This window comes from Nicotiana tomentosiformis, chromosome 9, assembly GCF_000390325.3.
Source record: "Nicotiana tomentosiformis chromosome 9, ASM39032v3, whole genome shotgun sequence".
In the NCBI taxonomy this organism is placed as follows: domain Eukaryota; kingdom Viridiplantae; phylum Streptophyta; class Magnoliopsida; order Solanales; family Solanaceae; genus Nicotiana; species Nicotiana tomentosiformis.
The window spans coordinates 34649478-34721566 of record NC_090820.1 but is presented as its reverse complement, the minus strand read 5'-3'; the positions used below and the strand labels follow the sequence as shown (position 1 = coordinate 34721566).

General features: G+C 39.3%; 4 protein-coding genes and 1 long non-coding RNA gene across 5 annotated transcripts; 4 read left to right on the top strand and 1 right to left on the bottom strand.

Annotated features, from left to right (window-relative positions):
• Nucleotides 1-29804: 29804 nt before the first annotated feature.
• LOC104121322 (uncharacterized) lies at nucleotides 29805-30824 on the top strand. The gene is made up of 2 exons (XM_009633286.2): nucleotides 29805-30429; nucleotides 30514-30824. The coding sequence occupies exons 1-2, from the start codon at nucleotides 29805-29807 to the stop codon at nucleotides 30822-30824; spliced, it is 936 nt and encodes a 311-aa protein (XP_009631581.2).
• Nucleotides 30825-30902: 78 nt separating this feature from the next.
• LOC138898589 (uncharacterized) lies at nucleotides 30903-31363 on the top strand. The gene is made up of 2 exons (XM_070184664.1): nucleotides 30903-31206; nucleotides 31335-31363. Exons 1-2 carry the CDS (start codon nucleotides 30903-30905, stop codon nucleotides 31361-31363), a joined length of 333 nt encoding a protein of 110 aa, XP_070040765.1.
• A 4213-nt stretch (nucleotides 31364-35576) lies between these two features.
• On the top strand, nucleotides 35577-36719 carry LOC138898588 (uncharacterized). The gene is made up of 2 exons (XM_070184663.1): nucleotides 35577-35709; nucleotides 36343-36719. The coding sequence occupies exons 1-2, from the start codon at nucleotides 35577-35579 to the stop codon at nucleotides 36717-36719; spliced, it is 510 nt and encodes a 169-aa protein (XP_070040764.1).
• Nucleotides 36720-48281: 11562 nt separating this feature from the next.
• LOC138899564 (peroxidase 24-like) lies at nucleotides 48282-50212 on the bottom strand. Its single transcript, XM_070186122.1, has 4 exons — nucleotides 49863-50212; nucleotides 49491-49682; nucleotides 49226-49391; nucleotides 48282-48900 (listed from the first exon to the last, which is right to left on the bottom strand). The coding sequence occupies exons 1-4, from the start codon at nucleotides 50094-50096 to the stop codon at nucleotides 48497-48499; spliced, it is 996 nt and encodes a 331-aa protein (XP_070042223.1). The 5' UTR covers nucleotides 50097-50212; the 3' UTR covers nucleotides 48282-48496.
• A 13200-nt stretch (nucleotides 50213-63412) lies between these two features.
• LOC138899566 (uncharacterized) lies at nucleotides 63413-64613 on the top strand. Its single transcript, XR_011411275.1, has 2 exons — nucleotides 63413-63505; nucleotides 64359-64613. It is a non-coding gene; the product is annotated as an uncharacterized lncRNA (long non-coding RNA).
• The last annotated feature ends 7476 nt before the right edge of the window (nucleotides 64614-72089 follow it).

The window sequence follows — 72089 nt, the reverse complement described above, 5'->3', positions numbered from 1 at the left end:
TTGAAAATCTGGTATTTTGCTGCAGCAGGTGTTCTTGCATGTCCTTCTTCGCGTTCGCGAAGCTACTCTCGCGAACGCGAAGAGTAAACTGGGCAGCTAAAGTTTTATTCTTCGCGAATGCGAAGACTTGGTCGCAAACGCGAAGCAATGGGCGCGGTACCCTTCGCGAACGCGTAGTGTTAGGTATTAGGGAGGGGGAGTCAGTCGTTTCTTCATCGCGGACAGTGTCTCGTGAATGCAAAGACCAGGGAAGGGTAGCCTACGCGAATGCGTGCACTGTCTTGCGAATGCGAAGGCTTGGCAGCCTATACTCTTCGCGAACGCGATACTACTCTCGCGAACGCGATGAACACTGTCGCCCAACACTTAACAGAATCCAAAAACGTGATTTTAGTCAAAAATTCATTTTTCTCAAAAACCAAATGGTGAGAGGCGATGTTTCAAGAGCCATTTCTTCCCCAAATTGTTGGTAAGTGATTCTAAACCATTTTCTTTCAATTACCCATTACATTTCTTGAATTATCAACCAAAAATCTAGAGTTTTCATGGTAGAATTAGGGGTTAGGGTAGAAACTAGGAATTTCGAAAATTTGGGGATTAAGACCTCAATTTGAGGTCGGATTCCAAAACCAATTATATATTCGGGCTCGGGGATAAATGAGTAAATGGATTTTGGTCCGAACATCGGATTTTGACCAAGCTGGCCCGAGGTCGATTTTTCGACTTTTTGGAGGAAAATGTGGGAAATTTAATTTATGCAATATAATTGATTCCTTTAGAAGTATTTGATATTATTGAGTCATTTTTGAATAGATACGAGTGGTATGGAGGTGAATCCCAAAGGAAAAGCTGTGATTGAGAATTAAGTGGCCTTTAGAGCGAGGTAAGTATTGTGTCTAACCCTGACTTAAAGGAATTAGGAACCTTAGATTACTTGCAATGTGAAATCCATGTGAGCGGCGTATATGTGAGGTGAAGAGTACTTATGCACCGCCAATTTACATGTTTTCTATGTTTCTCTGTTTTTCTTATATTGTCTCTTTCCTATGTCAAATTGCTACGTGTTATACTAGTGTTGTTCAATTTATTGTTCTTATCATGTTTATTGATTTTCTGGTGATAATTGAGTTTTTATTTCAAAGTTGAGATTGATATTATGGAACCAAACGTTGAAGTAAGGTTTGTACTTGTTATTTTATCTCCCTATTATTATTTATGCATTGCATTATGGTAAGGGAGAGTATTAATGCACGAAAGGTGATGCCTTGCCATATTGTGAGTGTTAATGCACGAAGGGTGATGCCGTGCCATATTGTGAGTGTTAATGCACGAAGGGTGATGTCATGCCATATTGTGAGTGTTAATGCACGAAGGGTGATGTCGTGCCATGATATGAGAGTTAATGCACGAAGGATGATGCCGTGCCGTTTCTGTTAATTTTATGGTGAGATTGAGAGTAAAAGCACGAAGGGTGATGCCGTGCATTTTTCCTTACTGTATTCACTATTCCTGTTGATTCATGGTATATTGACTGCTCCGGTGATCATTCTGTTGTAGTTCTTTATCTTATACTCCCCTCAGTATGTTCCTCTCCCGACAATTACTGTTTAGTTCTTCATTTCTGTTATTTGTATATTCACTATTAATTTGTACAGGTTGATTTGTAGGTGCATTGCCTTAGCCTCGTCTCTACTTCGTCGAGGTAGGCTTGACACTTACTAGTACATGGGATCGGTTGTACTGATGCTGCACTCTGCACTTTCTATGCAGGCTTTGATACCGGCTCAGGTTGATCGAGATTTTGTTATTGGTCCGCTGTTCGCGGTAGATCTATCGGTGTTCATGGACCTTGAAGTCTCCGTCTATCTTTCATGCCCTACTATTTTCTTTCATTCAGACAGTTGTATTTCTTCCAGACTATTAGTTGTAGTAAATTCTAGAATGCTCGTGAATTGTGACTCCATATCCGGGCAGTAGGAATTAATAAGGTTTTATAAATATCCGTACCTTTTATATTTCATCTTAGTTAATTATTGTTATTTACTGAATGGAAATAAAGAATTAGTTTAACAATTTTCTAACATTGGCTTGACTAGCAAGGGAAATGTTAGGCGCCATCACGGTCCCGTCGGTGGAAAATTTTGGGTCGTGACAATATAGACCAAATCCGAGTTCAAATCACTTACCCCAATGTCTTTCCTTGAAAATCTATCAAAAATTGCCTTTGCTCAAACTCCAATTTGTTAAAAATGGCGAATGGGACGAATGGCCTCTTTTATAAATCTGCCCAGACAGCCTTCGGAACTGGGCCTCGATCGTTTCTTCGACCATGGCCCTCGAGCCTATGCCTCGCTCATGGCTTCGATAACAGGATCAAGCCTAGGCCTCGGTCATGGCCTCGATTATGGCTTCGAGCCTAGTCCTTCAATCATGGCCTCGATCCTGGCATCATGTTTGAGCCTTTGATCATGGCATCGAGCCTGGGAGTTCAATCATGGCCTCGATCATGGTATCGAATTTGGGCCTTCGATCATGGCATCAAGCCTGAGCCTTCAATCATGGCCTCGATCATGGCATCGACCCTAAGCCTCGTCTCTGTCTTCGACCCTGGCCGTCGACCCCGGGCTCGATGGTACCTGCTTCTACGGCATCCGTGTTGCATTTGCTGAAGAGGATCGATGCTGGTGATAATATTCTGAATGATGACTGTGTCATCTGTTTTGAAAAGCTTCGACAGGGGAGAGAGTTGTTGTGCATGCCTTGATCTCATATGTTTCATCCAGATTGCATTACAACCTGGTTAAAGATTGTTCATTCTTGTCCTATCCGTCGTTATCCAATAAGTTCTCCGGGTGAAAAAACATTAGACATTCCATCTTCTGAAACCACACTTTTTATGTTATTTGGATCTTCTAGATAACTAGCTAACTTCCTATTTCTTTTTTTTCCCTCAAATTATAAAAGGAAGAAAGAAGCATTTGTTGGATCTATCTTTATTTGAGACAATTAGTTGTGGTTTATGAGCAACAATTGATGTAATTAAGGAAGCTGGGTTGATTAAAACACTTTGAACAAGATGAGAATTCCAAGCTCTAAGCAAAAAGGTGTACTATCATACAAGACAATGTTGGCTTTAGGGAAAAGCTACTAAAGCATATGCTCTACGCCCTCAAATTTAGGGGCCCGTTTTTTTTTATAGAAGGTTAATTATTTTTAAAACATAATGAGTATCTGTAAGTAGAAACTATATATATATATCGCCTGTGTATCACTTTTCTAAACCTTTTACGTTTGAGGAAATAATTATGACAAGTGAAATCATTCTACCCAGGCACAACATTCGACAAGGCAACATGGTAACACATCTACTAGCTAGGGATTCTCAACCAGTCCAGTACCATGCATTTTGCAGGATCTTCACTATTTATAGATGATGCTTATGAAGAAGACAATGTAAGAGTACTTGTTTTATTTTTATAAACAAATCAACCCAAATAATCGTCTACCTAATATCTTAAACAAAAAATAGCCAGTAAATGTATAATATAGTACACCTTTCTTTCTTTTTTTAGCTTTTTACCCAGTATTTGGCACCCGTCTGACTAACTATAAATTTGCATTGAGAAATCCCACATTGAGAGATGTACTTTATAACAAAGGTGATTTGATACCAGAGTTCGTACACGAGACCTCTGGTTATGGAGGAATACTTACTATTTCACCATAACAATAATAGATCGGATAATATTATCGTACTCCAGTACTTAAGAGGATGCAAAAGTTCTCGTCCAAACATGGTTATGAATCGATATTCACAGCTCCAATACTAAGTAACATTAATTTTATTGAGTTTGATAGTCAATTATTCATTAGATAATTGGGAGGATAGTGAATTCGACATAACAATAGACTTAATTCAAATTTGTGATGGTCTTATCCCAAAACTTAAATATTTGGCAGTAAAAATACTCATTGTTAATGGCTTCTTGCGCAACTTCCATTCCTAAGATCAATGCATCTGCACGCTGTTCACTGAAAATTCTACGTTGGCGATAGAGACGAATTCAAGATTATATAAACGCAGTTTTAATATAAAGGATTTAGTTTTCTTACATTAGTTTGGATATTGTCTTGGGCCTATTGGCTAATTGGGGAAAGTGTACAGATACCTGATTTTTGGGCCACTAAGTTGTCCTTAAGTTAATTTTTATTATATTATTTTACTCATTTCAGACACAACTTAAGATGTACGAGATTGAAGTAGCACAATTCGCATTAGAAGTTATAAATTTTATCTGAAGTTGGAAAGTCAAAGTCATATGTTGTGACTTTAGACAAAATGTCTTAAGTGCATGCAAAAAATTAGTTGCAATTCAGATGCATAAGTTTTAAGTGCAATTTTTGAACTTACGAAGATTTAGTCCGAAGTGCAACCAAAATTTTGCATGCACTTACAATAATTGCATTTAAGATGTACTTATCACGTTTTAGTCTGAATTGTAGCTAATATTTTGTGTGTACCAGAAACTTGTTCTTCGAATATTCACAATCCAACAGATGGTATACTGCCCAAATTAACTTCAAATAAGCTCAAATTTAAATCATAAATATCATAAATAAAAAACTTGAATCATAAATTTATTAAATCATTAACAAATCTAACAAATCCATCTTGCAACTAAGAAGAAGAAGCAAATGTCCTAAGCAGTAGCAAAGAAAGGAGTGTCACAACAGCTCACTATCGTAAAACATCTATTAATTACCTTAGAACCTCCTTACAAACACCATGTAAGCTCATTGTCACTTATGTTTTCACAACAAATAAGAAGAAAAATAAGGAGGGGGCGAAGAGGAAAAACAGAAATGCAGTAGTTTTGGTGTAGGTTTTGGTGTTATTGAGGTCCGTTTGCGATTCCAAGCTTGGGAATAACCCCGTAAGGTGATTTGAGACATGCACAAAAAATTTGGTGTCATTATGAGTAGTGTAAGTATGATTCGGACCGTTCGAAGCAAATAGGAATAACTTGAAGTTCATAAGTTGATTCGATTTGGTTTGGAGTGTGATTCTTAGTTTTGGTGTTGTTTTTCATGTCTCGTGAGGTCGAGCAGGTCCTCTTTACAATTTTGAAGTTGTTGATATGTTTGGGCGTGGCCACGGGGGTCCCGGATGCCATTCGGATGAGGCACATAACTCATTTGGACTTGGAAAGAATTGCTGAAGCATTAGAGTTTCTAGCACAATCGCACCTACGGAGGACCAGCCGCAGGTGCGAACTCGCAGATGTGATCCAAAGGCCGCAGAAGCGGATTAGAGTGGGCTGCCCAGTGATCGAAAAAGTGAGGAGAGGATCCACATCTGCGAAGGCATAGATGTGAGGAAGAGGTCACAGAAGCGGGCTGATGGGTAGGTGCGACGCTCGTGCCACAGAAGTGGGCTCGCAGATGCGAGATGTTGCCCGCAGAAGCACGAAGGGAAGACCTGGGCATGGTCTGAGTCTGTGTGGCAATGTCTGTAGAAGCGGAGCCGCAGATGCATCCATTGCTCCGCAGAAGCGGAAGTCGCTGGGCAGTGAGGTCCATTTATTGCGGGACTTAGTCCATTTTTAGTTCCTTTATTTCACTTCTTGGGGAGATTTTGGAGTTTCTTAGAGAGAGATTTCCATCTGGACATTAAAGGTAAGTAATTCCTACCCAATGTAAGTTAAATACATAGATTATGGATAGATTTTAACATGTAAAATTGTGAGAATTTTGGATTTAGATTAAAAAAAACCTAGGTTTTGGCAAAAATGAAATTTAACCACGAAAAATGATTATGGAATGTGATAACAATTATCTTCAAATATTTCCGAAATCTGGGCACGTGGGCCCGGGGATGAAGTTTAGGAATCTTCCAATTGGGGTTGAGTAATTACTCTAATAGTTAGATTATGAACTTTTGAACATGTATTGATTAATTTATACAATATTTGACCAGTTTCTGGTTGTTTGGCACCGAGTTGAGGATTTATAGCATATTTTTAGATCAGAAGCGAGCTTTGAGATAAGGTAAATCTCTTTCCTAACCTTGTAAGAGGGAATTTACCCCATAGGTGATCTAAATTACTATTTGCTCCTAATTGTAGGGGCTACGTATACATGAGGTGATGAGAGTTTGTGCGTAATTACTAATTATACTTATGTCCGGATAGTTTAGGACCCAAATCATGAGATACTTGTAATGTTTGTACCCTATTTGTTAATTAAAAGTGAAGAAATTATAATTGGAACTTGATAGAGGAATTGTAAAAGGCCGACTTCCACTTATTTAAGTTTTGGCGAGATACTTGACCGTTAATAGAAATTATGTTTCTTTGTGTATTAGCCTTGTAATAACGTTTAAACTGAATGTTTATAAAGTATCCTCTCTTCTTGTGGAGCGGCCCGAAAGCCTCGGCAGTAGAATATATGTATCTATGGTTCGAGTCGCTCGACCCTCGGCAGTGTATACATTATTCTGGTTCGGGACATACGACCTCAGTATAATCGTGCGTGATATTACTCAGAGCTTAAATATATTTGATATTATTTTATGTCTTGGGAGGTTAAAAATTATATATGACACAAAGTGACGTGGGATTTACCATTAGTGAAAGAATTATTTATTTCCTACTTGTTATTTAGTTATTATTGTTATTTACATAACCTATGCTTATTTAGAATTTCTGTATTTTCTGAGGCAGGTGCATCTGGAAGTCATACCGGCGCACACCCCTGTTACCCTGAGGCCTAGTGGTGAGTTGCTTCCTGAGCCATTTTGCAGCACCTAGAGTCTCTCTTTTGCACTTATTTTCTGTCTATTTTTATTTCAGACAGTAGTTAAGTTTTGTATATTCTAGTAGTTGCTCATACTCTTGTGACACCAGGTCTTGACACATATACTAGTAGACTTTATGGTTTTAGAGTATATATATCACTATGATTGCCACTCAGTTGCCTTCGTTTTATTTATTAAATTTTATACTCCTTAATTTCTTAATAAATAGAATTTAATTATTTGGTAACTTATTAAAAAGAAAAATCACATGGTTAGTTTATCGTTGGCTTGCCTAGCAGCGACGTTGGGCGCCATCATGGCCTATAGGAGAAATTAGGCCATGACAACATGGTATTCGAGCACTAGGTTCACGGAGGTGTGACAAGTTATGAGCATGCCTAATAGAGTCTTGCGAATCGGTGCAGAGACGTCCATACTTATCTTCGAGAGGCTATAGGGTGTTAGGAAACTACTCTTCCTTGACCTCCTATCATGAAGTTGATGTTGTGCTAAGTATCTTTCTCTTATTTTAGTAGACCCAGCCACATCTCAGGAGAGAGAGGGAGCACAGGCCCCTACCGCTCAGGCACCTAGGCATGCAACTATCGTATATCATACCCCCAGGCACACTACCCGTGGGCGGAGCCCAGCCAGTTGCAACAGCTATACCTGAGCCCACATTACTTGCGGCCGGCAAGCCGCAGAGGCTATTGGATAGATGGACCAGACTACACCCTTATGTCTTCGGGGGTGAGCGACATGAGGACCCCCAAGACTTTATTGATCGGTGCAGGGATATACTGCATAACATAAGGATATTAGAGTCCCACGGGGTGGACTCTACCACCTTTCAGTTGGAGGACAGGGCCCGTAGATGGTGGCAGTATTATCTTCTCGGCAGACCAGTAGGTTCTCCTCTTATGACTTGGGATCATTTCACACGCCTCTTCTTGGACATATATATTCCACCCTCTAAGAGGGAAGAGTTGTGGTTTCAGTTCAAACAGCTCTAGCAGGGTCAGATGTCGATGACCGACTATGATGCGTGATTCTCTGAGTTGTCTCGCATGCACATATGAGACCTCCTACCGATACAGAGAGAGTGCAGAGGTTTGTTGCAGGTTTGCACTTCGGTATCCAGGCTACCATGTCCCTAGAGGTTGATATGGGGACTTCTTTCAAGCTAGTTGTGGAGATAGCTTAGAGGATAGAAGGTCTCCATTAGCGTAGCCATGAGCAGGCGACGAAGGTTAAGCAGTTTTTATATTCTGGAGAGTTCAGTGGTGCCCCGGCTGGGGGAAAAGGTCAGTTTGTGAGGGGTCAATCCGGCAAGCCCATATATCCATCACTGCCGCCTCCTCGGGGGTGCTCCAGTGCGACCTTATTTTAGCGCCATGTCAGAGAGTTCCTACCGCCCACCAACTATTCAGGGTTCCTCCAGTGGGTATTCAAGCCATCAATGTCAGATTTCAAGTCAGCAGTCCACCATACCGAGAGGTTGTTTCGAGTGCGGGGATCTTAGTCATGTGCGGAGGGATCTTAGTCATGTGCGGAGGTTCTTCCCCCGGTTTCAGGGTAAGGCAGTGCAGCAGGGTCAGCAGCCTATGATTACAGCACCAACTGCCACACCAGCCGTCCGGCTGCCCAGACACGGAGGGTAAGTAGGTAGGGGCCTTCCTAGAGGTGGAGGCCAGTCAGGTGGCGCTCCAGCTAGGTTCTATTCTTTTTTGGCCAGACCAGATGTAGTGGCCTCAGATATCGTGATCACAGGTATTATTTCTGTCTGCGGTAGGGATGCTTCTGTGCTATTTGATCCAGGGTCTACATATTCATATGTTTCATCTCTGTTTGCTCATTTTCTCGGTGTTCCACGTGATTCCTTGGGTACTCCTATTTATGTGTCCACTCCAGTGGGCGATTCTTTTGCTGTGGATCGAGTCTATCGGTCATGTATTGTGACTTTCTATGGTTATGAGACTAGAACGGATCTTTTGTTGCTTGATATGATCGACTTTGAGGTCATCCTAGGTATGGACTGGTTGTCTCCATATCACATTATCCTTGATTGCCATGCCAAGATGGTTACCTTGGCGATGCCAAGGTTGCCTAGATTAGAGTGGAAGGGTTCGTCTGTCAGTCGAGTTACCTCTTTTCTAAAGGCTCAACACATGGTCGAGAAGGGTTGTTTGGATTATCTAGATTATGTTCAAGATACTACTACAGAGACTCCGACAATTGATTTGGTGCCCGTAGTCCGGGAGTTCTCTAATATGTTTCCCTATGATCTTCCCAACTTGCCACCAGATCGTGATACCGATTTCTGCATTGATTTGGCTCCAGGTACCCAGCCTATCTTTATTCCACCGTACCGCATGGCTCCGAAAGAGCTGAAGGAATTGAAGGAACAACTTGAGGAGTTGCTAGCAAAAGGGTTCGTCAGACCAAGTGTGTTGCCTTGGGGTACACCGGTGTTATATGTGAAGAAGAAATATGAGACTATGCGGATGTGTATTGATTACTGATAAGTGAGAATTTTGACTACTTATTAGTACATTTTTGCTTTTGTTTTAGTATAAAAGCTTTAAATTGTGTTCCCATAACTAATGAAAAGTGCAAAGTTGCAGGAATGTGGGAAGTTGGACTCTCGAGATGAAATACAACTCGTAAAGGAGTAGTTTGAGCTCAAGGCAACAAAATAGTACAAAAGCATACAAAGTGCGGTCCGCAGAAAGAATTTTGCTGCCGCAAACAACGAAGGCAATCCCAATAGACTTTCTAGCAAACTGCGGACCGTACAGGAAGTGCGCAGCCGCAAACGAAGAGCTTGAAATCAACTTCAGAGTGTGCAAATTTCCAAGTTCCAAGTCCCTCCAAATTGCGAACCGCACAAGAATTCTGCGGCCGCAGACATAAAAGTGCGGACAACAAAAGACTAGGTTGTGGCCGTAGTTCTAAATCTGCAGACCACAGAAATGTTGTATCACAGACACAGTTCAGAATCGTGCGGCCGCAGAACCCCAACTCCTGCAAGATGAAGAATAATGCGGACCGCACATGGAATTGTGCGGCCGCAGAACCTCCCGAAGGGCATTTTTGTCCAAAATTTCCAGTCTTGTATAAATAGACGAGTTTCATATAATTAGGTCAACTTTTGACATCAACAAGTCCTGTAGCCATTTTTCTTTGCCTCTTTTGGAAGTTTTCTATATTTTAGAGTATTTTACTATAGATTTTATCATTGTAACTTTACAATATGAGTTTAATTAGTATTTGTTCTTCTATTTCTTCAATTTCAAGCATAAGTAGCTAGCTTTTTACTAGGGTTGTGATCCAACCCTAGTATGTAATCCTTATGGGTACCTATTTAGTGTTTGTTTATGATTGCGTATTTATTATTTAGCATTATTTATGCTTTAATTTGTGGAATTAATGGTTGCAAATATTAGTTCATGCCTATTTGACTTAGTCTCTAATTGAGAAAGAGAGACTTAGTCTAGGAAAACTTGGCTAACAAGAAATTGGGTCAATCGAGTGATTGATTAACCTAATTAAAAGGTTCAACCTAGAGACAGTAATAACCTAACTTGAGCTTTTATCAACCATTTTGTGTGATACCCATTTGGACTTGAGAAAGCCAAATTGGGCAAAATCACTCTCTGACCGAGAGGTATTGAGTGGGTATTTGAGAGTTGTTAGATATAATACACCCCGATCAATAAAATAAGCATTAAGGTTTTTATCCCATTAAGCGAACACCTAGGTGATGGTCATAGCCCTAGGCTTTTTACAAACTTGAAAAACACAAAAACAATTATCCTAGTTTTATTTCTTTACTTTTCAATCTTTAGTTTAAAAATAGAGAGAGCAACAAAACCATTTTGTGGAAGTGCAAACTAAGATAGTTAAAATTCACGCATTAGAATATATACCCCTAACTCTCATCAAGCTCCTTGTGGATTCGATCCTGACTCTTCGTTGGGTTACTATAATTGCAATCAACTATTTCATACCTTATTTTGAGGTGTACATTATGCGCGATATTCAATTTTTGGCGCTGTTACCGGGGATCTACAAATGGTGTTAGCTATTTATTTGGGTGTGTTTTTGGAATATCTTCTTTTCCTTTCATGTTACTAATGTGTTGGGAAATTATAGGTTCAACCATGGCAAACAAGGATCTTAGAAACATTGCTTTAGGGGTTTTGGATGTTGATGATGATCAAATGGATGAGTTTCATCTTGAACCTCAAGCCAATAGATGAGGTCGAGTGCCTCAAGACAATGTGCCCGCTCCAGCCCCACCTCCACCACGAGCGGATCCACACCGGGTGTTGCCGAATGAAGTATATGCAAGTGCTATAGTCCCTCCCCATATAAGGATTGGCAAATTTCAAATAACCAATGTGATGCTCACCTTGCTTGAGCAACGAGGGTTCTTCCCTAGTGCTCCGGGTCAAAAAGCATCCTAACATTTGAAGGGGTTCGTGGATACGTGTTGGTGGAGTAAACAAACAAATGTCTCCGAGGATTCTTTGAGGCTAAGGCTTTTTCCCTTATCTCTACGGGGAAAAGCTTTAGATTGGTTGGAACGTTTGTCGAACCATTCCATTCACACTTGGGATGAATTGTCGGAAAAGTTTATCTCTAAGTAATTCTCTCTGGGGCACATGGCTACACTTAGAGATGAAATTCTAGCATTCAAGCAAGAGCCCAATGAACCACTACACGAGATATGGGAGCCATATAGAACAATGGTTAAAGAATGTCCCAACAACGATATGACAGAGAACATGATTCAACAAACTTTCTATCGTGGGATCAACACAACCAACCAATGTGTAGTGAATCATTTTGCCGGTGGGAACATCATGACTACGCCTTATGCGGAGGCATGTAAAATCTTAGATGAAATGGCAGACACATCATCAACATGGCAATCTCGGGCTAATGTTCCACAAGGTGATCCCAACGTGATTCACCTCCATAAAGAGTTGCATGACCATGGGCAAGCCATAGCCGAATTGACTACCACCATGAATAAACTAGCAAAGGCTCAAATTCAATAAGTGCAAAATCCTAGGCAAGTTAATGCCATGGAGAGAGTAAACATGATGGTGAACAAACAAAAAATTAAGGGTCCACAAGTGCATCAACTAGTGGATTATTTTGTGCAAGAAGATAGTGGGTTTGATCAAGATGATTCTTACAATGACCAAGAAGAGGAGGTGCAATATGTCAACAACTTTCAATGGAAACAGAACAATTTCCAAGGCCCCAATCATCAACAATGGCGACCTCAAAACAATCAAGGCAATTGGAAATATAACAACCAAGGTAATTGGAGTGGTGGAAATAATCAAGAAATTGGCATAACAACAACAATAAAGGAAATTGGAATGGTAATAATCAAGGTAATTGGGGTGGTAACAATTAAGGTGTATGGAACAATAATCAAGGCAACCAGGGGTTGGATTTTCAAAGGCCCCCGATGTATCAACAATCGAGCAACTTACCTCCTTATCCTTCCCATGGTCCTAGTTCTTCCAACAATGAAATGAGGCGTATTGAGAACATGTTCAACCAAATAATGGAGAAGAATGCCAATTACGATTCTCAACTTTCCTCGCACAACACAACGATCCGCAACTTAAAAGTGCAAATGGGGCAAATCTCTCAAGCTCAAAATTCTCGTCCTAAGGAGTCACTACCAAGTGACACGGTGGTGAACCCAAAGGGTGGGAACAACATGGGGAATGCCATGGCCGTTAATACAAGAAGTGTAAGAGGTGGGAATGCACCCACCTCAAGTCAAAGGCAACTTATGGATGATGAGCAAATAGTACAAGAAGAATAGATCTCGAACAATGTGGTGAAAACACATGACGAAGTGAGGATTGATATTGATGACAATGTGGAAGAGGCTCAAGAGGAAGTGGACCCATCTAGGGATCACGTTATTGACATACCGGAACCGGTAGTGCAAAAGGCTAAGGCACCATTGCCTAAGCCTCCTCTTCCATATCCTCAAAGGCTTGCCAAGAAAAATTGCAAGAAACAGTTCCAAAATTTCATTGAGATGATGAAGAGTCTCTCGATCAGTGTGCCATTAGTTGAAGCTTTGGAACAAATGCCCGGTTATGCAAAGTTTATGAAGGATTTGGATGAATTTTTAAACTATCAAAGTCACTCATCAAGTGAGCGCAATTATGCTTTCAATGGCTCCTAAATTGGAAGATCCAAACGCTTTCACAATTCCTTGTACCATTGGAAGTGCCGAGTTTGCTAAATCTCTTTGTGATCTTGGGGCAAGTATAAATTTGATGCCCTATTCAGTTTTCAAGACTTGGGGGATTGGGACCAAGACCCACATCTATGAGATTACAAATGGTCGATCATACCACGAAGAGACCGCTGGGAGTGATGGAAGATGTATTGGTTCGTGTTGATATATTCATTCTTCTGGCCGATTTTGTCATTCTTTATTGTGAAGTGGACTATGATGTGCCGATTATTCTTGGAAGGCCTTTACTTGCTATGGGGAAGGCTCTTGTTGATGTGGAAGACGGATAACTCACTTTCCGGGTGGGTGATGAAAAGGTGATATTCCACGTGTGCAAATCTATGCGGCAACCTAATAGAAATGAAGTGTGTTCTTTTGTGGACTTGGTGACCGATGTGGGTGATATGTTGGAGGCTTTCTTGCTCAACTTTGATGATGACAATATGGATGGCTTCATGGAATGTGTGAATTCTTTGCAAGTAATAGGGTTGTACAACTATGCACCCCGAAAACTCTCCTTGGATCTTTAAAATAGGAAAACTCCTCCTACAAAGCCTTCAATTGAAGAGCCTCCGACCTTGGAGTTGAATCAACTGCCTCCACATCTTTGGTATGAATTACTTGGTTCTTATTATACTTTACCGGTTATTCTTTCCTCTTGTTTGACTAACGTGCAGGTTGACTCCACATTAGGGCTGCTTATCGGGCGGATTGGGCGGTTAATTACTCTTAACGGTTTGGCTTAACGGTTATCGGCTTTTAAATGTATTAATCCGCTAGCTACCCGATAAGATATCAGGCGGATTGGTATCGGTTTAGCTCTTATCGGGCGGTTTATCGGCCTAATTAAATCTATATTGCGTGCATTAATTATTTGTTGACCGCCTAGCATACAAATTCATAATAGGAAATTACACATTGAGTCCCGACAAACATGTCTGCTAACGCCTACATAAGAATGATGTAGTGTGTCATGTGTTGTAGAGTGAAAAAAGTAGAACACATTGTAGGCTAGATTACATCCCAAAGCAGACTACATATGAGTCCAGACATACATGTATGTTAACGCCTACCATTAAATCCCCAAGCAGACTACATTACATGAGTCCAGACATACATATGTCTGTTAACGCCTAGCATACAAATTCAGAATAGGAAATTCCGGTCTATATTCAAAGTGAGTCCAGGATACATATTTCAAAATGATTAATCCATAAGTGAGCAGAATACACAGAAATGTTTGGCATGCAGCTAACGTCTAACAGAGCTTGAATTTATGCAGCTTCAAAGTTCAAACAACAACTTTAAATTTCTAACTTAAACTCTCAACCAGGCATTTCACGCTATATCATTAACCATACAAACAACACCGAGCAAAAGGCAGTTATGTATAGAAATAGGTATGGATTATAAGTAGTAAACAATTTACAGGAAACGCAGATGCGCTATTTCCCCAGAACATAATTCAAGACAGTATTATCGTCAATATTGTGGGATAAAAGTTGTGGCGACAACACTGTTGTTCTTCTATTAAACATAGACAGTAGGCATTAGTTTTAAACAATCTTATAGTAGGGTGGGAGAATAAGCTAAGCAAATAGCTGGAAGAAGTGGAAGAGTTTTTGATATTTAATATATATATGGATAAAAACAAATTTTATATATATATATATATATATATATATATATATTCTTAACGAGTTAACGGATTATCCATTAAGAAAATTGAATAATCCGCCCCCAAACCGATAAGCCGTTAATAAAAAAAATTCAATCAGTTCCCCGTCCGTTAAACCGTCAACCCGATACCAATAAGCCATTAAGCTTTGGTTTCGGTTCGGTTTTCGATTTCGGTTTAATTTTGAACACCACTACTCCACATTGGTGGTGCTACATAAAAGGAGGAAGGCTATTTGATGGACATTGGTGGATATTCGGGGAATAAGCCCCTCATTTTGCATGCAAAAGATCAACTTGGAGGAAGACTCCAAATCATTTATTGAACATAAACGAAGACTCAATGAGGCTATGCAAGAAGTGGTCAAAAAGGAAATTATCAAGTGGTTGGATGTCAGGGTTGTCTACCCTATTTCCGATAGTTCGTGGACCTCTCCAGTGCAATGTGTCCCAAAGAAGGGAGGCATGACGGTGGTCACTAATGATAAAAATGAGTTGATTCCCACAAAAATGGTGACCGGGTGGAGAGTGTGTATGGACTATCATAAGCTCAACAAAGTCACAAGGAATGATCATTGTCCACTTCCCTTCCTTGAACAAATGATTGATAGTTTGGCCGGCCGTGATTTCTATTTCTTTCTAGATGGATATTTGGGCACAACCAAATCCTTATTGCTCCGGAAGATCAAGAGAAAATAACTTTTACACGTCCCTATGGTACTTTTGCATTCAAGCGGATGCCATAAAGTTTATGTAATGCACCGTCGACTTTGCAAAGTTGTATGATGGCTATCTTCACGGACATGGTAGAGGAATACCTTGAAGCTTTCATGAATGACTTCTCGGTGGTTAGGGATTCCTTTGATGATTTCTTTCCAAATTTGGATAAAGTATTGGCAAGATGTGAAGAAACGAATTTGGAGCTAAATTGGGAGAAGTATCATTTCATGGTCGAGGAAGGCATTATCCTTAGCCATAAGATCTCTAAGAATGGCATTGAAGTCGACAAGGCAAATATTGAGGTCATTTCTATATTTCCACCTCCAACTTCGGGAAAGGCGTGCGGAGTTTCTTAGGCCACGTGGGGTTTTACCAACGTTTCATCAAGGATTTTTCTAAAATGGTGAACCCGTTGTGCAAAATTTTAGAGAAAGATGTTAATTTTCACTTCAATGATGATTCCATGAGAGCCTTTGAATTGTTAAAGTTCAAGTTGACAACCACTCCCATTATCACTGCTCGTAATTTGAGTATCCCTTTTGAGCTCATGTGCGATGCTAGTGATATAGCAGTTGGAGCTATTTTGGGGAAATGCATCAACAAGATTTTTCATTAGGTCTACTATGTTAGTAAGACCATGAATAGTTCCCAAGTCAACTACACCATTACAGAGAAAGATCTCTTTGCCATTGTGTTCACAATTGAGAAGTTTTGCCCGTACTTGATGGGTGCGAAAGTTATTATCCGCACGAATCATGCAGCACTTCGCTAGCTTATGAGCAAGAAATATTCAAATCTCGCTTGATGAGATGGGTGATTTTGTTGCAATTGTTTGATATTGACATCTAAGATAGAAAAAGGAGTAAAAATCAAGTGGCGGACCACTTGTATCGTTTTGGAGGAGGGGAGGCCGCATGATGACCTTTAAATCAATGACTCCTTACCCGATGAGCAACTCTTGGCTATTTCAATGAAGGAGGTTCCATGGTTCGCGGATCTAGCAAATTTTCTTGTGTGTGGAATTATCCCGGATGAGTTCTTTTCAAACCAAAGAAACAAGCTCAAACGATATTGTCAAGATTATTAATAGGATGAGTCATACCTTTACCGGAGTTGTACGGATGGGGTAATTAGAAGATGTATATTAGAAGAATAGAAAAGAGATATTCTTGGGGCTTGTCATTCTTCGCCATATGGTAGCCACCATGGCGGAGCAAGAACGGCAGCCAAAATGCTAAGTTGGGGTTTCTATTAGCCCACTCTTTACAAGGATGAAAGTGATTTAGTGAAAATATGTTATGAATGTCAAAAGGCCGGTGGAATTTCGAAGAAGAATGAAATGCCTCTCAATACTATTTTATAGATTGATATCTTTGATGTGTGGGGTATTTATTTCATGGGTCCTTATGTGAGTTCTTGTGGAAACACCTACATCTTGGTCATGGTTGATTACGTGTCTAAATGGGTTTAGGCCATTGCTCTACCCAACAATGAAGCAAGAAATGTGGTGGCATTCTTGAAGAAGAATATTTTCACAACGCTTGGTAATCCGCGGGCTATCATGAGCGATGGGGGGTCATATTTTTGCAACAAGGCTTTTGATACTTTACTTGGCAAGTATGGTGTTACTCATAAAGTTATGACTCCCTATCATCCATAAGCTGGCAGTCAAGTGGAAGTCTCCAACCGGGAGATAAAGAGTATCTTGTCCAAAACAGTGAATGTTAACCGGACGGATTGGTCCAAAAAGCTCGATGATGCAGTATGGGCTTATCGGACGGCTTACAAAACACCTATCAGGATGTTTTCATACCGATTGGTGTTCGGAAAAGCTTGTCATCTCCCGGTGGAACTTGAGCACAAAGCCATATGGGTTCTAAATAAGTTGAATCTTGATTGGGATGTAGCCTCTAATTTGAGGGTTGCACATTTGAATGAATTGGATGAATTATGGTACCATGCTTATGCAAGTTCGTCCTTGTACAAATAAAAGATGAAATATATGCATGACAAATACATTTGGAACAAAGAGTTCAAAGTGGGTGATTTTATTCTGTTGTTCAACTCATGGTTGATGATGTTTCCTTAAAAGCTAAAGTCTAAATGGAGTGGTCCCTTTGAAATTATGGGTGTGACGCCTTTCGGTGTATTGGACTTAAAGAAAAAAACCAATGAGCTATTCCAAGTCAATGGTCACCGGGTGAAGCATTATTTGGAAAAAGTTGGTGATGGCCACGTTGTGGCAGTGATTCGTTTCAAATTATGGTAATTTTAGTTGTGTTGTGACATTAAATCAGGCGCTTCTTGGGAGGCAACCCATGTTTCTTTTTCCTTTCTTTTCTTCTTTGGTAGTTAGGTGTTATTTTTTGTGTTAACTGGATTTGAAGTGTGTTCCAGGGATGAGTGTACTTTACAGGAATTGTTCCCAGAAAATTGGTTAAGTGTGGAAAGAATTGTGGACCACAATTGTACTGTGCGGACCACAAAATTATGGTTGCTATAGCAAAAGGTGCTATGCGGCCGCACAATTACATTGTGGACCGCACAAATTGAAGGTGGAAAATGACAACTCTTTGAAATTGGTCTGTCAGAAAAATGGCCAATCTGCGGCCGCAAGATAAATTCTGCGGTCGGTAACAAATCTGCGGCCGCACACCAAATTCTGCGAACCGCAAAACGCAAGGGAAACTGGGCTCTCAGGTATCAGAGTGCGGACCGCAATGGGAATTTTTCGGCTGCACTCATGTCTATTTCCCTTGGTAGAAACCGTTTGATATAAGTAGAGAAGCTAGGGCACTGTTCCCCTTTTCCATCTCTTTGCTTACAAATTACACAATTTTGAAATTTCTTCTTGAATCATTTGTCCACACGCCAAGCAACTGTGATCACTCATTTCTTGCACTCATTCACATATGGTATGCTTCATAATCTTTTTAATTTCTTTTAACTTTTAGATTTTTAGTAGAGATTTAGACCATTTGTCTGTTGAATATATTTGCACAACCATGTGTGGTAAATATGTAGTGGGTAGACCGAAAAATGCTCTAAGGGGAATGTGTAAATAGATTTTCATGCTTTTCCTTTTTTAAGAAAATATGCCACTCGGTTTGATGCCTTGTGGTGAATATAGTAATAATAATCCAAAATAGGAATCCAGTTAATACAATGTATGTAAAAATGCAAATGAAAGTAGGAAAAAACAATGTAATCTAGCTATTATAAAAGTTTGACTTGAAATAGATTTTCATTCTTAGATGTTGCTTCCATATCAAAATTGTTCCAATATTTCAAGCCTTAGGTGAAAATCACAGTCTGTTCATAGTTGGTTCAAATCTATGACCGCACAAGAAATTATGCGGTCCGCACTCAGTCTAGTGTACTTTAGTAAGGCATGGTTCTGCGGCCACAATAGAAAATGTGCGGACCGCTGAAATCACATTGCGATAGCAGAACACCCTATTTACTGTGATCAGAGAGTTGTCAAATTGGTGACTCTCATGTGCGGCCGCAAGACAATTTGTGTGGACCGCAAAAGCATTGTTACGGCTGCAAAACAGCCAATTATTTGTCATCAGAGAGTTGGCATATTGGTGCTATTTGAGTTACGACCGCAATGGAAAATTATGTGGTCTGCAATGCCCATTCTGCGGCTGCAATGAAAATTCTGTGGAAAACAACTCCCTACCCTGCAAGCATGTTTCTACTATGGTTTTCACTGTATCTTCTATTGTATCCTTACATTCATTCTGTGTTTGAACTTGAATTGCAACTAACAATCTCCTTTGCTTGGCATAGAACATGGTTCGATCTAGAGGCAGAGGCGACACTTCAAAAGGAAGGGGTGACCCCTCTCGAGAACGAGGGAAGAGACCCTTACCTAGTGCCTAACATCTTGAAATCAGAAAGAATACAATGACAAGCAGAGGGAGAGGTGCATACCTCTCGAAGACCAGTTCTTATGTCCCATCTAGGGATGTATCAGAGGACAACTCAGCCTCTGTACATGAGAAGTCGGTCGTCCAATCAAGGACACCAGGGAGATATCAACTCAGGGATGAGCTGTCATCATCACATATCACCTACGAGGGTTCGGAGAGTGCTAGTCATGCTTCTTAGCCTTCCACTACACATGTTGCCCAGGCACCAAAGACATCCGTGCAGGACATCCCAGATGATGGCAGAGGGGGAGATACTACAACTGCTGGCCTTGAGAGGTCGAAGAAGAAAGAGGTGTGGGAGGACGGATTTGTCAGTTTGGCTGCTTTTACCAGTTTCCGTGAATGGTGGCTAGTGAGGTCGCTCACTCTTGAGTGACAGTTTTTAGTGGAAATATATTGAGAGGTATAACCCTGCAATATTGAGATAGTTTCTAAAGCACAAAGGGTGGGTGTGGTTTACCCAGAGCGTGGTGGATGCGAAGGAATACCTTCTTCGGGAATTATATGCTAGTGTGGCGCATCTAAAGAAAGGGACAAAGGTGACTAAAGTGAGGAACCTCAAGGTGCGATTTATTCAGCACACATTGAACACTTCCTTGGGTTTTGATGATGTCGATCCCACAAAGTACTTAGAGAAATGTGCACTTGGGGATGCAGCTCGGCCTTGGCTAGCTATGATTTTAGCAGCTCCTGGGCCACCACCACCATGGATCACCGCAGGGGTATCTATTCATAAGAGTACACTGAGCTTTAAGGCAAAGAGGTGGCAGACCTTTGTATGCAACCGACTACACCCGAGCCAAAATGAGATATATCTTCCTATCATGTGGGCAGTTCTAGTGGCTTTCATCATAGTCGGGTACCACATCAACATGGGAGTCATGATGTCGTCCAATATCTCAGTGGTCGCTCGACAAGCTGACACATCCTACACGTATGCCAATACCATTACATAGTGTCTTACGGATGTGAGGGTAAAGCCGAGGGACTTTGATACGAAGGCGTGGGCGAATAAGCTATTCTCATAGTACTTATTGATGGATGCACATAGCCCTAAGAAAAAGGGGTAACCACCCACTACCACAGTCTAGTCTGATGAGCCATCAGTGGTTGCTGCAAAGGCAGCTGACATTTCGTCCACTTAAGCCGAGCCTTCAGCTAGTATTGCAGCTATGCCTCCACCACCACCCTCAGTGCCTACAGCAGTCCCTATCACAGGTTCCACCTCGGCTTTGAAGCCGGTGTCAATGCCTATTGCCATACTCTCTATGCTGCGAGTATTCCAGACATTGGCGAGCCTCAATAACTGGATGTAGATAGCTACTACAAAGTTGTCTGATTATCTAATACTGTTGCATCACAGTCCTCTATGTCGGCACCTCAGATGTCCTCATTAGTGGAAGACACTCTGAAGAAACTCTCGAATAGCCAGAGCACTATCATGGCTACATTGGTACAGCATGGGTTAGTGATTGAAGAGACGGGAAAATAATTTAAGAAAATGAGAATGTCTTAGGCCTCCAATAAGTCAGTAGACAAGCTCCGGTGACATGTTACCAAACTTGCGGCAGCTGGAGATATTCCATTTGATATGCTGATTGACCCACACCATCCAGGCCCAAATCCTACAACACCTACAGGGAGAGGAAGAAGGACCTTCACATGGTGTTTATTGACTTAGAGAAGGCGTACGACAAAGGTTCCTAGAGAAGTTCTCTAGAGATGCTTAGAGGCAAAAGGCATGCCGATTGCCTATATTTGGGCAATTAAGGACATGTATGATGGGGCTAAGACTCGGGTTAGGACTATAGGAGGTGACTCTGAGCAATTTACAGTTGTTATGGGTTTATACCAAGGTTTTGTGCTCAGCCCATTCTTATTTGCCCTGGTGATGGACGTGTTAACACTCCATATTCAAGGGGAGGTTCCATAGTGTATGTTATTCGCCAATGACATAGTTCTGATTGATGAGTCGCTAACTAGTGTTAACGGGAGGTTGGAGGTGTGGAGACAAGACCTTGAGTCTAAATGTTTCAAGATGAGCAGGACGAAGACGAAATATATGGAGTGTAAGTTCAGCACTGAGCCAAGGAAATTGGGCGTGGAAGTGAGGCTTGAATCATAGGTCATACCAAGTAGTAGCAGTTTCAAGTACCTGGGGTTGGTTATTCAGAGGGGAGGGGAGATCGAAGAGGATGTCACACACTGTACTGGGGTAGGGTGGATGAAGTGGAGGTTAGCATCTGGAGTCTTATGTGATAAGAGAGTACCACTGATACTAAAAGGTAAGTTTTACAAAGCGGTGGTTAAACCGGCCATGATGTATGGGGTTGAGTGTTGGCCAGTTAAGAACTCACATATCCAGAAGATGAAAGTAGTAAAAATGAGGATGTTGAGGTAGATGTGCGGACACACTAGGATGGATAAGATCAGGGATGAAGATATTCAGGATAAGGTGTGCGTGGCTCCCATTGATGTCAAGATGCGAGAAGCGAGGCTCAGATGGTTCGGACACGTAGAAAGGAGAAGCCTAGATGCTCATGTAAGGAGGTATGAGCGGTTGTCTTTGGAGGGAACGAGAAGCGGTAGAGGACGACCTATGAAGTATTGGGGAGAGGTGATCAGATAGGACATGGCGAGGCTTCAGATTTCCGAGGACATGACTCTTGATCGGAAGGTGTGGAGGTCGAGTATTAGGGTTGTAGGTTAGGAGGTAGTTGAGTATACCTTACTTCGTACCTTTGTGAGGCTAGTATGGTAGGGTTTTTGCCGATGTCAGCTAGTAGCAATGTTGTGTCTTACTACTCTTTTTTTTCCATAGTGTCGCGTCTATGTACTCTCTATCACGTTTGCTTTGCATCTACTTTCACATTTACATTATGTTATTTTTCTTATAGTTTCTATTGGTGATACTGATATTGTCGCTTTTCATCTTCTTGAGCCGATGGTCTTTCAGAAATATCCTCTCTACTCCCTCGGGGTAGGGGTAAGGTCTGCGTACAAACTACCCTCCCCAAACCCCACTAGTGGGATTTCACTGGGCCATTGTTGTTGTTTTCCTTATTTTGTATATATTCTTTCTTTTCGTCTCTCATTATGTATATTCATCATGCTTTTGAAAGTTTTTGTTTTGTAACTTCTTTATGTTTATTTTCTTATTAGTTAGTGTTTAAATAAGTAGCTTCTTTTCGATTTAGTATCTTCTTTTTATGCTTTAGTAGATAATAAGCCTTTGGTTTTCTTAATGCCACAGTTCTTTCCAAAGGTTGTTTTTGTGTGAACCGGGTGACTCTTCCCAATGATGGATGGTGTGACAACCTTCTTAAGGGACTGAGTCAGTTTTTGGTTTTTAGATAATAATAGTAGTAGTAATGAATAAAAAGACCTAATTAAGTCATGCTCGAAGAGTCAAACATGCTTCACTTGGTACCAACACACTTAACTACGTGTTTATGGTTAGAAACAAGGTTTTTGAATGAAATAGCTCTAGTTAGTGACTTTGTGACTCTTGTGTTAACTTAAGCAATTATTGAGTGGTTTAATCGAACCATAGTGATTTTCAATCTTGAATGTTGTTGTTTTGGGCCCTCGACTCTATCCTCTTTAACAATCCAGTTGTGTGAGACGTGAGATGTTTTGTTGCTAGTCCAAGTACCCATGCCAATGGTCTAGAACTCGCCCCGAATGTGTTTCAAGGCGAAATCTTAAGTTTTACTTGGCTTGAGAAGTAATCGTAGGCTTTACTTGACCCGCTTGAATTTTTCATTGCCTACCAATGTTGTTATCCATAGTCAACCCATTTGAGCCTCGAGCCTTTCTCATTTGATAACCATATTACAAGCCTTTACCTATTTTGTCGTGACCCTCTCTTGGCACCCTAGCTTTCCTTAACACTCTTGTGAAATAATTGGTTAAAAACGTAAGTTTGAGGGGAGAGACGAGGAACTTGAAAGAGGTATCAAGGCACAAAAAGAGAAAATAAATTATGAGAAGGAAAGGCAAAAAAGGAAAGAACAAAAATAAAAATGCAAAAGAAAGTGAATAAGTGGAAGAGTTGAAGGGATTCAAAGAAAGGTAAAAAATGAATGTCATGATCAAGAAAGAGTGATGTTAAGTCTCTCTAGTTCGCCAAGGAAAATAAAATGCCTCAAAGAATTGGCAAAGCATGAGCCGAGAAGAAAAAGTGGAGTGCTTAAGGAAAGGTGTAACCACTCAACCATATTGTATCCAACCCTAACCCAAACGCCTTCATTACATCCTGAAAGAAGTCCTACCTTATTTCAAGCTGAGTAAGCTTATATTAGTGGCGATCTACATGAGGGGCAAGCCTATGGTACTTGAAATCGTACTTGCGACATTCTCTTCAGAGAGATAAATGAACCTTTCATAAGCGTTTGAATTGAGTGCTAAAATTCTTAAGTGAGCTATGCAAATGGAGAGTGGAGGAGGAGGAGTTTAGAATCTATAATGACCTACATGAGAGAGCGAGCTTCCTTGATGAATAAAGTGAACTCTTGATGCTCAAGTGTCACATTAGAACTATAGGTGCATAAATGTTCAACTTGTCGCCTTGTTGATAATACATAAGTAGTGTGGGTAATTGTTCGTCCTAACTAATGTGTAAATGGCTCACCTTTGAATGGCTAAAATGACCATCAACTTGTAGAGGTGGGAACGATTTTGTTTGCTTAAGGACAAGCAAGGACTTAAGTTTGGGGGAGTTGATAAGTGGTGATTTTGACTACTTATTAGCACCTTTTTGTTTTTGTTTTAGTCTAAAAGCATTAAATTGTATTTCCAAAACTAATGAAAAGTGCAATATTGATTAACCCAATTAAAGGGTTTAACCTAGAGATGGTAATAACCCGACTTGAGCTTTTATCAACCATTTTGTGTGATACCCATTTGGACTTGAGAAAGCTAAATTTGGCAAAACCACTCTCTGATCGAGAGGTATTGAGTGGGTATTTGAGAGTTGTTAGTTATAATACATCCCGATTAGCAAAACAAGCATTAAGGTTTTGAGGTGTGCATTGTGCGTGATAGTCAATTACTGCCAGTTGACCAAAGTTACCATTAAGAGCAAGTACATATTTTCGTGTATTAATAGTTTGTTTGGCCAGTTATAGGGTGCCAGGGTTGTTCTCTAAGATCGACTTGAGATCGAGGTTCCATCAGTTGAAGATTCGGGATTCAGATGTTTCGAAGACTTCTTTACAGACTAGATATTGACATTATGAGTTTCTAGTGTTGTCCTTCGGTTTGATTAACGCCCCAGTGGCATTTATGAATTTGATGAACCGATTGTTCAGGCCATATATGGATTCATTTGTTATTGTCTTCATTGATGAAATTTTGATCTACTCGCGTATCATGGAGGAGCATGAGCAACATTAGAGAGTGGTCCTTCAGACCTTGTGGGAACATAATTTATATGCTAAGTTCTCCAAGTGCGAGATCTCATTGGAATCTGTGGCATTCTTGGGTCATGGTGTATAAGGCGAGAGTATTAAGGTAGATCCTAAGAAGATCAGGAGATTCTTGGGGTAAGTAGGTTATTATCACCGGTTTGTGGAGGTCTTCTCATCTATTGCATCACCTTTGACTAGATTGACCGAGAAGGGTGCTCCGTTTCGATGGTCCGATAATTGTGGGGTGAGCTTTCAGAAGCTCAAGACCGCATTTACATGAGCACCGGTGTTAGTGTTGCCTTTCGGTTCAGGGATGTATACTGCGTATTGTGATGCTTCACGCGTTAGCCTAGGTTATGTATTGATGCAGGAAGGGCGAGTTATTGTATATGCTTCACGACAGATGAAGCCCCACAAGAAGAATTAACCTGTACATGATTTGGGGTTTGCTGCGATTGTTCACGCTCTTAAGATCTTGAGGCATTATCTTTATGGGGTATCCTGTGAGGTTTACACCGATCATCGCAGCTTGCAGCATTTGTTCAGGCAGAGAGATCTCAATTTGAGGCAGTACAGGTGGCTTGAGTTACTAAAATATTATGATGTTACCATCCTATATCATCTGGGCAAGGCGAATGTAGTTGCAGATGCCTTGAGAAGAAAGGAATAGAGTATGGGCAGTTTGGCATTCATTTCAGCAGAGGAGAGGCCATTAGCTTTAGACATTCAGTCCTTGGCTAACAGACTTGCGAGGTTGGATATTTCAGAGCCTAGGCGAGCTATTGCATGCATAGTCGCTCAGTTTTCATTATTCGAGCAGATCAAGGCTCGTCAGTTTGATGATCTGAACCTGTTGGTTCTTAGGGAGATGGTACTACAAGGTAGTTCCAAGGAGGTCACTATCGGTGAGTATGGTGTTCTACGACTCCAGGGTCGCCTGTGTGTTCCTAATGTTGATGGCTTGAGGGAGAAGATCCTAGAGGAGGCACATAATTCTCGATATTCTATTCATCCATGTGCTACGAAGATGTATCACGACCTGAGGCAGCATTATTTGTGGCGGCAGATGACGAAGGACATAGACTAGTATGTGACGAGATGTCTAAATTTCCAGCAGGTTAAGTATGAGCACCAGAGACTAGGAGGCCTACTCCAGATGATGACTATACCTGAGTGGAAATGGGAGCACATTACTATGGACTTCGTAGTTGGGTTGTTGTGGACCTTGTGGAAGTTTGATGCAGTTTAGGTCATTGTCGACAGGATGACCAAGTCGGCACACTTCATTCTGGTTGTGACCATGTATTCCTTATTGAGATTAGCCCAGATTTTCGGTGTGCATGTTTCCATCATATCAGATAGAGTCCCTCAGTTTACTTCGCATTTCAATACAGAGTGATTTGGGGTCCCGGGTAGAGCTCAGCACAACATTTCATCCGCAGACTGACGGGCATTCGGAGCGAACAGTTTTGATCCTGAAGGATATGCTCAGAGCATGTGTGATTGACTTCAGAGAGAAGTGGGATCGATTCTTGCCTTTGGTCGAGTTTGATTACAATAACAATTTTTAGTCCAACATCGAGATGGCTCCATTTAAGGCTTTATATGGTAGGCAATGCCGTTTGCCCATCGGATGGTTTGAGCTAAGCGAGGCTAAGTTATATGGTACTGATTTAGTGAACGAGGCCTTAGAAAAGGTAAAGTTGATTCAGGAGAGACTTCACACAGCATAGTCCAGACAGAAGAGTTACGCAGATTAGAAGGCGTGTGACTTATCATTTATGGTAGGAGAGAAGGTTCTCTTGAAAGTCTCACCGATGAAATAAATCATGAGGTTCGGTAAGAAGGGCAAGTTCAGCCCAATGTTTATAGGTCCATTTGAGGTGTTGAGATGGGTTGGGGAGGTTTCTTATGAGCTTGCTTTGCCTCCCAGTCTATCGTGAGTTCATCCGGTCTTCCATGTGTCTATGCTCTGCATGTATCATGCCGACAGATTGCATGTGTTAGACATCATCACGTTTCAGCTAGATGAGAGCCTGGGTTATGAGGAGGAGCCAGTTGCCATTGTTGACAAGCAGGTTCGCCAAATGAGGTCCAAGAAGATTTCTACGATAAAGTTTTAGTAGAGGGGCCAACCAGTCGATGAGGAGACTTGCGAGGCTGGGGAGGATATGCGGAGAAAATATCCACACTTATTCGGCACTCTAGGTATGATTCTAGACCCGTTGGAGGACGAACGTTTATTTTAGAGGTGGAGAATGTAACGACCCGACCGGTCATTTTTCTTTCTAGATCGCCATTCCCCGAAATAAGACTCCCCCATGTGCTTTAACTATTTTATGACTTGGGAGGATGGTTAGATCGGGTTTGGAAGGATTCGGGTTGAAATCGGAACACTCAATTCCTTAATATTGGCTTCAAGTTAAGTTTGACTTAGGTCAACAAGTCTAGTAAACGATCTTGGAACTAGGATTTGACGGTCCCAATAGGTTAGTATGATGATTTTGGATTTTGGCGTATGTCCGGATCAGGTTTTGGATGACCCGGAAGCGTTTCGGTGCCTAAAGTTGAAAGTTATCTTATTGAAGGTTTAAAAGTTCTTTCAATATGGTTTGCAGTAGGTTTTGGTGTTATCGAGGTCCGTTTGGGATTTCGAGCCTGTGAATAGCTCTGTAAGGTTATTTAAGAATTGCACGCAAAATTTGGTATTATTCCGAGTAGTTTAAGTATGATTCGGCGAGTTCGAAGCAAATTGGAAGAATTTGAAGTTCATAAGTTGATTTGATTTGGTTTGGAGTGTGATTCTTAGTTTTGGTGTTGTTTTCCATGTTTTATGAGATCGAGCAGGTCCGTTTTATGATTTTAAACTTGTTGGTATGTTTGAGCGGGCCCCCAGCATCCCCGGTTGCCATTCGGACGAGGCACAAAACTTATTTGTACTTGGATAGAATAGCTGAAGAATCAGAGTTTCTGGTGCAATCGCACCTACGGAGGACCAGCCGCAGATGCGAGCTCACAGAAGAGGCCTAGTGTGGGCTTCCCAGTAATCGCATAAGCGAGGAGAGGAGCCGCATCTGCGAATGCGCAAATTCGAGGAAGAGGTCGTAGAAGTGGGTTTGTGCGCAGGTGCGACGCTCGTGCCGCAGATGCAAGACGTTGCCCGCAGAAGCAGGAAGGGTAGACCCGGGCATGGTCTTCTTCTGCAGACATATGCGGCCATTGCTTCACAAAAGCAAAAGTTGTTGGGCAGTGAGGTCTATTTATTGCCGGACTTGGGTCATTTTTGGTTCCTTTATTTCACTTCTTGGGGTGATTTTGGAGCTTCTTAGAGAGAGATTTCCACCTCGGTATTGAAGGTAAGTAATTCCTACCTAATGTATATATATATATCACATTTAATATATGTATAATCAATGTATAAAAGACACTTAAAGAATATAATCATCTATTGAATAAACATGAATGACAGATTTAGGCAACAAAAATCAAAAAGAAATTTAGGTATTAAAGGCTAAACTCTTGTGGGAGCTATAAGTTTAAAGGTTAATATCATTGTCAAGCTAATAGTACTCATCTTAGTAAATTATATTGCACAGTTTAATTTAGACTTTGTTCCGAATGCAGATCATCACTTTAATAAAATCAGAAAATAATTAAACTTGAGTAATTGTTCTAGTCTTACGAGGATTTTTTTTAGTTTTTTACCTAGTATTCAGCACCCGTCTGACTAAATATAAATTTGCATTGAGAAATCCCACATTGGGAGATGTACTTTATAACAAAGGTGATTTGATAACAAAGCTCGTACACGAGACCTCTAGTTAAGGAAGAATACTTACTACTTCACTATAACAATAATAGATCAGACAATATTATCGTACTCCAGTACTTAAGAGGATGCAAAAGTTCTCGTCCAAACTTGGTTGTGAACCGATATTCATAGCTCCACTACTAAGTAAAATTAATTTTAATGAGTTTGATAGTCAATTATTCATTGGATAATTGGGAGGATAGTGAATTCGACACAACAATAGACTTGCTTCAAATTTGTGATGGTCTTATCCCAAAACTCAAATATTTGGCAGTAGAAATACTCATTATTAATGGCTTCTTGTGCAACATCCATTCCTAAGATCATTGCATCTGCACATTGTTCACTGAAATTCCACCTTGGCGATAGAGACGAATTCAAGATTATATAAACTCAGTTTAATATATAGTATCTAATTGTCTTACATTAGTTTGGAAATTGTCTTGGGCCTGTTAGATAATTGGGGAAAGTGCACAGATACTTGATATTTGGGCCACTAGGTTGTCCTTAAGTTAATTTTTTATTATTTAATTTTACTCATTTCGGATAAAACTTCAGATGAACGAGATTGAAGTAGCACAATTCGCGTTAGAAGTTACAAATTTTATATGAAGTTGGAAAGTCAAAGTCGTATTTTGTGACTTCAGACAAAACATCTTAAGTGCATGCAAAAGAATTGGTTGCAATTCAGATGCATAAGATTTAAGTGCAATTTTTTCACTTACGACGCTTTAGTCCGAAGTGCAACCAAATATTTTGCATGCACTTACAATAATTGCATTTAAGATGTATTTAATATGTTTTAGTTTGAATTGCAGCCAATATTTTGCATGCAGCAAAAACCTGTTCTTTGAATTTTCACAATCCAACACGGTATAACGCCTAAAATTACTTCAAACAAGCTCAAATTTGAATCATAAATATCATAAAGAAAAAACTTGAATCATAAATTTACTAAATCAACAACAAATCTAACAAATACATCTTGTAACTAAGAAGAAGAAGAAGAAGAAGAAGAAGAAGAAGACCTCTTTACAATGAGGGAGGATGTTACTATAGCAATCGATTAATCCATGGTGAGTTGCGTTATAATAGATGCTCAATGTTAGAGAAACATCAACAATTATTAATAATTTTGACGGCTAAACAAAAGTCAGTTTATGAGAAAATTATGGTAGCAGCGGATGAGGCGAAAGGTGGATTGTTCTTTTTATATGGTTATGGAGGAACTGGCAAGATATTTATTTGGAAGACTCTATCTTCAAGTATACGATCTCGAGGAGATATTGTGTTAATTGTTGCATCAAGTGGGATTGCATCTCTTTTGTTACCGGGAGGTCGAATAGTGCATTCGACATTGGCAATTCCTCTTAATTCAACTGAAGATTCAACATGCAATATAAAGCAAGGTAGTCCTCTAGCAAAATTGATCGTCAAGGCAACGTTGATTATTTGGGATGAGGCACCGATGATTCATAGATACTGTTTCGAAGATCTTGATCAAACGCTTAGAGATATTCTTAGATTTAAAGACGCATCCAGTCTAGATCGACCATTTGAAGGTAAAACCATTATTCTTGGTGGTGACTTAAGACAAAATTTTCCAGTCATTACAAAAGGTACTCAGCAAGATATTGTTAATGCTACTCTAAACTCTTTATATTTATGGCTCCACTATGAAATCTTAAAACTAACAAGGAATGTGAGATTTCACGGAAATCAGTTAGGGACACATTTAGATGAGTTAAAAAAAATTTCAGATTGGATTTTAGCAATTGATAACAGAAGAATTGGAGGTTCTGTTGATGGCATTGAAAAGGTCTGAATCCTCGATGATCTTCTCATACATAATTGTGATGATCCAATATTTGCAATTGTAGAAAGTACTTATCCTAATTTCTTTAACCATTCCAATGACATAGATTACCTCCACCAAAGAGCAATTCTTGCTCCGACTCTTGACATAGTGGAATCTATCAATGAATATATGGTTTCACTCAATCATAATCCTGAGAAAACATATTTGAGTTCTTATAAGATTTGTATGTCTGATCATGGTTTTACAGCTTTGGACCACGTACATACACCAAAATTCCTAAACAGTATTAAATGTTCTGGAGTTCCAAATCACTCTATTACTCTAAAGGTTGGTTTTTCTGAGATGTTACTAAGAAATATAGATCAGTCATAAGGATTATGCAATGGTACAAGGTTAATCATCACAAGACTTGGAAATTGGGTTATTGAATCCAAGGTTTCATCAGGTAATATGGCTGGAGAAAAAGTATTTATTCCAAGAACGACATTGACTCCATCTGATGCGAGAATACCTTTTAAGTTTCAGGGACGACAATTTCCAATTGTGGTATCTTTTTCCATGACAATTAATAAGAGTCAAGGCCAGTCATTGTCTCATGTTGGGTTATTTTTGAAGAAATCATTGTTTACACATGGACATTTGTATGTTGCTCTTTCACGGGTGACAAGTAGAAAATGGTTAAAGATTTTAGTTTATGATGATGATGGACAAATAACAAATGAAGCTAGAAATATAGTGTACAAAGAAGTTTTTCGTAATTTAATTTAATACGTTATTAAATGATTTATCATTTAATAATTTTGTATTATTATTGTCTTCTGATCCTTTGGTCTTATGTATCATTTTTTTAGTTAATATTTTAATTTGGTATAACAATGTTAGGTGGCAGTTCACCAGAGGTGACATTTTAACGTTTCTTCCAGCGCCTCACACCTATAATCTTGAAGCCAATAAAGTATTTCTCTGTTTTCTTTATATATGATTTACTGTCTATCATTATTGATGTAATAATCCGTCCAGCTGTTTTGAAAATTGTACCCCCATTCCCCCATTTACTGTTCATTCCCTACTTAATTGTTGTTATATGACTTGTCGGGGTAGTTGGTTCGGGTCCGGGAAAGTTTCTGAATGAATTGAGACACTTAGTCTCAAGATTTGAAGCTTATGTTAAAAATATTGTCTGGATGTTAACTATGTGGAAATTGAATTGGATGATTTTGGACTTAGGAGTGTATCCGGATTATGATTTGGAGGTCCATAGTTGAATTAGACTTGAAATGACGAAAGTTAAAAATTTGGAAGTTGACCAAGAGTGGACTTTGTGGTTACCGAGTCAGAATGGTGTTCCGAGAGTTGGATTAGGTTCGTGGTTTTAATTGTGACTTGTGTGCAAAATTTGACATCAATCGGACGTGATTTAATAGGTTTCGTCATCGTTTATAGAAGATGGAATTCCTTAGTTTCAATAGGCATGAATTGGGAGTGCGGTTTGTATTTTTGGATGTTGTTTGATGTGATTTGAGGGCTCGACTAAGTTGTATCGTGTTTTAGGATTTGTTAGTATAATTGGTTGAGGTCTCGGGAGCCTCGCGTGGAGTTCGGATGATTAACGGATCGAATTTGGATTTTGAAAGATTGCTGAAGCTGGGAGTCTTCTGGTGCAAACCCACCTACGGAGCATTGTTCGAAGGTGTGAGTAAAGGAGTGCAGTAGCGGCCATGGGTGGATTGTGCAGTGGTCGTAGGTGCAGAAGAAGTTCTGCATATGTGGATGCGGATGTGCATCAGCACGAGGTTAACAGCAGAAGCGGATTTGGCTTGGCAGCACAGGCGTCGTAGATGCGGTCCCGCAAGTGCGAGGCTGGGACCGTGGTGAGATGGGTCGCCAGTTAAGTGGGTTCCACAGGAACGTGATTTTTTCCACAAAAGCAGATGCGCAGGTGCGAGCCCAGGCTCCGCAGGTGTGAAAATGTCTGGGCAGTGTTTAAATTCGAGGGTTTCTGAGATTTTCTTCATTTTAAGCATTTTAAGCTGGGGATTAGGCGATGTTTGAGAGGATTTTCGATAGGTTGCTTGAGGTAAGTCACTTGTGGTTAAATTTATTCAATAATTTTGTTTACCCATTGAATTCCCCACCTAAATTGTGTGGTTTTGAGCTGCAATTTTGAGAGTTAGGGCTAGGGATTTGGAGAGTTTAAATTGGGGATTTAGGTCTCGATTTGGTGTTGGATTTTGGCAAATTTGGTATGGTTGGACTCGTGGTTGAATGGGCTTCCGAATTTTGTGACTTTTATTAGATTCTGAGACGTGGGCCCGGGGACCAACTTTTGAATTGACTTGTTTTTTATTTTTAATTAATAACATAGTATTTTCTTGTAGAATTGATCCCTTTAACTTGTGTTGATTGTGTCAAACTGGTTTTGGCCAGATTCGAGGCATTTAGAGGCTGATTCGCAAGGCGACAGCGTGTTGGACTAGGGATTTACACGGTTTGAGGTAAGAAACAGTTCTAAACTTAGGTCTGAGGGTATGAAACCCCGAATTACGTGTCATGTGATTGCTGTTAAGGTGACGCACATGATAGGTGATGGGTGTGTGGGTGTGCACCATAGTAATCGTGGCTTGGCCAATTCCACGGAACTGTATAGTTGAATAATCTATTCTTATCTATATATTCCCCATGTGTTATAGAAATTGAACTGCAAATCGTGTTAGAAATCATGTTTAGGCTATGTGTTGGCACTGTAGGGACCTACAGAGGTCGTGTTACATGTTGAATTATCTGCTAAATTGCCATGTTGTACTCAGTCACAGTTTTTACTTCCATATCATATCTCAATCTCTGTTGTTCCTTATTGATAAATTACATCATCGTTGTTTGGGCTGATTATCATGATTATTGAGAGCCTGGGAGACTGGATAAATTGGTGACTGAGTGAGGCCGAGGGCCTGATTGTGAGGCTATTTATGGGATCGGGCAGCATGTTGCAACATCTTTTATTGATTAATAATTGGATTATATAGCACTTGAGCTAAAGGAGCCCCTCTGGAGTATGAATACCCCAGAGAGCGCAGGCACCTACTGAGTACGAGAGCGAGTGCCGAACGACTAGGAGAAGTGAGAGAGTATGGGGAATGAGTGATTGTGAGGTTGGAGTGAATGGGAGGACTGAGTGATTGTGACTCCGAGATTTTGCAATTGATACCATTACTATGTACTTCAACTGGCACATATCACTGCCCTATAGCTTTCGAGGGATGCCATATTCTGTTTCAATTTAACTTGTCATGAATTAACTATTTTGGTTTTAAATGTCGAACTTGAAAGCATGCCTATTTTTCTAGTATTGTAAATTTCTGTAATTGAACTGTCTTCGTGAAGCTCGTCACTACTTTCAGTCCAATAGTTAGTCTTGTTACTGAGTTGGTTGTACTCACGCTACACCTTGCACTTTGTGTGCAGATCCAGGTGCTACCGTACACGATGGGTATTGATTATTTGAGAGCTTGATCATTCGAATACTTCAAGGTAGCTGCCCGGCGTTCGCAGACCTTGACTCTCGCTCCCTATCTTTTCGCATTATGTATTTTGTTTCAGTTTTTCATAGATGGTATTTTTATACTCGTGTTGTATAGACGCTTATGTACGCAGTGAAACCTTAGTTTTGGGAATTTCCGTATTGCATTTTGACTTTCTATCCAGTTTATGAGAGTTTTAACTGTCTAAACCTATGTTATTTCATTTTTATTTAAAAGTGTTGGAAATGTTTTGAAGTGTAGCTTGCCTAGTACCACGTTAGGCGCCATCACGATAGGCTAGGTTTGGGTCGTGACAAGTTGGTATCAGATCCTAGGTTACGTAGGTCTCACGAGTCATGAGCAGGTTTAGTAAAGTCTTGTGAATCCATACAGAGATGCATGTACTTATCTTCGAGAGACTTTCAAACCCTTAGGAAACATCACATTCTATTATTCTTGTCGTGCGAATGTTTTTATTCCAGAAACTAAACTTCTATTATTCTATTATCTCATAGATGGTGAGGAACGTCCTACTGGACATGACGGACAGCCACTAGTACCACCAGCTCGGGCCGCGAGAGGCCGAGGCAGCGGTAGGGGCAGAGGTACAGCTCATACAACAACCAGAGGAGCACCTGCTGATCCACCAGTTTATCCAGCTCAAAATCAGGTTCCCGGTGTGGTTGCGCCAGTGGGTCAGCTCACGCACCAGTTGTGGCCATTGTGATTCTAGGCCTTCAGGAGCCTTTGACTTAGATTTTGACTATGTGCACTATCCTTGCTCAGGCAGTTTCTATTCAGACTATGCCAGCCACTTCTTTGGACGGGGGTAGGGGTGGGGGTAGGGGGTACTAAAACTACTGTCGCACGTACACCAGAGTAGGTGATGCAGAGACTTTTGACCTTGGGGGTGTCACCAGCCCAACCGGTTGTAGCTGCTCAGGCCCAAGTGGGTCTTGTTATAGGTGAGGATGAACATAATAGACTTGAGAGGTTTGGGAGACTCCAGTCTTCATCATTCAATGGGATTAAGTTAGATGATGCTCAGGACTTTTTGGATAGGTGTCACCGGATTCTTTGTGCCGCGGGTATTCTGGAGACCAGTGGGGTCTTGTTTACTACTTTGCTATTTACGGGGGATACTTTCAGATATTGGGAGGCCTGTGAGAGGTGCAGGCCAGTCAGTGCAGCGCCACTTACATGACATGAGTTCTCCATGCTCTTCTTGGAGAAGTTCGTGCCTCAGACTCGCAGAGAGGAGCTGCGCAGACAGTTTGAGTAGCTATGACAGGATGACATGTCTGTAACACAGTATGAGATGAGATTTTCATAGTTGTATCGTCACGTAGTTTGGTTGGTTCCAACTGAGAGGGAGAGGATTAGGAGGTTTATTGATGGCCTCACCTATCAGTTGTGTTTTGCTATGACCCGGGAGAGTATATCAGGTGCTATGTTTGGCGAGGTGGTTGATATTTCTCGGTGGCTAGAGATGGTTTGCAGTTAGGAGCATGAGGAGCGGGAGGCCTTTTGGATCGGGTGGTTTCAGTAGTGTTCCTTCTGGGGTCAGTTCTACTACAACAGGGGTCATCCTTATAGGCACGCCTAGATGGCTCATCCTCTTCATCATGGTGCATCATCTAGCCATGGTTCACTTGGTTTGTCATATCTTAGTGCTCTTCCAGCTCAGATTTCATCCCGTGCTCATTCAGTTCAGGGTTCATCTAAGCTAGGTCCTTCAAGTAGTTACTCTAGTACTCGGGGACCGATTCAGTCCCCACCACTACCGTGTAGTTGTTTCGAGTGTGGGAAATTTGGGTATATATGGAGACAGAGTCCTCGTCGCCCGGGAGATCCAGTGCAGTAGAGGAGTCAGGCTAAGACTTCCTCACCAGTTACTTCACCACCCGCCCTGCCAGCTCGGGGTGGGGCCCAAGAAGCTAGAGGTCGCCCTAGAGGGGGAGGCCGATCAAGTGGCAGTTAGGCCCGATTCTATGTTGTTCCTACCAGGCCAGATGTTGTTTCTTCAGATACAGTGATCACAAGTATTATCTCAGTATGCCACAAGGATGTTTCTGTATTATTTGACCATGTTTGCATTTATTTTTATGTATCATCGTATTTTGTTCATTATCTGGATATGCCCTGTGAGTCCTTAGTCTCATCTGTTCATGTATCTACGCCAGTAGGCGATACTATTGTTGTGGACCATCTATATTGGTCATGTGTAGTGACTATTAGGAGATTGGACACTAGAGTTGATATCTTATTGCTTATTATGGTTGGTTTCGACGTGATCTTGGGTATGGATTAGTTGTCTCTATGTCATTCTATGTTGGATTGTCACGCTAAGATCATGACGTTGGCGATGATAGGTTTGCCAATAATTGAGTGGAGAGGTTATATAGATTATGTTCCCAGTAAAGTGATTTCTTATTTGAAGGCCCAACAGATGGTTGGGAAGGGTTGTTTATCTTATTTGGCATTTGTGAGGGATGTTGGTGTTGATACCCCTACTATTGATTCTGTTCCGATGGTACGAAACTTTTCGAATGTGTTTCCTGCAGACCTGTCGGGCATGCCGCCTGACAGGGATATTGACTTTGGAATTGACTTGGTGTTGAGCATTCAACCCATTTCTATTCCTTTGTATCATATGGCATTGACCGATTTTAAGGAATTGAAAGAGCAGCCTCAGGAACTTCTTGATAAGCGGTTTATTAGGCCTAGTGTGTCACCTAGGGGTGCATAAGTTCTGTTTGTGAAGAAGAAGGATGGTACTATGCGGATGTGCATCAATTACAGGCAGCTAAACAAAGTTACAATCAAGAACAAGTATCCTTTGCGCATATTGATGATCTATTTGACTAGCTTCAGAGAGTGAGGATGTTCTTTAAGATTGATTTGAGGTATCGGTATCACCAGTTGAAGATTCGGGACTCGAATATTCTAAAGACAACATTCAGGACCCGTTATGGTCATTATGAGTTCCTTGTGATGTCTTTTGGGCAGACCAATGCTCCAGCAACATTCATGCACTTGATGAACAGTGTATTTTGGCCTTAAATCGACTCGTTTGTCATAGTATTCATTAATGATATCCTGCTGTACTCTCGTAGCCAGGAGGAGCATGTCTAGCATTTGAGGAATATGTTGCAATAGCTGAGGGAGGAGAAGCTTAATGCCAAGTTCTCCAAGTATGAGTTTTGGCTTAGTTCGGTGGCGTTCTTGGGGCACGTGGTGTCCAATGAGGGGATTTAGGTGGATCCAAAGAAGATAGAGGCAGTTCAGAGTTGGCCTAGGACGTCCTTAGCTATAGAAATTTGGAGCTTTCTTGGCTTGGCCGGTTATTATCGTCACTTCGTGGAGGGTTTCGCGTCTATTACATCATTTTGTACCAAATTGACCCTGAACGGTGCTACTTCCAGGTGGTCGTATGAGTGTGAAGATAGATTTCAGATGCTCGAGACTGCCTTGACCACAACTCCAGTTCTAGTTTTGCCTTCAGCTTCAGGCTCTTATACAGTGTATTGTGATGCTTCTCAGATAAGTATTAGGTTTGTCTTGATGTAAAAGGGTAGAGTGATTGCTTATGCTTCGCGTCAATTGAAGCCTCATGAGAAGAACTACCATGTTCATGATTTGGAGTTGGCTACCATAGTTCATGCATTGAATATTTGGAGGCATTATCTCTACGGTGTGTCTTGTGAGGTATTTACAAATCATCAGAGTCTCCGGTAGTTGTTCAAACAAAAGGATCTAAATTTGAGGCAGCGGAAATGGTTGGAGCTTCTACGGGACTATGATATTACTATTCTGTATCAACCCGGGAAGGCCAATATGGTGGCTAATGCCTTGAGTAGGAAGTCAGTGAGTATGGCTAGCCTTGCATTAATTCATGTTAGTATGAGACTGCTTGCATATTACGTTCAGGCCTTGGCCAACCGGTTCATGAGATTAGGTGTTTCGGAGCCCAGTCGAGTTCTATCTTGTGTAGTTTCTCGGTTTTCCTTATATGATCGCATCAGAGAGCACCAGTATGATGATCCTTATTTTCTTGTCCTTAAGGACATGGTTCAGCAAGGTGATGCCAAGGATATTACTATCAGGCATGATGCGGTGTTGAGGATGCAGTGTTAGATTTGTGTGCTCAATGTAGATGGGCTACGTGAGTTGATTCTTGAGGAGGCCCACAGTTCCCCGTTTTCCATTTATCCGGGTGCCACGAAGAAGTACCAGGACTTGAGGCAACGCTATTGGTGAAGGAGAATGAAGAAGGATATAGTGAGCATTGTAGCTCGGTGCCTTAACTGTCAGCATGTAAAGTATGAGAATCAGGCACCGGGCGGATTGCTTCAGAGGCTTGAGATTCCAATGTGGAAATAGGAGCATATCACCATGGATTTTGTAGTTGGGCTCCCACGGACTTCGAGGAAGTTTGATGCTATTTGGGTGATTGTGGATCAGCTGACCAAGTGATCGTACTTCAATCCAGTTGGGACTACTTATTCATCGGAGCGGTTGGCTGAGATTTACATCCGCAAGATTTTTAGCCTTCACAGTGTGCAAGTGTCCATCATTTTTGATCGGGACATGCAGTTTACAACGTAGTTTTAGTGAGTAGTACATTGAGAGTTGGGCACCCATGTTGAGTTGAGTATAGTGTTTCACCCTCACATAGATGGACAATCTGAGCGCACTATTCAGATATTGGAGGATATGCTACGCTCTCGTGTCATTGATTTCAAGGGTTCTTGGGATCCATTTTTGACGCTCGCGGAGGTTGCCCACAACAACAACTACCAGTCGAGCATTCAGATGGCTTCGTATGATGATTTTTATGGGAGACAATGTTGATATCCGGTGGGTTGGTTTGAGCCGGGTGAGGCTAGGGTATTGGGTACTAACTAGGTTAAGGAAGCTTTAGACAAGGTTAAATTGATTCAGGATCAGCTTCGCACAGCGCAGTCTAGACACAAGAGTTACATCGATAGGAAGGTTCGTGATGTTTCTTTCATGGTTGGGGAAAAGGTACTACTCAAGGTTTCACCCATGAAGGATGTGATGAGGTTCGGGAAGAAGGTAACGTTGAGCCCTCGGTATATTGGGACGTTGGAGGTGCTGTAGAGGATTGGAGGGGTGGCTTACAAGCTTGCCTTGTCACCTAGTTTGTCAAGTGTGCATCTAATGTTTCATGTTTCTATGCTCCGGAAGTACGTCAGCGATCTCTCTCATGTTTTGGATTTCAGCATGGTTCAGTTGGATGGTGATTTGACTTATGATGTGGAGCCAGTGGCCATTTTGGGTTGGCAAGTTTGAAAGTTGAGGTCCAAGGATATAGCTTTAGTGAAGGTGCAATGGAGAGGTCTACCAGTTGAGAAGGCTACTTGGGAGACCGAGAAGGAGATGCAGAGCAAATATCCACGCCTATTTGAGACTACAGGTACATTTCTAGACCCCGTTCGAGGATAAACGTTTGTTTAATAGAGAGAGAATGTAACGACCCGTCCGGTCATTTTGAGAGTTGTAGCCTCGTTCCCCCATTTATTGTTCATTCCCTACGTAATTTTTGTTATGTGACTTGCCGTGGTAGTTGGTTCGAATTCGAAAATTTTTTGGAATGAATTGAGATACTTAGTCTCAAGGTTGGAAGCTTAAGTTGAAAAAAGTTGAACGGATGTTGACTATGTGTAAATGACTCTGGAATGGAGTTTTGATGGTCCTGTTAGCTCCGTTGGGTGAGTTTGGACTTAGGAGTATGTTCAGATTGTGATTTGGAGGTACGTAGTCTAATTAAACGTGAAATGGCAAAAGTTGGAAATTTCAAAAGTTGACCTAGAGTGGACTTTATGATTACCGGGATCAGAATAGGGTTCTGAAAGTTGGAGTAGGTCTGTAGTGTCAATTGTGACTTGTGTGCAAAATTTGAGGTCAATCGGACGTTATTTGATATGTTTCGGCGTCATTTGTAGAAGTTCAAATTCCATAGTTTTAGTAGGCTTGAATTGGGGTGCGATTAGTGTTTTGGATGTTTTTTGACGTGATTTGAGGGCTCGACTAAGTTCCTATCGTGTTGTAGAACTTGTTGGTATAATTCGTTGAGGTCCCGGGGTCCTCGGGTAGAGTTCGGATGGTTAACAGATCGAATTTGGAATTTGAACGATTGCTGAAGGTGGGAGTCTTCTGGTGTAATCGCACCTGCGGAGGTTTGGTCGCATGTGCGAGCTCACAGGTGCGAGCAAAGGAGCGCAGGAGCGGACATGGGAGGAATGTACAGTGGTCGTAGGCGCAGAAGAAGTTCCACAGATGCGGATGCGCATCTGCATGAGGTTGACCATAGAAGCGGATTTGTCTTGGCATCAGGGGAGTCGCAGATGTGAAGAAGGCTCGTAGATGCGGTCCTGCAGGTGCAAGGCTATGACCGCAGGTGCGATGCTGGGACCGTAGGTGCGATGGGTTGCTAGTTAAGTGGGTTCTGCAGGAGCGTAATTATTTTCCGCAAAAGCGGATGCACAGGTGCGAGCCTAGGCTCTGCAGGTGCGGAAATGCCTGGCGAGTGTTTAAATTTGAGGGTTTCCGAGATGTTCTTCATTTTAAACATTTCAAGCTTGGGATTAGGCGATGTTTAGAGGATTTTCGAGGGGTTTCTTGAGATAGGTCGCTTGTGGTTAAATTTATTCAATAATTTTGTTTTCCCGTTAAAGTCCCCACCTAGATTGTGTGGTTTTGAGGTGTAATTTTGGGAGTTGAGGCTAGGGATTTGGAGAGTTTAAATTGAGGATTTGGTGTTAAATTTCGGTAAATTTGGTATGGTTGGACTCGTGGTTGAATGGGCTTTTGGATTTTATGACTTTTATTGGATTTCGAGTGGTGGGCCCGGGGCCCGGCTTTTGAGACAACTTTTTTTGACTTTTTAATTAATAACTTAGTATTTTCTAATAGAATTGATCCTTTTAGCTCGTGTTGATTGTGTCGAATGCTTTATGGCTAGATTCGAGGCATTTGGAGGACGATTCGTGAGGCAAGGGCGTGTTGGAGTAGGGATTTGTACGTTTTGAGGTAAGTAACAATTCTAAACTTGGTTTTGAGGGTATGAAACCCTGAATTACGTGTCATATTATTGGTGTTGAGGTAACGCGTGCCTATTTTCAGTCCAACTTGAAAGCATATTAAATGTCGAACTTGAAAGCATGCCTATTTTTCCTGTATTGTAAAATCTGTAATTGAACTGTCTCCGTGAAGCTCGTCACTACTTTCAGTCCAATAGTTAGTCTTGTTACTGAGTTGGTTGTACTCACGCTATACTTTGTACTTCGTGTGCAGATCCAGGTGCTACCGGACACGGTGGGTGTTGATTATTTGAGCAGCTTGATCATTCAGGTACTTCGAGGTAGCTGCCCGGTGTTCGCAGACCTTGACTCTCCCTCCCTATCTTACGGCATTATGAATTTAGTTTCAGTTTTTCATAGACGGTATTTTCAGACTCGTGTTGTATAGACGTTCATGTACTCAGTGACACCTTCGTTTTGGGAATTTCCGTATTGAGTTTTGACTTTCTATCCAGTTTATGAGAGTTTTAACTGTTTAAACCTATGTTATTTCATTTTTATTTAAAAGTGTTGGAAATGTTTTGAAGTGTCGACTTGCCTAGTACCACAGAACTTTGAAACTTCAAACTTCCACAACTAATGCCGAAAGCTATCAAATTAGGTCTGATGGACCTAAAATTTTGCACATAAGTCACATTCTACATTACGGGCCTACACTAACTATTGAAATCGGAATACGACCCCGATAACAAAAAGTCCATTCTTGGTCAAACTTTCCAAAATTTCAACTTTCGCCATTTCAAGCCAAATTCAACCACGGACCTCCAAATCACAATCCGGACGCGCTCCTAAGTCCAAAATCACCCAACGGAGCTAACGAAACTATCAAAATTCCAATCTGAGGTCAAATGCTAAAAAGTCAAACTTGGTCAACTCTTTCAAATTTAAAGCTCCCTAGTTGAGAATAATTCTTCCAAATCAATCCCGAATAACCTGAAAATAAAAACTGAGGATTCACATTAGTCATAATACATCATACGAAGCTCTTCATGCCCGTAAACTACCGAGCGAAGTGCAAATGCTCAAAACGACCGGTTGGGTCGTTACATAAGTGATTTACGAAATCACAGTAACCGTCCTAGCATGAAATGCATCATGAGAATCACAAATGGGAATTAACCTTAATTTTGCAATAATTTCATATTTGTACATTTCAAATAAATTCTGTTTCCACGTGCAACCTGATCCAAAAATATATCTTAAAGTAAAATCTGTAGCAGCGTGCAACCCGATCCAACAATATAATTTTGCAAATAAATTTCGTAGAGGCGTGCAACCCACTCCAACAATATAATCTTTCAATTAAATTCTGTTGCGGCGTGCAACCCGATCCAACAGCAACACAAATTAAGCAATCAATTTATAATCAACTACGGTATACCACAAAGTCAAAAAGAATAACGAGACTACACAAAGAAGTCATAACTAATGAAAAGGCTACACGATAGCTCACGAAATCAAATAGCAAAAAAATGGCAATCCATAAGCCAAGGCACAATTTATGAGCACCAACTATCAATTAAGACATGTGGAAGGTAAAGCATGAATTCAACGAGTGGTTATAATCAACAATTGGCATATAAGGTGATCTTGACAACAAAGATGGAACATGTGATAACAATTTCAAGTAAAAGACGTACTAACAATTCTAACACAAAAGTTGTAGTCATGAAACAATAGTTACAATTAGTGACATGAAGGGAGCTTAACAGTTCAAACAGGTCAAATACCATATATAGGTCGTGTACCCACTCGTCACCTCACGTACACGACCTTCACATAACACGAATGTCACAATCATCTCAAATCCTAAGGGGGTGGTTTCTCCCACATGAAGTTAGAAAAGACACTTACCTTGACAAAACTAAACCAATATTTTAAATGACGAATTTGTGCTCTTAAACCTTAAATATTGAAAGCTGTGATTTTTCCCAAAATCCTTTCAATAACGAGTAAGATGTTTCATTTTCAGATAGCATGAGGAAAGTACTTCTCTATGCCTACATGTCAAGATATAGGTAAAATCATAAATGTTTCCAAAACTGGGTAGTAGAAGGAAATGCACCTCTATGAATGTATCACAAGTATGCATGTCAAATGCAACACATCTCGATGATGAGCGTATGTACTCACACTCTCAGAGTACTCAATCTCATTGTCTCACATTCTTTCTCACTAAGATCAACACTCTCAATCACTCAGCGCTGTACAATATCCGCAGCGGCGTGCAGCCCGATCCATATTTATAGTCGACTGTGCTCACTGGGGTGTGCAGACTCTGGAGGGGCTCCTTTCAGCCTAAGCGCTATATCGCTCCGATGTGCAACCCGATCCCATAGAATGTAATCAATATATAGTTGTTGCGTGCAACTCGATCAGATAAAATATAATCAATATAATATATTGCGGCGTGCAGCCCGATCCCAAAATGTCACTCTTACTCGGACCCTCGGCCTCACTCTGTCATCAATCTCTCCAGTCTCACTCACGGGCTTACAATGTCATTAAATTAGTCCGGCAACAATGATATGATGTATCAATAAATAATAACTGAGACTTAGATATGGTATGAATGCATGGATATGACTGAGTATGAAATATCAATGAAATCAGTGAGATGACAGTAAGAAATGACCACTATAGGTCCAAACAGTATCGGTATAATGCCTAACAAGATATCTAGCATGATTGACAGCTTAACTACTTTATCACATTGTGAAAACACGGATATCAACAAAGTAGGACCATTATACAGTGCCATGGGAACAACAGAGTCTCAATTCACATGGTGCACGCCCACACACTCGTTCTCACCACAGAACCTAACAAACTTTACAAAATCCAATAACTCATTCAATTACGAGTCCAACCATACTAGTTTCACTCAAATCCGACTCTAATTCGATGTTCAAAACTCAAAACTTCACATTATGAAACTTTAGGCCAAAACCTCCAATTTCCTCTTTAAAATTCACAATTCAATTACCAAAAACGAAGATAGATTAATGAAATATAACAAAAACCTAGTAGAGAATACTTCTCCCAATTCATATGGTGAAAAGTGCTTCAAGAATCGCCTCAATCCGAGCTCCATAGCTCCCAAAATATAAAAATGGCTGAAACCGTCGAAATAGAGTACTTTATACTTCTGCCCAGGTATCCTCTTACGCGAACGCGGTAGAAGCCTCGCGTTCGCGAAGCACAAACCCACATTGACTCACTTTTCACTACGCGATCCCGGCAAAATCCTCGCGAATGCGATGAAACACACTGCGAACGCGATGAAGAATCCATATAGACATGGACACGGACGTGAAGACTACAATCTTCAATCCAGTGCGAACCCGACCTCATAAGCGCAAACGCGAAGAACAAATAGCTCCACTGACCAAACACCTTTCGCGATATTGACCAAGCCTTCCCGATCGCGAAGAATGTCAGAAGCAACATGTAACAGCAGAAAAACCAGCAATGCAAAAACCATTTGAAATGATCCGAACTATGTCCGAAACTCACCCGAGCCTCTCGAGACCACGTCCATATGTACCAACAAGTTTCATAACATAATATGGACCTACTCGAGGCCTCAAATCACACATAACAACATCAAAACGACGAATCGCATCTCAAATCAAAATCTATGAACTTTGAAACTTCAAACTTCCACAACTGATGGCGAAAGCTATCAAATCACGTCCGATTGACTTCAAATTTTGCACACAAGTCACATTCGGCATTACGGGCATACACCAACTTCCGAAATTGGAATAGGACCTCGATATCAAAAAGTCCACTCCTGGTCAAACTTTCCAAAATTTCAACTTTCGCCATTTCGAGCCAAATTCAACCACGGACCTCCAAATCAAAATCCGGACACGCTCCTAAGTCCAAAATCACCCAACGGAGCTAACGAAACCATCAAAATTTCAATCTGAGGTCAAATGCTAAAAAGTCAAACTTGGTCAACTCTTTCAAATTTAAAGCTCCCTAGTTGAGAATCATTCTTTCAAATCAATCCTGAATAACTTGAAAATCAAAACTGACAATTCACATTAGTCATAATACATCATATGGACCTACTCATACCAGTAAACTACCGAGCGAAGTGCAAATGCTCAAAACGGCCGGTTGGGTCATTACAGAAGTGATTTAAGAAATCACAGTAACCGTCCTAGCATGAAATGCATCATGAGAATCACAAATGGGAATTAACCTTAATTTCGCAATAATTTCATATTTGTACATTTGTTGCAGCGTGCAATCCGATCCAACAATATAATCTTTAACATAAAATCTATTGCGGCGTGCAGCCCGATCCCCCAATATAATCTTTCAAATAAATTAGGTTACGGCGTGCAACCCGATCCAAAAATATAATCTTAAAGTAAAATCCGTAGCAGCGTGCAACCTGATCCCATAATATAATCTTTCAAATAAATTCCGTTGCAGCGTGCAACCCGATCCAACAATATAATTTTGCAAATAAGTTCCGTAGAGGCGTGCAACCTGCTCGAACAATATAATCTTTCAATTAAATTCTGTTGCAGCGTGCAACCCGATCCAACAACAACACAAATTAAGTAATCAATTTACAACCAACTACGGAATACCACAAAGTCAAAAAGAACAACGAGGCTACATAAAGAAGTCACAACTAATGAAAAGGTTATACGATAGCTCACAAAATCAAATAGCAAGGAAATGACAATCCATAAGACAAGGCACAATTTATGAGCATCAACTGACAATTTAGACATGTGGTAGGTAAAGCATGAATTCAACGAGTGGTTACAATCAACAATTAGCATATAAGGTGATCTTGACAACAAAGATGGAACATGTGCTAACAATTTCAAGTAAAACACGTACAAACAATTCTAACACAAAAGTTGTAGTCATGAAACAATAGTTACAATTAGTGACATGAAGGGAGCCGAACAATTCAAATAGGTCAAATACCACATATAGGTCGTGTACCCACTCGTCACCTCGCGTACACGACCTTCACATAACACGAATGTCACAGTCATCTCAAATCCTAAGGGGTGGTTTCTCCCACATGAAGTTAGACAAGACACTTACCTTGACGAAATTAAACCAATATTTTAAATGATCTTCGCGAGTGAAGCCACCTCCGGACGGCTCAAATCCCGATGATTCCCTTGAAAATCTCTAGAAAATAAGATCGCCACAAATCGAGCTTCCTTAGTTCAGCTTTTAGTGATATTAAAACCTTCCACTACTCTTAAAAATGCAATCTACATCAACATAATTCAATTTGACAAATATTAGTAAACAAATTTCCAGATTTTTGGTCATTTAGGCATTTTATCAAACACCTAGAATACATAGTATTTTACTACCTCTAGTAATGGTGTTTCTTCATCCAAAAATCCCTCCTTCCCACCAACAAGAAATACTAAACTATCCTTTGTCTATAAAAAACCTTCTTTAGCACCATTAAAATCATCAATGAGCTCACATCCACCCAATTATTGCTAATTAATTCATTACAAAATCTCTATAACACCCAATAATCTAGTTAAGTATTTATGGCTTTCAAGCTCCATCCAATAAGTGTTAATACTTATTTATTGCTCACATACTCATAATAAATCCATGCATATATCTACAAGGGTGTAGGATTACCTTTTGGAAGAAATCTTGTCAAAACTCTCTTTTGAGTTCTTGAAAATCTAAGGATTTCATGGCGGATTGAGTTAGTTTTAGAGTGGAAATGATAGAATGAAATACCAAATTAGTAGGGATTACTCACCTTGGAGATGGGAGGAGTTGGAGGTCTTGAGAGAGTGGAGGAAACTCCTAAAATTCGGCCAAGAGGAATCGGGAAAAATGAACCCCGAAATGAGTATATAATATTTTCAGCGCCACAGGTAGCGTGGGGTGCTACCTGTGGCCAAATTTCCAAAATCTCAAAATTTCCAGCGCCAGGGCTAGCGCCCCACGCTACCCTGGGCACTGGAGATGGGAAAACTTTTCTATTTCGTTCGGACATGAGCATAACTCTCTCATACGATGTCCGAATTCGATGACTTATTTTGCTATGGCTCTATAATTTCAATACAGATTTAATGCTTCAATCAAAATAAAATTTGGAGCACATTTTCTTAATGTGATACCACTTATGTTTGAAGAAACGACGTCGAAACATTCTAGAAATGTCCAAATTCTACATTCGATGCCGAAATATATCAAATCAAGTCTGATTGACCTCGAATTTTGCACACAAGTCATAAACGACATAACAGACCTATTAAAATTTACATAACTGGATTCCGACCCGATATCAATAAAGTCAACTCCAGGTCAATCTTCCAAACCTTCCATTTCCAACTTTCGCCATTTCAAGTCAAAATCAACTACGAACTTCAAAATAAATATCTGGACGCATTCTTAAGTCCAAAATTACCATACGGAGCTATTGAAATCATAAAAATTCTATTTCGGAGTCGTTTGCTCAAAAGTTGACTCTTCAGTCAACTCTTTTCTTTTAAGCTTAATTGTTCTTTTAATTTGATCCTGAATCGTCCGAAAACCATACTCAACCACACACGCAAGTCATAATACGTATTACGAGGTTGCTCGAGATCTTAAGCCGCTGAACGGGACACTAATTCTCAAAATAACAAGGCGGGTCATTACATGAAGATAGTTGGAGTCTCTTCCACAAGCAAACGGAAGAATAAATGACAACTCTATCTTCGGGGTTTCAACTAAGCCACATAATACGTAGCATTCAAGAATGTTGCTCTTCTATCTTGGATCTATGAGTTCACCATTTGATCAATGTATATTATAATATGATCCCTCTTTTTCACTTTTACTTGGCACGTTTTGACTTTTCACGTCCCTTAAAAAATAATAAATGAAGTGCATAATTTACCATGATACCCATATTAATTGATGCATATTTTATTGAATTTGAGAAAATTATTTGAAATGAGTAAAAAATACTATGGGTATAACAAGAATTTTTTTTTTTTGTCTTGTGAACGGAGGGAGTATATTTTAAGGGAAAAGTAGTTTGTGAATTGCCTATGTTTCCAAAGAAAATCAGCCCTATTTATAGGCTAAAAACTCTTGAAAGACAAGTTTTTCATTTAATAAAGATCATGAATATGTTCATGAATTTGGAAGATCAAAATGTTAATGCTAAAACCAAAATGTTTGTAGTAAATCAAGAATGAATATAATTCACATTCATTCACTTTGGAAAATAAAGAACCTTTTTATCAAATACATTAATAAATACGTTAATTTATCAAATACATTTCCAACACAAATAACACATCACTTTCAAAAAGGAAAAGAAACAAATAGACAGAAACTAAATACCAGATGTTGTACACTTTAGAGATTACATATATATGACATAAAATTAATCATAGGTTTTCAAGAATTAGTTTCTGACGCGGCAATTCTTCCTGATTTCTCCAGCATTTCCAGTAAGAACTTCAATAGCTCCCATTTTCTGCATGGATTTAGCAAACTCAGAAAAAAAGGCATTAGTTTTTTGCAGTTGTTTTACAACTTTAGCTGATTTTTTGTCTGTGAGGAGGGCTGCATCAGATTGGAACAACCCTTTGTTCTGAGTAAGGATGTTGAAATAATTGCTGTCAAATGAAGTTGAGCTCTGAGGGTCCATTTCCACTGTAGTGGCTGGGTTGGCTGGATTAGGGCACAATTGTTTCAAAGATTCAGCATAGGTGGAACTCAAAGATGGATCCACGTCACCTTTGCCAGTGAAATTGAAGAGTCTTCTAGAGAAAGCTCCACAATGAGCAACACCAATGGTGTGAGCACCTGCATGCATGAATGAAGTATATTACTCTGGGATTTAACTTATATATACTCACAGTGTGTATTTAGTCACACTTTTTTATGGACTTGATAATGTATGAACTAATCCATTATACAATCAGGGTTGAAGATAAAAGGTTACATACAAATTCATCCGAACCCAGTAACATTAGTAAAATTTTATACTTGCATTTAGAAATCTAGTAAATATATATAAAAATTAAATTCAAAATCCAGTTATTAATATATGATGTTGCTATCATAAAACTTAAAACCCATAAATTCAAATCCTCTGCATACAGTTCGCTTTGTATGATTAATATTTTACCTGATAATGCAACAAGATCATTGACATTTAGGCCTTTCTTTGCAAACAGTTGCTGAAGGGTGGCAAAATCTGAGAATGGTGAAGGTAAGTTTCCATTCACTTCACTTGCAAGGGAAACATTCCCGTCTTTTCTTCCGGTCGCCACGTCCCATAGTGATTTCTTAAACTGCAAAACTCAGAGAAGAAGAAATAATTAAAGAGCATGCTTTATTATGTACAGATATATATACATATGAATACTGAATTCTTTATACTATATACTTACTCGAAAAGAAACAGCGTCACGAGTAGCTAATGCTAAAATGTCTGCACAAGAAACAATCCCAGGACATTTTTCCTCAACTTGTCGCTTGATATCATCAATTACATCGAAACCACCCAAGGAGAGGTTTGGCCTGGCCTCCTTCTCAAATTGATCTGTTCCAACTTTATCGAGCAATATCGATGCATCACATCCCTGCAAAATTGCATAGCAAATAATGCCAATGAATAATGTTTGAAGAAATATGATAAATAATATGCTATAACATAGTATTAAATTACAGTGATACTATAAAAAAGATCTTCGTGTATAAAAAATAAATTCTATGAGATTAACGTGTGCATAATATGTAGTAATTCTAATTCGTATACGTACCCTAACGAAACAATCATGGTAGTGGAGTCGAAGCAATTTAGCACCCAACGTGGAGTCATTCTTAGCTTTGCTCCAAGTGATATCTCTAACAAATTGTTCAGCATTTGGACAACGAGTGCTCTTGTAGAAATTCTTGCGTGGCACATTATTTCCTGCACCCGAAACTCCACAAACAACAATAGAAAGAAAAACAAGAAAAATATTACTTAGTAGCAGTAATTGAGCAGTTCCCATTTTCTTTTTATTCCTTGCTAGGAAATGAAAACAAGACAATAATGTCGACGGACTTAAACCTAATTAGAAATAAGATGATGAGAAACCAAATGAATTAAGGCACAATGGATTTACCCTTCAAGGAAAGTTTCCTTTTATAGGCAAAGCTGCAAGGCGATAGCTAGTGGGATGATACAAATAATTGCTCACATGATTTTGGCCTTAGTTTATGGGTCGTGTCGACTTTATCTTCACAAAGTCCCCACTAATATATGACTCCTAAAATACATACTACGAGTAGTAGTTAGCAAATACAACCCTCCCAGGAACTTGTCAATTCCTTCAAGATCACTCTTAGTCTCGTAATATTAATAAGTTCTGAATTTAAATTTTAAATATATTTAATGATTTTTTTTATTAAAGCTATTAGGTTCGGTCAAACTCGTAAGTATGATGACCCAAAAGGTCATCTTATATTTTAGAACTCGAATCTCCGCTCTTAAGCCTTAAAAATCTCATTTTTTTACCCTCCTCGATTTGCGTACGCAGTCCGGACAGGTTTCCGGAAAGCTTTTATGTTGAAAACTAATGAAAATAAGAATGTTTGCCTTAAAAGTTGATTTTAGTTGACTTCGGTCAATATTTTTGGTAAACAGGTCCGGATCCATATTTTGACGGTCCCGGTAGGTCCGTATCGAATTATGGGACCTGGGCGTATGCCCGAAATCGAATTCAGAGGTTCCTAGCTCAAGTTATGAATTTTTGATGAAAATTAAAAGTCTGAAAATTAATTATTTTTAAGAATTGATTGATATTTGGCATTGTTTGTATCGGGTCCGTATTTTGGTTCCGGAGTCCGATACAGTTTCATTATGATATTTAAGACTTGTCTTTGAAATTTGGTAGAAACAGAGTTGATTTGACGTGATTCGGACGTCCAGTTGAGAAGATGTAGATTTTAAAGTGTTCTTGAAAATTTCATTTGATTTGGTGCTAAATTCATAGTTTTAGGTGTTATTTTGGCGATTTGATCACGCGAGCAAGTTCGTATGATATTTTTAGACTTGTGTGCATGGTTCGTTTGGAGCCCTGAGGGTTCGGGGTGAGTTTCAGATAGGCCACGCGATGTTTTGGACTTTGGAAATTTGATTTTTCTGCAGAGTCTGTGTTCTGGCATGTCCTTCTTCGGGTTCGCGAAGGTACTCTCGCGAACGCGAAGAGTAAACTGGGCAGCTGAGGATTTCTTCTTCGCGAACGCGAAAGCTTGGTCGCCAACACGAAGCGATGGGGGCGTTACCCTTCGCGAACGCGTATCGTTAGGCACTGGGGAGGGCAAGCAACTTTTTCTTCAGTGCGAACGCGATCAATGACTCGCGAACGCGAAGACTAGGGAAGTAGCCTACGCGAACGCGACCACTGTCTCGCGAACGCGATGAGTGTCTCGCGAACGCGATGAACACTGTCGCCCAATACTTAACAGAACCCAAAAACGGAATTTTAGCCAAAATTCATTTTTCTCAAAAACAAAATAGTGAGAGGCAATTTTTCAAGAGCCATTTCTTCCCCAAATTGTTGGTAAGTGATTCTAAACCATTTTCTTTCAATTACCCATTTCATTTCTTGAATTTTCAACCAAAAATCTAGAGTTTTCATGGTAGAATTAGCGGTTAGGGTAGAAACTAGGAATTTCATAAATTTGGAGGTTTAGACCTCAATTACCCGGGGTCAATTTTTTTGACTTTTTGGAGGAAAATTTGGAAAATTTAATTTATGCAATATAATTGATTCCTTTTGTAATATTTGATATTATTGAGTCATTTTTGAATAGATACGAGTGGTTTGGAGGTGAATCCCAAAGGAAAAACTGTGATTGAGAATTAAGTGGCCTTCGGAGCGAGGTAAGTGTTGTGTCTAACCTTGACTTGAGGGAATTAGGAACCTTAGATTACTTGCTAAGTGAAATCCATGTGAGCGGCGTATATGTGAGGTGACGAGTACTTATGCGCCGCCAAATTTATCTGTTTTTCCATGTTTCTCTGTTCTTTCTTATATTGTCTTTTCCTATGTCAAATTGCTACGTGTTATGCTAGTATTGTTCAATTTATCGTTCTTATTACGTTTACGGATTTTCTAGTGATAATTGAGTTTTTATTTCAAAGTTGAGATTGATATGATGGAACCAAATATTGAAGTAAGGTTTGTACTTGTTATTCTATCTCCATATTGTTATTTATGCATTGCATTATGGTAAGGGAGAGTGTTAATGCACGAAGGGTGATGCCGTGCCATATTGTGAGTGTTAATGCACGAAGAGTGATGTCGTGCCATATTGTGAGTGTTAATGCCCGAATGGTGATGCCGTGCCATATTGTGAGTGTTAATGCACAAAGGGTGCTGCGGTGCCATGATATGAGAGTAAAAGCACGAAGGGTGTTTTATGGTGAGATTGAGAGTAAAAGCACAAAGGGTGATGCCGTATATTTTTCCTTACTGTATTCACTATTCCTATTGATTCATGGTATATTGACTGCTCCGGTGATCATTCTATTGTAGTTCTTTATCTTGTATTCCCCTCAGTATGTTCCTCTCCCGACATTTCATGTTTAGTTCTTTATTTCTATTATTGCATATACACTGTTAGATTGTACAGGTTGATTTGTTGGTGTCTTGCCTTAGCCTCGTCACTACTTCGTCGAGGTTAGGCTTGACACTTACCAGTACATGGGGTCGGTTGTACTGATACTGCACTCTGCACTTTCTGTGCAGATTTTGATATCGGCTCAGGTTGATCGAGATTAGCTACTGGTCCGCTGTCCGGAGACTCAAGGTAGATCTGTCGGCGTTCACAGACCTTGAAGTCCCCGTCTACCTTTTATGTCCTACTGTTTTCTTTCATTCAGACAGTTGTATTTCTTTCAGACTATTACTTGTAGTAAATTCTAAAATGCTCGTGAATTGTGACTCCAGATCCGGGTGGTAGTAGTTAATACAGTTTTATTATGTTACACACTTATTATATTTTATATTAGTTAATTATTGTTATTTACTGAATGGAAATAAGGAATCGGTTTAATGATTCTCTAACGTTGGCTTGCCTGGCAAGTGAAATGTTAGGCGTCATCACGGTCCCGTCAGTGAGAAATTTTGGGTCATAACAGTTGGTATCAGAGCACTAGGTTGCCTAGGTCTCACGATTCACGAGCAAGCTTAGTAGAGTCTGGAGGATTGATACGGAGACGTCTGTGCTTATCTCCTAGAGGCTTTGAAGTTTAGGAACAAGTTTCACTTCTATTCTTCTCTGTCGTGCGATTTTGCTTTCTCAATATTGTTTGAACTCTTCTACTCTTATTCTATCGCAGATGGCGAGAACATGTACCGCTTCCTCAGCTGAGCAGCAGCCAGAGCCTCCAGTGACAGCTCCTACGGGGGGCAGAGGTCGATGCCAGAGGCCGAGGTAGGGGCAGGGCACAGCCTAGGGCCCGAGCAGTAGCCCCATCAGTGGTGCCTTAGATAGAGATTGACGACGAGGTTCCAGCCCAGACTGTTCCTGTCGGACCAGCTTAGGTTCCGGAGGGGTTCATTGCTACCCCAATACTTCAGGATGCTTTGGTCCGTTTGGTGGGCCTTATGGAGAGTATGGCCCAGACTGGCACATTTCCCATGGCACCAGCAGTCTCTCAGGCTAGAGGAGGAGCCCAGACTCCTACCACTTCCGCTCCGGAGCAGATAGCTCCCCAGTATCAGGCTCCAGCAGCTCAGCTAATCGGATTAGTTCAGCCGATTATTGCGGCACAGGTCGGAGATGGGCCAGCTATGTCTTCTGAGGCTTTATGGAGATTGGATAGGTTTACCAAGCTCTTTCCTATTCACTTCAGTGGTGCTCCTTCAGAGGACCCCCAGGAATATCTTGACAGTTGTCACGAGGTTCTACGGAATATGGATATAGTGGAGACCAATGGGGTCGATTTTGCTGCATTTCAGATAACTTGTTCCGCCAAGAAATGGTGGAGAGATTACTTGTTGACCAGACTAACTGGGTTGCCTGCTCTTACTTGGGACCAGTTCTCTCAGCTTTTCATAGAGAAGTTTCTGCCTATCACATTGAGAGAGGAGCGTCGCCGTCAGTTTGAGCGTCTCCAGTAGGGCAGTATGACTGTTACTCAGAATGAGACCCATTTTGTGGATTTGGCCCGTCATGCCATTCTTCTTCTTCCCACCGAGAGAGAGAGGGTGAGGAGGTTTATTGATGGACTTGCTCAGCCTATCAGATTGCAGATGGCTAAGGAGACTGGGAGTGATATTTCTTTTCAGGTAGCTGCTAATGTCGCTAGACGAGTCAAGATGGTTCTTACTCAGGGAGGTTAGGGGTCTTACAAGAGGCCTTGTCATTCCAGTGAGTTCAGCGGTGCCTTATCTAGAGGCAGGAGTACTTTTGGTAGATGCCATCCTCCCAGGCCATTTCATTCAGCGCACCAGGCATCCCACGATACCTCAGGTGGTCGTGGCCCTCAGATGCATTATTCCGACCAGCTAGCCTACAATGCACCACCAGCTCCTATTTAATGCACCTCCACTCCAGAGTTATCAGGGTGGTTATTCAGGTCGACAGGGTCAGTTTCAGGGTCAGCAGTCACAACAGTCGAGGTAATGTTATACTTGTGGTGATCCGAGGCACATTGCTAGATTTTTCCCTCGGGCAACGAGTAACTCACAGCATCAGAGTTCTCATGCCATGGTTCCGGCACCAGTTGTTGCACAACCTGCTCAGCCAATCAGAGGCAGGGGTCAGGCAGCCAGAGGTAGGGGCCAGACAGTTAGAGGTGGAGGTCAGGTCGTTAGAGGTGGAGACCAGCCAGCTAAAGGCCATCCCAGGGATGTAGTTCAGGGTGGTGGGCCCCAACCCCGATGTTATGCTTTCCAGCCAGCCCTGAGGCTGAGTCATCTGACGCTGTTATCACAGGTACTATTTCAGTTTGCAGTAGAGATGCATCAGTTCTATTTGATCAGGGGTCTATTTACTCCTATGTGCCATCCTATTTTGCTTCCTATTTGGTTGTGCCTCGTGATTCTTTGAGTGCTCCTGTGTATGTGTCCACACCAATGGGAGATGCTATTGTTGTAGATCGTGTTTATCGTTCATGTGTGGTCACCATTGGGAGTCTTGAGACTCGTATAAACCTTCTACTTCTCAACATGGTCGACTTTGATGTCATACTGGGTATGGATTGGCAATCACCTTATCATGTTATTTTAGATTGTCATGCCAAGACAGTGACCTTAGCCTTGCAGGGGTTGCCTCGATTAGAGTGGAGAGGGAATCTTGGCCATTATGCCAGCAGAGTTATCTCTTATGTGATGGCTCGACATATGGTCGAGAAAGGGTGTCTAGCTTATTTGGCTAATGTCCGTGATTCTAGTGCGGAGGTTCCATCCATAGATTCGGTGCCGGTTGTTCGTGAGTATCCAGAGGTGTTTCCTGCAGACCTGCCGGGGATGCCACCCGACAGGGATATTGATTTCTGCATTGATTTGGCTCCGGACACTCAGCCTATTTCCATTCTTCCATATCGCATGGCCCCGCCAGAGTTGAAAGAATTGAAGGAGCAGTTGCAAGATTTGCTGGATAAGGGCTTCATTAGACCTAGTGTCTCGCCCTTGGGTGCACCTGTGTTGTTTGTGAAGAAGAAAGATGGCTCGATGAGGATGTGTATAGATTATTGGCAGTTGAACAAAGTCACCATCAAGAAAAAATATCCATTGCCGAGGATTGATGATTTATTTGATCAGCTTCAGGGTGCCAAGGTGTTTTCAAAGATTGATTTGAGATCTAGCTACCATCAGTTGAGGATTAGGGCATTCGATGTTCCTAAGACAGCTTTTCGGACTCGGAATGGGCATTATGAGTTTCTAGTGATATCATTTGGGCTGACAAATGCCCCAGCAGCATTCATGGATTTGATGAACCGGGTGTTCAAACCCTACTTGGATTCTTTTATGGTTGTGTTTATTGATGATATCTTGATCTACTCTCACATTCGAGAGGAGCATGAGCAGCACCTTCGGACCGTTCTTCAGACTCTGAAAGACAGCCAGTTATATGCTAAGTTCTCAAAATGCGAGTTTTGGTTGAGTTCAGTTGCCTTCTTGGGTCACGTTGTATCGGCAGAGGGTATTTAAGTGGATCCTAAGAAGATTGAGGCAGTCCAGAACTGGCCTAGACCCACATCAGCTACAGAGATCCGTAGTTTCCTGGGGTTTGGCGGGCTATTACCGTCGATTTGTGGAGAAGTTTTCATCTATAGAAGCCCCGTTGAACAGATTGACCCAGAAGGATGCCCCGTTCAGGTGGTCAGACGAGTGTGAAGCGAGCTTTCAGAAGATCAAGACATCTTTGACTACAACACCGGTATTGGTGTTACCCACAGGTTCAGGATCTTATACAATATATTGTGACGCATCTCGTATTGGTCTGGGTGTGGTATTGATGCAGGGTAGCAAGGTTATTGTATTTGCTTCACGGCAGCTGAAGGTTTACAAGAAGAATTACCCTGTTCATGATCTAGAGCTGGAAGCCATTGTTCATGCGCTGAAGATTTGGAGGCACTATCTTTACGGCGTGCCATGTGAGGTATTCACTGATCATCGGAGCTTGCAGTATTTGTTCAAGCAGAAAGAACTCAATCTAAAGGAGAGGAGGTGGCTGGAGCTATTGAAAGACTATGATATCACCATATTGTATCATCCCGGGAAGTCCAATGTGGTGGCCGATGCTTTGAGTAGAAAGTCAGTCAGTATAGGTAGCCTTGCATATATTCCAGTTGGTGAGAGACCGCTTACATTGGATGTTCAGACCTTGGCCAACCAGTTCGTAAGGTTAGATATTTTTGAGCCCAGTCATGTTCTGGCTTGTACAATTGCTCGTTCTTCTTTATTTGAGTGCATCAGAGATCGACAGGATGACGATCCTCATTTACTTGTCCTTAGAGACACAATGCGGCACGGTGGTGCCAAGCAGGTTATTGTTGGAGATGATGGAGTTTTGAGGATGCGGGGTCGTATTTGTGTGCCTAATGTGGATGGACTTCGTGAGTTGATCCTTGAGGAGTCCTATAGTTCCCGGTACTCTATTCATCCGAGCGTCGCCAAGATGTATCAGGACTTGAGGCAGCATTATTGGTGGAGGCGAATAAAGAAGGACATAGTTGCCTATGAAGCTCGGTGCCTAAATTGCCAGCAGGTAAAGTGTGACCATCAGAGACCAGGTGGTTTACTTCAGAGGTTAGATATTCCCGAGTGGAAGTGGGAGCGTATCACTGTGGACTTTGTTGTTGGACTCCCACAGACTCAAAGGAAGTTTGATGCAGTTTGGGTCATTGTGGACAGGCTGACTAAGTCAGCGCAGTTTATTCCTGTGGCAGTTACCTATTCCTCGGAGCGGTTGGCAGAGATTTACATTTATGAGATCGTCCATTTTCATATGGTGCCCATGTCTATCATTTTCGATCGAGGTACGTAGTTTACCTCGCACTTTTGGAGGTCAGTTCAGCGTGAGTTGGGTATGCGGGTGGATTTGAGCACAGCATTTCATCCTCAGACGGACGGGCAGTCCGAGCGTACTATTTAGATCTTGGAGGATATGCTCCGCGCCTGTGTTATTGACTTTGGAGCTTCTTGGGTTCAGTTTTTGCAGTTAGCGAAGTTTTCCTACAATAACAGCTACCAGTCGAGCATTCAAATGGTTCCCTATGAGGCATTATATGGTAGACGGTGTAGCTCGCCAGTTGGGTGGTTTGAGCCAGGGGAGGCTCGGTTATTGGGTACAGATTTAGTTCAGGAGGCCTTGGACAAGGTCAAGATTATACAGGATCGACTTCGTACAGCTCAATCCAGGCAGAAGAGTTATGCCGACCGTAAAGTTCGTGATATTGCATTCATGGTTGGAGAAAGAATATTGCTTCGGGTATCGCCCATGAAGGGTGTTATGAGATTTAGGAAGAAGGGCAAGTTGAGCCCTAGGTATATCGGGCCATTTGAGATCCTCGAGAGAGTGGGGGAGGTAGCTTATAGACTTGCGTTGCCTCCAGGGTTATCCTCAGTTCATCCGGTATTCCATGTGTCTATGCTCTGGAAATATCATGGTGACCCGTCCCACGTGTTAGATTTCAGCTTTGTCCAGTTGCACAATGATTTGATTTACGAGGAACCGGTGGTAATTCTAGTCCGGCAAGTTCGCTAGTTGAGATCAAAGAGCTACCTTTCAGTTCGAGTGCAGTGGAGAGGTCAGCCAATTGAGGCAGCTACTTGGGAGTCCGAGTCCGATATGCGGAGTAGATATCCCTACCTTTTCACCAGCCCATGTATTTGTTTTCTATGTCTGTTCGAGGACGAACGATTGTTTTAGAGGTGGAGAATGTGATGATCCAAAAGGTCATCTTATATTTTAGAATACGAATATGCGCTCTTAAGCCTTAAAAATTTTATTTTTTACCCTCCTCGATTTGCATGCGCAGTCCGGGCAGGTTTCCGGAAAGCTTTTATGTTGAAAACTAAAAAAAAATAAGAATTTTTGCCTTAAAAGTTGATTTTAGTTGACTTCGATCAACAATTTTGTTAAACAGTCCCGGATCTGTGTTTTGACGGTCCCGGTAGGTACGTATCGAATTATGGGACCTGGACGTATGCCCGAAATCGAATTTGGAGGTCCCTAGCTCAAGTTATGAATTTTTGATGAAAATTAAAAGTCTGAGAATTAATTATTTTTAAGAATTGATTGATGTTTGGCATTGTTAGTATCGGGTCCGTATTTTGATTTCGGAGACTGGTACACTTTCATTATGATATTTAAGACTTGTCTATGAAATTTGGTGAGAAACGGGTTGATTTGACGTGATTCGGACGTCCAGTTGAGAAGATACGGATTTTAAAGTGTTCTTGAGAATTTCATTTGATTTGGTGCTAAACGCATAGTTCTAGGTGTTATTTTGGTGATTTGATTGCGCGAGCAAGTTCGTATGATATTTTTAGACTTGTGTACATGGTTGGTTTGGAGCCCCGAGGGCTCGGGTGAGTTTCGGATAGGCCACACGATGTTATGGACTTTAGAAATCTGGTTTTTCTGCAGAGTCTGTGTTCTGGCATATCCTTCTTCACGTTCGCGAAGGTACTCTCGCGAACGCGAAGAGTAAACTGGGCAGCTGAGGATTTCTTCTTCGCGAACGCGAAGGCTTGGTCGCGAATGGAAAGCGATGGGGGCGTTACCCTTCGCGAACGCGACAAGCCCATCGCGAACGCGTAGCGTTAGGCACTGGGGAGGGCAGACAACGTTTTCTTCAGCGCGAACGTGATCAATGACTCGCGAATGCGAAGACCGGGGGGTAAAAGAATTTTGGTCCGAACCTCGGGTTTTGACCAAGCGGGCGCGAGGTCGATTTTTTTGACTTTTTGGAGGAAAATTTGGAAAATTTAATTTATGCAATATAATTAACTCCTTTAGCAATATTTGATATTATTGAGTCATTTTTGAATAGATACGAATGGTTTGGAGGTGAATTCCAAAGGAAAAGTTGTGATTGAGAATTAAGTGGCCTTCGGAGAGAGGTAAGTGTTGTGTCTAACCCTGACTTGAGGGAATTAGGAACCTTAGACTACTTGCTAAGTGAAATCCATGTGAGCGGCGTATATATGAGGTGACGAGTACTTATGCGCCGTCAAATTTACCTTTTTTTCCATGTTTCTCTGTTCTTTATTGTATTGTCTTTTCCTATGTCAAATTGCTACGTGTTATGCTAGTATTGTTCAATTTATCGTTCTTATCATGTTTACGGATTTTCTAGTGATAATTGAGTTTTTATTTCAAAGTTGAGATTGATATTATGGAACCAAATATTGAAGTAAGGTTTGTACTTGTTATTCTATCTCCCTGTTGTTATTTATGCATTGCATTATGGTAAGGGAGAGTGTTAATGCACGAAGGGTGATGTCGTGCCATATAGTGAGTATTAATACACGAAGGGTGATGCCGTGCCATATTGTGAGTGTTAATACACGAAGGGTGATGCCGTGCCATGATATGAAAGTAAAAGTACGAAGGGTGATGACGTGCCGTTTCTATTAATTTTATGGTGAGATTGAGAGTAAAAGCACAAAGGGTGATGTCGTGCATTTTTCCTTACTGTATTCACTATTCCTATTGATTCATGATATATTGACTTCTCCGGTGATCATTCTGTTGTAGTTTTTTATCTTGTATTCCCCTCAGTATGTTCCCCTCCCGACATTTTCTGTTTAGTTCTTCATTTCTATTATTGCATATACACTGTTAGATTGTACAGGTTGATTTGTTGGTGTCTTGCCTTAGCTTCGTCACTATTTCGTCGAGGTTAGGCTCGACACTTACCAGTACATGGGGTCGATTGTACTGATACTGCACGCTGCACTTTCTGTGCAGATTTTGATACCGGCTCAGGTTGATCGAGATTAGCTACTGGTCTGCTGTCCGGAGACTCAAGGTAGATCTGTCGGCGTTCACAGACCTTGAAGTCCCCGTCTACCTTTTATGTCCTATTGTTTTCTTTCATTCAGACAGTTGTATTTCTTTCAGACTATTACTTGTAGTAAATTCTAGAATGCTCGTGAAATGTGACTCCAGATCCGGATGGTAGTAGTTAATACAGTTTTATGATGTTACACACTTATTATATTTCATATTAGTTAATTATTGTTATTTATTGAATGGAAATAAGGAATCGGTTTAATGATTCTCTAACGTTGGTTTGCCTGGCAAGTGAAATGTTAGGCGCCATCACGATTCCGTCGGTGAAAAATTTCGGATCGTGATAGTAAGTTACCCTCTAATTTTGTCCCCGAGTATTATGAGGTATGCACTTGCATAATCTTTCCATGAAAAGGATAGATCTATATAAATAGAATATTAAAGAACGCGATAATGATTGACCAAACTCTCAAGTTTTTAGGACAATGATTTGCTAAAAATAATAGCGAAGCATAATAGAACTAGAACTTCTTTATATATATAATAGCGAAGCATATAAATTCCCTAATGTATACTAGAACTTCTTTTTTTGATTTTTTTTGTCTTTCTCTATTGAGCCAGTGATACATATTATGAAATTAGTTTTTCGCGCGTTGCGCGTGTATTGTTACTCAATGAATACAAAATTCTTTAAATAAAATATATGTATTGTATTACTTAAGTCAATAAAGAAAAATAAATCTAATCCACATATTTCACTTCACCTATAAACACCTTCTTGAGCTTTAAAATTACAGAAATAAGAACTATCTGACAATTGATAAAGATATACTATATACTACTAATCAAAGTTTTGATCCAACCGTACCCTTGAAAATCATGTATTGGAAATATATTTGTAAAGTTTGTAACGTTTTCATTACATTTTTTAAATTTGTATATTTTCATTCCTAAACATAATTAATACTATTGGTTTTTGGACATATCTTATCATATTCATCTCTCTTTTTAATCTCCAAAATAGATCAAGGAAAGAAATTGAAGCAGAAACTTATTATTGCGGCTGCAATTTATGAATACTAAACCAGCGTACGCAAGGAAAAAAAAATTAAACCATACTTTAGCATATACCAAGTAATGTAAGTTACTTCTATTTAGCACACATGATAAGTAGTCAATAATCATAAACAACATAAAAGTAAGGACATGCAAACATAAATTGCACTTTTATATCTTTTTCAGTCATAAACAACACCAAAATAATCCAACAAATCAATGTTCCTCAATATAGGCAGCATGCGCCGAAGGTAAACAAGAAAGGTGCGGCAAGGAGAAACAAAAGAAATAAATAGATTTTCATCCATACTTGTCACGACTCAAAATCCCAATCTGTTGTGATGGCGCCTATCTCGATATTAGACAACCCGAAAATCTCGATAAACCACAATTTCTCTTAAGTTTAAAAATACAATACAAAATCTCATAAATACTGACATGAACACTCCCCAAAACCTGATGTTACTGAGTACATGAGCATCTAAAATAAATACAAGTCTGAAAAATATGGTCTATCATAGTCTGAGACCAAATACAGTAAACAAAGAGATAGAGAAGGGGAGACAAGGTCTGCGAAACACGACAGTTACCTCAAAATCTCCTGAAAATTAATTGCGCGAAATGATCAACACCCGCTATGTCCGGGAATACCTGGATTTGCACACGAAGTGCAAGATGTAGTATGAGTACAACCAACTCACCAAGTAACAATAATAACTAAGGAACTGAAGATAATGACGAGTTACACAGTTATAGTTCACTTTCAGTAATTCCAGCAAAGAATAGACATGCTTTCAAATCCGGTAGTTTAAGTCAAATCAATTTTTATACAGTTCAATTTCATGTAATCCGAATACAAAACCTTTCATAGATTTCACAACAATGACAGCTAGCAACCAAGTGCAATAACAAACGCAAAGCAAGTACAACCTCTCAGGCAACAGTCACTCAACTCATCACAACAACCACTACAAGAAATTGAGGATACGACGATATTTATTTAGTGTCTATTGAAATAAATGTCGAAAAATTTTCGTTTTTTGACATTTATGACAAAATGTCATAAAAACTACGACATTTAATATTAATTGTCGTAGAAACAATGACATTTGATATTAAATGTCGTAAAAAAAAATGACATTTGATAGGAAATATCATAAAAACAATTTGATACAAAATGTCGTCAACATAATGAAATTTTTTAAGAAATATCGTAAAAATTACGACATTTGCTACAATATATCGTAAAAATTAGATATTTGATACAAAATGTCGTAAAAAGGACGACATTTGGTATAAAATGTCATAAAAACAATGACATTTGATCCAAACTATAGTAAAAATACGACACTTATATCAAATGTTGTAAAAATATTTTTGATACAAATGACAAAAAAATATGACCTTACTTTAAATGTCATATTATTTGTCGGTAATTACGAACATTTACATCTACAATTGGAAATTTCTGTATATTTTCTAAATTTTAAATCATTCTTTATCTTAATAAAATATCACACCCTTTATATTTAATATTTAATTTGTTAAAATATTGTGATAATTACCTACAATATAGAATATTTCTCTTCTTGTTGCTTAATATTTTAAAAGGCTCGTCCAGGACTAGCTCTTGGGCGAGGCATTTGCACAATGCCTTGAGGCGGCTCAAGTGTAGGGCTTAATTTGTGAGGCTTACATGCATCTCAAACATAAGATTATGCGCCCTACACACCTTTGTCCTGTTTTTTTATATCTTATATTCACAATTTTCTAAGTTGTAAATTTTGTAAATTACTAGAGTAACCAATCTAATATTTCTTCTCGGGTTAACATAATCAAGAAGACTGGAGTTAGTGAAGTTGGCACTAAGAAAAAGAAGCGGGTATGTTTGAAAAAATTACAAGGTTCTTGTTTCTCCTTTTCAAAGCGAGAAACCCTTCATGTTATAGTTTGCAAAACTTATATAACATTCATTAGTTTTCATCTCAGTATACCATTTACGAAAACTAATATTTCAGAATTCAACCCTCTCATCTCCCACCCTGTTTCTGCCTCAGTCTCAAAGAAAAATTAAAACTAAAAGAGTAGGGAATGGTTTTCTTAAGTGCAAGATGAATTGAGAATAGCTAAACATTTTCTTTTCCCTGGTAAAGGGTGAAATTGTGGTTTGTATTGAACACCATTTTTCTAGTATAGAATCGGTGCTGAACTCTGATATGAAAGTGCATTATTTACTATTGATATAGCATTTGTTGCAAAAAATTCATTATTATCGTAGAGGTAAATAGATTCTCCTAAGTGAGCTATCTCATTTAGATTTTGTTTCAATCTTTCTTGGGCAGGTAGCTTTATGTGTGCTTACTTGTATTTAGCTTTTTAGGCCTGATCGTATTTATATTTATTTAAATCTTGAAGAACCTCCACCGGGTGGAGTTATGTTTTCTCCCTTCCTCTCACATCCCCCACAACCAAAAAACTATCAACTGCATTATGATATTACAATTTTTCAGTTGTTGTTCGGTTTGGGCGGTTGCATTCACTTTCTTGATTTTTTTGCTTTATGTTGTTTGTTTCTTTCTCTCTTCAGTTGCTAGTATTACATTGATTATCAATTTGTTTCTTTTTTAGAATATGAATCTGTTATTATTTTTGGTATTTCAATTATTTTAGCGGAGGAAAGAATTCACTTTATTATAAAGGTATAATTCTTTTTTTTCTTGTGACTTCTTGTACAGCATTCCTGAAGGAAGTGATGTCAATTACTAGGAGTGAAAAGCTTGACTTGTGGAGAGTTGGTTTTATAAGATTTAGTCTAGAAATTGAGAAAAATTAATTCGAATTAGGAGTGATCTTATAGTACTTACACATTGATATTACTATCTTTTATTATTTAGTTAGATTTGAGTTTTATGTCAGAACAAATCATTTGATTTGACATTATCTATCTTGTACTAAGTACGTTTTATGTTGCTACTTTGTACTTTAGTTAACTTAAGGAAAAAGATATTTGCTTTACATTTATTTCATGTTTGTTATAAAAGTTGATATTTGTGAATGTAAATGTGTTCATGATGAAACTAAACAAAGCATTATTATTTACATTCTAAAAAATATGATACCGACATTAATTTAAATGTCAAACATTTAATGTGATATTTTACTATGTTGTAAAAGATATGTCACTAATTTTTTTAATGACATTCACATAAAGTGGAAACGACATTTTGTATATGTTGTGAATTTTCTTAGTGACATTTACCAATATGTCGGAAATTTCAATACGACATTTTATGATGATCATACGTAAATCTCGTATTTTTTTAGTAAAATTAATCTAATTGTCGAAAATTTTAATTGACATTTCCTATATGTTGTAAACTAAATATCGTAACATTCTTACCGATATTTACTTAAATATCGTAAATTAAATGTCATAAATTTTTTATTGACATTTATCTAAATATTGCAAAGTAAGTATCGTAAATTTCTTATAGACATTTACCTAAATGTTGTAAAATAAGTGTCATAATTTCTTATTGACATTGACATTTACCTAAATGTCGTAGAGTAAGTGTCATAATTTCTTACCGACATTTACCTAAATGTCGGAAAATTACCGATATTGAAATTAACGACATTTGATGCAAATGTAAATTAAATTTCGGTAAATAAATTTATGACATTTAAACAGCTTAATACGACATTTAATAAATGTCGTCATATCTCCACTTTCTTGTAGTGAACTCAACCAGTCATCTCTCAGCCCTCAGCACTTATACTTAATGGGTACCCGCGCTCACTGGGGGTGTACAAACTCCGGAGGGGCTCCTACAATCCAAGCGCCATAATCTGTACGGACAACTCACGTGCTGCACGGACAACTCACGTGCTATAATATCCTCCACGAATAACTCACGTGCCATAATATCCTTACCTCACCGACAGGCCTTCGACTTTACTCAGTCCTAAACCTCTCTAGTCTCTCAGAAATCACAAAGATCAGCCCAAATAAAGACAACATAGTGCATCAACAAATATCAAGAAAGACTGAGGTATGATACGCAAGTAAAATCATGACTGAGCACAAGATAGCAATTAGCAAATAATTCAACAAGTATGTGACTTCTCTGGGTCCCAACAGTACCATCACATACCCTAAGCATGATTTCTAACATAATTTATAGTCAAATTTCTTCAACACATAGAGAGCATATAGCTAACAACAAGTCATTCAACTTTACAGTTTCACGGGACGGACCAAGTCATAATCCCCTCGGTGCATGCCCACATGCCCATCAATTAGCATGTGTGTCACCTCCAAAAATTCTCACATGATACAAATTCGGAATTTCATACTCTCAGGACCAGATTTAGAACTGTTACTTACCTCAAGGCGTGAAATTCTTAGTCTGCAATGTCCTTTCTTCGTGAATTGGCCTTCAAACGCCTCGAATCTAGCCATAAATAATTCGTTTCAGTCTATAAAATTTATTGAAATTAATTCCATAAGAAAATGCTAATTTTCCATAACAAATCCGAATTTTAGCTCAAATATTGCCCGTGGGCCCCACATCTTGGAACCCAACAAAAGTTATAAAATCTGAAAGCCCATTAAACCACGAGTCTACCCATACCAATTTTACCAAAATCCGACCTCAACTCGACCCTCAAATCTACAAATCTTATTTCCAAATTTCAAAGCTCCAATCTCCGATTTACACCTGAAAATCATGTAATCTAGTCGGATTATTTGATGATAATTTAGTATTATGGAGTAGAAATGATCACAAGGGACTTACTTCAAGTTTTCCTTGAAAATCTATCAAAAATCGCCTCTCCTCAAGCTCCAATTTGTCAAAATTGGAGAATGGGACGATGTCCTTGCTTTATAATTCTGCCCAGACAGCCTCGGTTCTGCCTCGATCTTGGCCTTCGATCGTGGTCCTCGATCATGGGTCTCGATCCTAGGCCTCGATCCTGGGCTTCGATCATGGCCCTCGATTCTGACCCTCGATCATGGCCCTCGACCCTGGCCTTCGATCATGGCACTCGACCCTGATCTTCGATCGTGGCTCTCGACCCTGGGCTCGATCGTGCCTTCTATCGTGGCCCTCGATTCTGGGCTCGAATCTGGCAGAAGAAATTTCTAGCAGAAGGAAATTGCAGCAGGTATTGTAGTTTAATTTTTTATCCGTTAACCATCCGAAACTCACTCGAGGCCCTCGGGACCTCAACCAAATATACCAACAAGTCCTAAAACATCATACGAACTTAGTTGGATCCACAAATCACCTCAAACAACGCTAAAACCATGAATTACACCCTAATTCAAGCCTATTGAACTTTGAAATTTTTAATTTCTACAAATGACTCCGGAACCTATCAAATCACATCCGATTGACCTCAAATTTTGCACACAAGTCATTAATGACATAACAGAGGTATTCAAATTTTCAGAATTAGATTTCGACCCCGATATCAAAAAGTCAACCCCCGGTCAAACTTTCCAAAAATTAAACTTTCGACATTTCAAGTCTAATTCCACCACGGACTTCCAAATAATTTTTCGAACACGTTCCTGAGTCCAAAATACCATACGGATCTATTGGAATTATCAGAATTCGAATCCAAGGTCGTTTACATATAGGTCCATATCTGGTCATTTTTTCTAACTTAAATTTTTAATTATGAGACTAAGTGTCTCATTTCACCCCGAATTCCTTCCGGACCCGAACTAACTAACCCGGTAAGTCATAAAATAACTATAAAGTATAAATTAAGCAGTAAATGAGGGAATGAGGTTATAATACTCAAAACGACCGGTCGGGTCGCTACAATACTGTAATACCTTACATTAAATAAGGATATATGCGTAATTGGCAAATACATAAATTAAGATAGAAACAAGAAAACAATTAAAAAGGAGGTTAAAAAAAAGAATATAGAAGGTAAAAGATGTGTTTGTTCTCTTACTTGCTTCATTCTAAAAATAAGTCATAAAAGTAGCGTTGATTGAAAGGTAAAAGATGTGTTTTCATATTATGAAATGCAAACTAGTCTTTCTCTATTGAGCCAATGATACATATTATAAAACTAGTCTTAATGAAAATAGATTTTTTTTTAAAAAGATTCAAAAGATGTGTTTGCATTATAACATAAAAGTTAACACAAAATTAAGTTCCAAAATAATAAATATTACTCATATTTGGGAGTTTTATCTACTGTAGTTGTTCTTCCTTCAGTTTATTCTCTTGCTTGCTTCATTCTACAAAAAAATCATACGTTGATTGAAAGGTAAAAGATGTGTTTTCATATTATGAAATGCAAACTAGTCTTTTCTCTATTGAGCCAATGATATATTTTATAAAACTAGTCTTAGCGTACGCGCATGTCCCTTGTGTTAATGAAAATAGATTTTTAAAAATAATATAAATAATATTCAAAAGATGTATTTGTATTATAACATAAAAGTTAATACAAAATTAAGTTCCAAAATAATAAATATTAATCATATTCGGGAGTTTGATCTACTGTAGTTGTTCTTCCTTCAATTTGTTCTCTCACTTGCTTTATTCTACAAAAAGTCATAGAAGTAGTGTTGATTGAAAGTTAAAAAAATCGTTCTAACTTTATTTGAACACTTGTATAGGTGCATTGCATGCATATTTCGTGTTATTTACTACACAATTTGTGTTAGATAGTTTACCAAAAATAAAAATTTCTTTACCCATATTTTACTTATTTTAACGGGACCTCTAAACTATAAACTTATTCTATTTATACCTAAGTAATCACATATGCATCCGAACTCGATTATTATTATCCGTTCTTATAAGTTTTTTAGCTCAACCGTTATCTTATAAGTAATCTTACCACAATTTATGTTTTCATAACCTACATGGTTATATATGATTTTGAAAATAAATGTGTTACCGATACTTTGAAAATGCATATGGAACACGTCCTTTACTTGATATGGTACCGAACAATTTACTTGAGATGTTTAATATGAATATTTTTACCGTTATTAGATATGTTTTACCTTTACTTGAGATGTTATAGTTATCTAAAATGTATGTTATAGTTATCTAAAATATTTTTACTGCTACTAGACATGGTTTAGGTTTACTTGAGATATGATTACCATTACCGAAATAAAATTACATGATTTGATAAGAAATGATATGCCTTTTATTATTTTGAAAATGCTTTCACACGAGTATTTATTGTTTATAAGATAGAGTATTAATGGGAGTATAGATGTGCCTTTCTAGTCAAAGTGGGATTCTATTTGCTTCTTGATTAGGGATGGAATGGCAAGTCCATAATCAGCTTTAAATTTATAATTTTTATTTTTATAAATGTGCCTTTCTAGTCAAAGTGGGATTCATCTATTTGCTTCAAAGTGGGATCCTTAATCCGCTTTATCATAGCTCCTACATATATTAGTTCATAAAAAATTTTAATATATTAATTTAGATGTGATTACTATTTCGTCCTTATTTAACTTAAGATTTTATGACTAATTTGGTCCATTGACATTGTATTCATGCTTATGTAATAACGAAATTAAATACGTAAAGTCTGCGATATTTTGTACAAAATTAGTTAATATATAACATGCAATCAATTCCTAATTAAATTGAGACTCAGCAGAAAGTTTCCATTGTAACCACAAATTCCTCAATTTCGTTCCATCACAAAGTCCTCCTTTGTAAGATCAATTGTTCAAAACGTTCCATTACACAAAATTTAGTAAAGTTTGAATTGATTTCAAAGTCCTAAATATTATTAGCTAATGTTCAATTTATACAATTTTATCCAACCTGCAATTATTTATAAGAAATAATAATTTAGTTCTAAGGGTATAAAAGTCGATCAATATTACAAGGATATTTTTGTCGTTCAATATTTAGCATGAAATATTCGTGCTTTTATAATATATATATATATATATATATATATATATATACACGTACATGTTAACACAAATTTATTCACTTAGTGTGTAAGTGTATCCTAGTTGTTCAATGCTAACGTTAAAAGTTGAATTCATGAAGCCTAAATATTTTTGAATTCTAAAAGGAAAATGTTAAACTCTATTTGTTAATGGATTGACATCTCATTAAATATTTGCTTATTTGTCTTGTTTGACTTTTTAAAATTCAGATAAAACCTTCACCAAAGAACTAGTAAAGATGAAGTTATTATTAGAGAATGAAATGATTATCGGCTTGTATGCACGTACTTCGACATATTTTTCCTTATTTTTTTATCTACCACTAGCAAAGCATATTGACAAATATCTTCGCTGAATTTCAAAGTCAAAAGAACAAAGTAATCAAGGCTGAGCGGGTAGTTTTTAATTGCATATACTAAATTAGAATATCTCAAATTTATAGGCCAAAATCTTCGCTGAATTTCAAGGTTAAACAACAAAGTAAAAGATTTTTTTTTTGAACCCCAGGAAAACCCACAGTCACTGCAGCTTTTACCATTCGAGTGAGCACTTTGTGCGCACTAGGTAAATCCCCCACGGTGTAATAGCCTGCAAACCACATAGGAGATATAAACCGCACTAGGCAAGCTTTTTCCGACATGCTCAGACCCAGAAGGCATTGAGGGTGGATCGAACTCCCGTTGCCCGTGTGGACAACACCCCTCCAAACCAACTGGGCCGTCCCTTCGGGACAAAGTAATGAAGATTCATCGAGTACTTTTTATCTATATATATATATATTATATTAAATGTAAAATTACCTAAAATATCGTTTGTCTTTTTTACCCTTCAGAAACACCTTTCACAATGGACAAGATTGTAATGTAAGTTACTTTCCTAATATTTAAAATTTTAAAATTAATTAAAATTTTATATATTAATTTCCTTATTAAACTAGGTTAGAAAATTTTAATATTTAATAATTTAAAAATTAATTAATGTTTTACCTTATATAAATTATACTACATGAAAATAAATCATTTGTGCCATACTTATAAAATCAAAATGACAAAGGTTTTACCTGTGCCTTCAATTCATTTCTAATTAACTTGAAATATGGGGACACAATATCATATATTAAATTAAAATTGCTGAATACAATAACGTCTTAATTAAAATTATTTCAATGTGAAACAATTAAATATGTAATGTAAAAATTCTTATTTAAGTCATATGAAATATAATTAATACATATTCAGTTTATAAGCAACCAAAATTCTTTATAGCATATTTAATCACACTAACCCCCCCCCCCCGCCCCCAAAACCTAAATCTATATTATTAAAATATTCATTGACTTTTTATTTTTTTAAAATAAATTTTAAATTGAATTAAAATATAATTTAAATAATTTACTAATATTTAGAACCTTAAATTAATTTAAAAAAATTTATTTAATTTTTTTATTTGAGCTGTGTCGGAAGTCCAAATATTTAGGACTTTAAAATGACTTATACATAAAAAAAACAATGTCTAAATGTATACAAACTCAAAAAATTTAATAACTTTTTACAGTAATTTGTTCGTCCTATTAAGTTTTTGTATTTTAGTAATACTTTTTTTGCCAGGCATATTTTGACAAAGTTATGTAAATCAAAATTCTTTTTTCTTTCTATTTCAGCAACTAAAATATCAGTATATGGGTAACATCGAAAACTTTGAAGGGAGATAAATTGGGAAGATATAAGATTCAATTTCTAAATTTATGTTATTTGTTAAATACTTACAGAATCGTAATAAAAGTATAGCTAATTCAAAAATATTTTCTGGAAAATTCTCAAATCTTTAAGGGCTATGTGTTTTCACTGAAACTAAAAACGAAGCACAGTAACTTGTGAAATTAAACTGATAAAATTATTAAATTGGAATAGCATTTAAGATGAATATTGCTTCATCAATTTTAGAAGCTTACACTTATTTTATAATTCAAACACAATTTTAAAAAATATATAATTTTCTTACAAAAAGTTACTCATTGAGATGGAAAACACGCGCAACGTGCGTACACTAAGACTTGCACTTTAAATCACCATTCTTATTGGTTCGCTAGATATATAATTAAATTTTCCATTCTCATTAACTAAAAACGAAATTAATCACCAATTAAGAAGATGAGGGGTTTACGCGTATGCATGTATGCTAAATCCAACTGTAGCATAGTTGGCATGTGATACCATATTTTGCGTATTCAAACTCTTGCATAATTTAAATTCAATACATTTTGACTTTCAACTCTCATATCATATGTATAGGACTACTTAACTCTTCTCCCCACCTCCCACTCCGAAACAAAAAGATAGGTCTTATATAGTCTTTATACATGCACTAACTATAACTATACTCTAAAGTCCTCTATATAATATGATAAAAGAGTATATATAGAGAGAGAGGGGGAGGCTGTGGGATTTGTTTTAAAATGAGATACTTGACTTTAATTCATTATATAATGGAAATCCGACGTATAGAG

Bases quoted from the DNA above. Each gene is read 5' to 3' on its own strand.
- LOC138899564 (XM_070186122.1), bottom strand. From the start codon at position 50,096: ATGGGAACTGCTCAATTACTGCTACTAAGTAATATTTTTCTTGTTTTT. The intron at 49,683-49,862 runs GTACGTATACGA...GCAATTTTGCAG, and splicing joins ACCATGATTGTTTCGTTAGG to GGATGTGATGCATCGATATT. The intron at 48,901-49,225 runs GTAAAATATTAA...TCATGCATGCAG, and splicing joins TGATCTTGTTGCATTATCAG to GTGCTCACACCATTGGTGTT.
- LOC104121322 (XM_009633286.2), top strand. From the start codon at position 29,805: ATGGTAGCAGCGGATGAGGCGAAAGGTGGATTGTTCTTTTTATATGGT. The intron at 30,430-30,513 runs GTTCTGTTGATG...TTGCAATTGTAG, and splicing joins TGATAACAGAAGAATTGGAG to AAAGTACTTATCCTAATTTC.
- LOC138898589 (XM_070184664.1), top strand. From the start codon at position 30,903: ATGGCTGGAGAAAAAGTATTTATTCCAAGAACGACATTGACTCCATCT. The intron at 31,207-31,334 runs GTAATTTAATTT...TAACAATGTTAG, and splicing joins AGTGTACAAAGAAGTTTTTC to GTGGCAGTTCACCAGAGGTG.
- LOC138898588 (XM_070184663.1), top strand. From the start codon at position 35,577: ATGGCTCATCCTCTTCATCATGGTGCATCATCTAGCCATGGTTCACTT. The intron at 35,710-36,342 runs GTAGTTACTCTA...TGGCGATGATAG, and splicing joins ATCTAAGCTAGGTCCTTCAA to GTTTGCCAATAATTGAGTGG.